Below are 68,311 nucleotides of genomic sequence, written 5' to 3' on the forward strand. Positions count from 1 at the left end.
AGGCAGCCTGGCGAGGTGAAACATTGCCTTTTAATGCCAGAGCAGGGGAGAGAGGCAGGGAGATGGGGCATGAAGGAGAGACAGACACTGTACGCTCCTTAAGCAGCATGTTAGCACCTTCCCAGGAGAGCTCTCGTTCAGAGAAATCATTAAACCCGCTAGAACTGATGTACATCATGATGCACAGACATTCACTTTCTGCTTCTTTGTACATGTCACAGTGTGATCTCAGATATGCTCATTTCTATTCTTTTACATTTAAATGGCATTTAAAGTACTTCTATCATCCAAACGCTCACCTGAAGTTCAAAAACGATTTTTCAACACATACTAAATGCCTTGTTTTGCAAGTCTTAAAGAATTAATATCCATTTTCATGCTGCACATTATAATGTTGTGATACCTAAATTTATTGGTAGTATTTGAAATTATTGTTTTTAGTTTGTTATACTATTATACAAAAATAAAATGAATAAATAAAAATCTAACTATCTGTCTGTCTCTGTCTGTCTGTCTGTCAGTTGTTTCACTTGAGTTTTCTTAACTTTTTTATTTTTATTATTATACAGTGTAGACACTTTTAACACAAGTACAAACTATCTGATAATTATTCAATTAAAGCATATTAAATATATTTAAAAATGTATAAAAATGTATAATGTGCTTAATTCATTATTAACCAATAAATACAATAGTGCTGTTAAATCCATCACAATAAAATCCAAAATAAAAGTTTGTGTTTACTTAATATATGTATGTGTACTGTGTTTGTTTATACACACACACACACACACACACACACACACACACACACACACACACACACACACACACACACACACACACAGACACACACACACACACACACACACACACACACACACACACACACACACACACACATACACACACACACACACACACACACACCTATCTATCTATCTATCTATCTATCTATCTATCTATCTATCTATCTATCTATCTATCTATCTATCTATCTATCTATGTTGTATATCTTGTTCTATTATCACTTTTTATTCTATGCCAAAAATCAGGATATTAAGTAAAGATCATGATCAATGAAGATACTTCGTAAATTTCCTACAGTAAATGTATCAAAACATATTTTTTGATTAATAATATGTATTTCTAAGATATTAATTTAGCTTTAAAGGTAATTTTCTAAAAATTGTGCACGCTCAGATTCTAGATTTGCAAATAATTGGATCAAAATTGATATCAGTTTTGAAAAATGTACCCTTATGACTGGTTTTGTGACCCAGGGTCTGTGTGTATGTGTGTGTGTTATATATAAATATGAATATATATTACAAATATTTCTTTATGTAATATATACAATTATGTGTTTGCATACACAAACGTTTATTTTGAATGCAATTAATTGTGATGAATCAATTTGACAGCACTGTGAATGTATACTAAAAATGCAACAAGAGGTTTGAATGATTGACTGTCAGAAAAAGGTTTTCATTGTTTCACACAAATTATATGTTATGGTTGATGTCTTAATTTTGTATAGCACAGAAAGACAAATGACATTTTATATATTTTATTTTTTTGTTATTTTTAATGCTTTTTATACTTGCACAGCATCTGTGGTTGGTCTGATGGATTGTTTTCTTTGTGATTCAAACCTTTCCCTAAATTCTGAATGACTCATCAGCGCTATAACAAAACGAGAGGCCAGTGTGGACCAGACAACAGCTCTAGGCCCTCTCAGTGTGAAGACCACCCACATACATTACACTCCAATCCCCTGGTGCAATTACACAAAGGTCACTACAGATTAGTCAATTACTAAAGACTGAGAGCTTCAATACACTGTTTTCGCATGAAGAGAAGTGTGTATAAGGGCAAATAACAGCCAGTCGATAAGATTAAATTAGAAAAAGTAGAAAAAGGGATCATACCTGATAAAATCATTGGAGCTGTCAATATGCTATGCTATTCAAACTAATATAATTTCAGAGTTACAATGAATAAAAAATATTAGAATACATATTAGAATAATTCCTATAGCTATAGCGTATGTTTAATTAACATTTAGACACAATTCATAGAAAGTATTGTGTTTACAGGTGTTTATAGAGCTCCTGAAACATCAATCACACATTGAATAAAATATATGAATTAATCGTATAATGCTGACCAGTTATGTTTTATCATTCTACAGTTTAAACGTCTATAAGCCCGAGGAACTTGGCTTACTAAAGTAGAAACACATCAGCAACGTCAAATGTGTGTTATTTTTTAAACGCCTAAACAGCAGACATGCTTGTCGTGTTTATGAGGGTCTCTCCTCCTCCCCACGCCGCCCGCTGCGCTTCGGCTGTTCTCGGCTGTGTCCGCCAGAGGGCGCTCGGGCTCCGATGACAACACGCGCCATTCGATTGTGGAAAATGCCACCAGATGGCGGTTTAGGATTGCTGCTCTTCTGAAAGGCGCGGTTCCTTCTCCCGGTCCAATTTTCAATTAATAAATCCATATTTAGTAAAACTTTTATCGAATTCCGAATAGCGGGAACGCCAACCTTTGCGACCATGAGCATCGCAGGTGAGTTGTATGCATGTTTGTGCTGTTAGTGGTGTGTGAAGGTGAGCGGGTCTGGAGATTAAAGATGGAGGACAGCGGGGCTGGTGGGGGATGGGCGGCTTCTCCTCGGCTCTCGCACTGACTGCGTCTCCTCAGGCCAGATCCACACACCCGCAGCCGGGCTGTAGCGCCTCTTCTGCGGCTCCGCGACCCCTTACGGCTCGGTCATAAAGAAAGGGCTCATTTTCTTAAGGCAGAAGTGTAATTGAGCTTATTATGTGTCTGCAGACATTTATCAGTTTGTCGCAGATGTTGAGCTGCACTCATTATATAATAATCAGTTCATGGCAAACACTGATTGCTGCGGGCTCGAATAGATGCTGGTTTGGTTCTCAAGGTTTTTTTTTTTCTTTGTTCTTTTCTCTCTCTCTCTCTCTCTCTCTCTTATGACATGATGCTGGTCCCGTTATTTAATCTGTCAAATCCAAGAGATTATTTCAGACATGTCAACAACAGGTTTAAAATGTAATCTGGTGTGCTTTAGTCATGGTAACATGATTAATCCCAGTGTAAGAGATGGAGAGGAGAGAAGAAGCAGGCAGACAGGTGTAATACTATTGCTATAATAGAGGAATATGTGAGAGACTTCACTGGGTAAATGTGTGTGTGTGTGTGTGTGTGTGTGTCGGGGGGAGGGGTTGAGTTTTCACCTTTGTTTTCATCTGTACTTTCTCAGACTGTAGGAAGATCATTTAAACTAGTATTGAAACTTCACAGTCAGCCCACACTTGACTCGTTTCTTAACTGTTATTTCTCTATTTGACTAAGACAGGTTCTTCAGTAAGTCAACTTGGGTTAAACTACTGAGATAACTTAATTATTAATGACTTTAAAAGCTCTTCAGTAAAGGAGTTTTGTCTGAAATGCAATGTCTGGAGTTATTATCTGTCAAGTCAAGTTTAGCTTAATCTCAGAAACACAAGACCAATCCTCTTTCTTTCTTTCTTTCTTTCTTTCTTTCTTTCTTTCTTTCTTTCTTTCTTTCTTTCTATATGTCTGTCTGTCTGTCTGAAACCTCATTGTCTAGTAATTGCGTGTTGTGATCATCAAAAACAGCATATTGTATTTGTATTCTTAGATATGTACACCAGACAGCCAGACAGTGTTTGTCACTTACTTGTTGTGAATTAATTCCAGTTTTTTTCATTGTATTTTCATACTGTGTTTCTTTTTTTTTCTTTTCGTTAAATCAAGTGAATTTCATGCTGTATTCGCTGGACTTGTTAAAATCTTATAGCTGTGTTAAAGCAGTGGCTTCTCTTCAGTGTTAAATGTCTATGTTGTAATATTGCTGTAATGTTACTGAAAAGAGTGTTGTACTTTGTACTACGAGATGAGCAGCAGACAGGAAAACCACTAGATGACATTTTTTTTTTTTTATGAAGTGCAAATGATGTAACCATTTTTTGTGCAGGGTTGCCCAACGTAGCACATCCTGTGGTTAAAAGTGTGGGCATTAAAAAAACCATCTGAAGGAAACAGACTCCAGTTCAGTGTGTGAAATATATACCTGAGCGAACAGAGACAAGTCAACCTACTTGCATCTTCTTTTCCTAATGGATTGTAAGAATATAACCCTGCAAAACTCTAGAGGTGTTTAACTGTGGCTCACCAAGTCCTTTAGCAGCCAAAACCCATCTGTTCACCATTACTCCTCACAACACAATCATAATGACATCTTCCTTCCTAAAAAACATTGAGGAAGGCATGTGTGTGCTTGTACTTGTGATTTTGTTTTTATGATTGCAAGGAAGCCTGTTTATAAAGATCGGTTTGACGTCAGCAGACTGAGTTTACTTCAGTACCAGACATGCAGAGAAAATCTATTCATCTTTAAAAATAAAGGCCAGCTATGTCTTTAGTATATGTTATCTACAGAGAGATCTAGATAAATCAAATACATCTGGCATTATTCTGTGTATAGAAATTATTTATAAGGGAATTTTCAATGTGTTGGCTGCTATGATCACCTTGAGATTGAATATATATAACATAGCTGACTATATTAATAACGACAGATACCCTGTACTTTCAGAAGAGATATTATTAGGTTTACAGCTAGTAAATCATGCAAAAAAAATTCCAAATAACTTTCAGCTGCTTTGAATCAGTACTTGAGATCTCACAAGATTGCATTGTGCCTGTGTTTGCTGAAGGATTACTGTATTGGCTTTTTATCATGAAAAATGATAAACACAACATTTGTTTGACCTAAAATAGAGTTGATTTTGAATGGCTTTTGTGTTCGTTCTCTTGGCATGGTGCAACAGATTGTTTGCTGGCAGTTAATCAAAGTCTTTCTCAGACCTGAGGCCAAAGTCTGAATAATGAAAAGAGTGAACAACTTGAAAGTTCTAGTCTGTTGATATGGATGTCATATTAATGAACGAAAGAGGCTGTTTTGCTATGAAGTACTATCTACTTAAAAAAAAAAATATATCTATTTCTTCAGCATGGGGCAGATTCAGTAATACATGGTTGAATGAGCTACTAAACAAGTTTTTTTAAACAGACAGTAAAACTTATATCAAGTCAAATATCTGCACCCAACTTAACCCTTCCATTATTGAAATGTATCAACATACATTTTTGCTTCATATTTTTGGACTGCCAAAAGATGCCATTCTTATTTTAAATTGGTGCAACGGTCGTTTTCCAAATTTAACTGAAAATGCAACGTAGTGAGCTCATTTGACAATAATATAGCATGCAATTTTTAAAGTGTTTATTGATTTTCAGTTTATAAATGTGAAATAAATTAACATCAATTGCATATTTCATTTGTAAATGGGTGTTTCTTTAACTATTGGCACTTTTAGAAAATAAACTCTCTTAAAACACAGTTTTCACAATCTTAAGTTCCCAACGGTGAACACACATGATGCATTAGTCGCTTCTAAAGTCTCATTTCCACCATGCTGGTAAATGATTACACTAACCTTAAAAACCTTTGCTGGGGAAAAGTTGTTGATCATGTTGGGCACAAACTATTGGAAATCATAGTTTGTGTGCAAATTGATATCAGTTTAGCTAAATATAGAAAAGCTTTGTTGTTATTTTTTGCTCTTTATTTAGATTGTTATATAATTGTAGTAAAATAATTGTTTTTATAATGGCTTTTTAATGTATATCTTTATTTGATAGGGTAGAACCACAGTAAAATATTGTTGTTAATACATAAAAAGTCATTTGTAAGTTAAAAAGTTACAAAAATAAGAGGAAAATATACGTTTTAATAATGTTCAACCACCGGGTCGTAAAACTGGCCATAACTGAAGAAGCAGCGGTGTATTGCCAGCAAATGCTCCTCCTGTCAGCCGTGGCTCTGTACCAGATTTGTGAGAATACCAATTATTTCAGCTGACATCTTCAGTTTGTCAGCACACTGCTCCGATACGTCTGACAGTACGGATATGTGATTATTTTACCCTCTAAACAGCCGTGAATGGGGCTTTTGTGTTCAGTGAAAGAGCGTGATTGAAGCTTGTTAAAGTGCAGCAGCTCTGAGAGTGAGACGGCTCCATGCTGTGTCTCTCCTCCCTCTCCTGCAGTCTCCATTTTGTGAGCGCCTGCAGCGGGGCGGCCATGACTGCTGCCGCAGTGACACCAACACAAAAGCACTCTGCCTGTCCCATTCAGCTGCATGTGGCCGGCGCAGACTCACTGCTGTGTGGATGAAAGTGCTTTTGTTGTTGTTTAGGTTGATGTCTGTAAAGGATTTAATGGTCAAGAGTATTGCCAGCCTCTAGTGAAGCTCCCAGTGGATCTGTCTCATCGGTTATTAGTTTCTCACACATTCAGCAGCAGCTGCTGGTGTGTGTGTGTGTTAGAGAATGGGAAATTTCTTTCTCATTCTAAAGGACTTCTCTTTTTCACAGTTAATGTGTGTTTGGCGACTCTGCTGAACAAACCCTCCAGAATCAAAGCAGGAAGTCAGCACACTGACATGCCTCAGAGCTGCAGCTGCGCTCACACACCACACCTAGTAAAGTTATTTTACACTGAGTCAACACTCAGGTTCAATGTACATTAAGTGTTCTTTACATTTGTTAGTCATGGTGTGGTAGGCATGGATATTAGCAGGGACCTGGCAATATGACGTTGTTTTGAATTCTGGACCACACTACATCAATAGTTTTTTTTTGTTGTTGTTGTTGTTAAACTGATAATGCTCTCTGCCATACGCATTTGACTTTAGTATTTTGCACAAATTATATTGGGTTGTTATATTAGGTCATGTGACCCAATGCTACAGTGTTTTGTTTTCTCACTTGCACTGAATGGTGGTAAATTGTCCACCCATTATAAATTAGACTTATTTGCTCTCATTTGTTTTTGGAAAAACATGGAAGTGTTTGGTAGCTTCTAAATTCATCCCTGTTTGGATTCTAAGGAATGAATGGTGCTAAGCTAAATGCTAGCATAGTGGCGCCATGCGCTTCAGTGATTGAGTGTATGCGCACTGAGACAGAAGAGGTAAATTTGAGGAAAGAACATATTGGTAAATGGAAAAACGGTGGCATTTCCCATTAATATCCTATATACTGACTATGTTTAATATAAACCAACTGTGCTTACATAAATACAAGACAGGAATTTTGACATCATTTTTGCAAGACTTAAAAGCATGTGCAAATGATACATTACGTCATCTGTCCCAAGAGTCTTGGATATAAGCACGAAACCTACGGAATGAGTAGCAAAATACCCACCATCCTGTGCCAAATTTCAAGTACTGCTCTGTTTCCTCTGTTAATTACCCGACTGTGAATGATGTGAGGGGCATCACTATGATGCCACTGACAAGCCAGTTGTGGCAAGAATGATTTTTGGGGTGGCGGCCCACCACAGCGTGTTTCCATGTAGTGGAAACACTGCTATATATGGAAACACTACTATATATATCTGCCAAATAAGAAAAAAGATGGTGCATCTACAAATGGTTTAAGTTAGGGTAATTATTAGGGATGCAACAATACAGTTAACCCAAGGTTTAATACATACTTCGTTTTTTCAACCACGTTTCGGTTCGGTTTTCATGACTTGGCAGTGTTTTTTTGCAACAAATTTGAACAACAACAACAAAAAACTCCACTAAAGTTTGGATTATTATATGTCTACTTAAAATTTATTTGGATATTTATTTGGATAATTCTCAATTTATTTTTCAGATTTTTAACCAAAATAGGATGGATTGGCCACTATTGAGCACTATAAACACATGTAATGTTTGTGTTTCATTCATACTGGTAGCCAGAGGGTTTTGAAGAATGTAACATAAGGACAATAAACATTCGCCTTCAACAATATATGGTTTATGGTTTATGTTCTCTGATAAAAATAGCTCTGGTATTTTCATAATGATTAAGTATATTTGTAAGCCACTGCTAATCGACATAGCCTTTATTACAGTAAAAAATATATATATTCAGACTTATTCTGTGATAAGAAGCCACATCAGATCATAAAAGGAAGTTTTCTAACACTCAACTAATGTTGTGAAGTAAATACAAGTTATAATGTTCTTTTGTTGGACAGCAGGTTTATATGCAAGTCATTACAAGGGAAGATGCTCGGCTTGTGTTGCCGTTTCAAATGCACTTTATAAGCGTAGAGATGTTTCTTCATCTCAGCACGTGAAATCAGGGCACACAGCCAATTCTGAGAGTAATAAAATACAGAAATTTAAAAGCAAAACCAAAAAAACACAATTCACAAGTGCGTATTGAACCATGGATGTCATACCGAACGGTTCAGTAATGTATTGAGAATTGTGACATCCATAGTAATTATATTTGAGTAATTGATGTGACTGGTTTTCGGATGATATATTAAATGTGCAGATTTCTGAGAAACGCTTTTGACAATTAAAATCACAGATCTTAATCGCTCCACCTCCAAATTCACAAACTATTAATTAACCTCAGGCCCCTCCCCCATCATGAGTGAACGCGTCCCTTATTGGTGATTGGCTAGAAGTGTGTTTGGGAGCATGGTCTGATCCACTTTTAACAGTGTTTCTCAGGAATTGCTTACTCCATGTGTAAACCAGTCATAGTAGCAGTAGGGTTCCTGATATTTCAGCCAAACATATTTTGTATATTGCTACTATAGTAAAATTTGGGTTATAGTGAAGTGTGTCTGCTCTGCTGGGAGGTTTGTCTGTTGTAGTTAATCTCTGTTTTGTGCATGAAAAAGATGCTGACAGTCAAAATGCACTGAGAAGAACAAATTGAAGTCTGTTTCAGCTAATGGTTTTGCATGGGTAAACAAAAAGCTTTGTAAAATATTGTTATGTTGCCGAATTTTTGGTGCATCAGTTGAAAAAGGTCTTTGTACACTACTACTTGTTCCTAATCTGGGTCTGTCAGCAATTTAAATTTAGGAGAATTTCTAGGACACACTAGAGGTTTTACTGTATTTGAGCTTTTCCTTGTGCTGTTCTATTGTTTAGCAGATAGTGATGAAGGACGATTATAGCGAGCCCAGCGTTCAGGGTTAATCCTGGAGACTTCCCATCAGTGGAGAAAGATCCCTAGAGATTAAAGGCTTCTCACGTCCCCTGGGTCAGTCATCTGCTGTTTGGAGCACCTCATCTCATTAGTGTGCAGTTAAAGCCTTATGCTTTAAATGGTGTGATGTCTCTGAGAGATTTAGCTGTTACACCGAGGGGCAGCTACAGAAAGTGCACTTTTCTAGTTACACAGTGCAGTTAAACACTTAAAAATGTATGAATGTCATTGCATTAGACATGAAACCAAATGACTTCTGCAAACAAACAATGCCAGATCTTTTAATGATCTAAGTTCACTTTCCCGAGCCAGGTGCATTTAAATGTTTCTAAAATGCACACTTTCTAGTCAAGGAAAAGGCTGCGGGACAATAAAGCGGCTGATGTCTTGACGTTCACATTTAGATTTACATTTAGATTGACACTTTTGGTCTGAAAAGATTATTAAATATGAAAAATGACATGAATATATTATCAATTGCAGCCATTTTTGGGGCCAGCATAAAGACATTGATTACCTGCCATACAGGTAATATGTCTGGATTAGGCATGTCTTGTAATAACTAAATACTATAATACTTTTGCTAACCTTGGAACAACATATAAAGCTACCTGATATTGCTCAATCACAATCGCAAAGTTTAATCACAATATATAAACCTTGCAGGTAATTGGCTTCACCGTCTGTTTGATTGCATGTCATTTGTAACTTACTGCATGATTCTTACTGTACATTTCTGCCATAGACACCACTAATAACCTACTTCTAAATATAATGTAGAAACTTTAAAGCTGCTTTGCAAAGATTTGTATTGTGAAATGCACTACACAAATAAACTTGAATTGAATTGAATTGAATTGTAATAGACGGACATTGAACAGGTTGTTATAGTAAAAAACAATAAAAAACAAAACAAAAAACATGACTAATTTTCATTTATTTTAACTTCATGTGTTATAATATCTAAAACTGAAATAACAATAAATTAAAATTACATGGACATATGTAAAAAAAAAGACAAAATAATAATAATAAAAAACAATTATATAAAAAAAAAAAGTATAAAATGACAAAAATGCAAAAAGAAAAAAACTATTTAAAAATATTATTTAAAGACTAGTAGTATCTGATTGGCATTTTACTCTTTTGTAGTATTGGCCATAAAGAAACTCTTCTGTTCAACCACCAGTAACATTATTTCATCTCTTGCTAGTTCCTATTTTCAGCTATTTCCCACATCCTGTCGGGTCTGGTGTTTCTTTCTGTGGACTTCACATTGTGATTCTTAAAATGTCTCTGCGCTCAGCCGTCATCCCCTCACATCCCCTCACCTGACATTCCTCTCCCGCAGGTGAATGGCCTCTTTTATAGCATATTTCTCAGAGACGTGACAATGACTTCATCGTCTCAACATAGCCCTTTTGTTAACACTGCACTCGGCTGGTTATGTGCAGACTAAGGCTTTTCCTTCATCACATTCCGTATGTTCTGTACACTTTCCCACGGACACGACTGAGGGTCCTGAAACATGTGAGATTCAAGGAGAGCAGATGGAATTACAGACTGTGGTGAACACATCAACAGAAAACTCAAGCTGCTGACTTAAACAGATCTGGTTTCAGTAATGTAATGCAATTCTCCTTCTCTGTAAGGCAAAAAGTGTCCACTTATCCATTCAACTGGATCATGAGTTTGGATGAAAATAGTGCTTTATTCAACTGCACCTTTTTGCATGCACAACCTCAAAATCACACACACTGCCATTATCTTGTTTTTCTCGCTCCGCAGAACAGATGGCAATTTTTTTAAATGAGTGTAATTGATGTGCCACTAGCTGATTTCAAATCTGTTTTTTGAATACCCATAATTGTTTTCATTTCTTTATTCTGTCTGGACTAACAAACTACAAGAGATTCTTTGATCTGAGTTTACGTCACAGTCGAGGAAAACGGAAAAGCCTTAATGCGATCACAGGGTTTTCAAGAAATCCTCATTTCTCTTCAGGGACAGAGACATTCTGTTTCCGCATCTTAACATGTCATTTCACCCTGTGTCACTTAAAGAGGCGATCAGTTTATTCTGTTCACCGGTCTCCCATCACCTTCCATTGATTTACTCTTAATCGAGTTTGTGCCCTTGACCAAACAGAGGTAGAGTCGTTCAGCTAATGCCTTCGCATTTTGTTCAAGAACACATCAGTGTTCTTACTGATGCTTTTGTTCCTCTGTGAAAAATGTATGTTTGTTCAAGTAAACATGAGAAACCATTTTACTTCTGTAATGTAATATAACTCTGGGTAAACCATGTAATCATCTGTATTTTTATTAAAGATGACAGACAAGAATCTATTTTCTAAAACCAGGTCAGGACCCCGCAAGAAGAAAGTCATTGATTTTATGTCGACTTTAAAAGCAGAATATAGTTTAGTTGTTCAAAAACACATTTTTGTAAGGGAAATTAAGAAACATTGTAAACTCTAAAATCTCACAGTGGTTATACAAATCTAATAATCCATTTTTTTATGTTACAGCAGGTCATCCACCCTGCTCTTCAGCTCTCCTAATGTACTGCTGGGCTTCATCCTATTGTTTTATTTAGGAGCTAATGTTTTAATTCCAGTTCATTCTGGCTACATCTGACACCTTCTTGATAATTTACCAGCTGTCTGATAATGCACAGAAAGCTGCTCAGTAAATCAAGTGATACTTGAATTGGTAAATATGTTCTGCCTTCATTTTCTAATAATATAAATATACGCATACTACATAAGTCTTTATATAGAAATGTTATATATTTGTTATTTAATTCAGCTTCAAAATGTTTTCTGTTGTGTCCCCATGTTTCTTTGATGACAGCAGCATTGGAAATGCATAAACTCCACAAATATGTGTCAAACCTAAAGACCATGTTCTCCAGCAGATGATCCAAAGAGCGTCTTGTGTCTCAATAGAAGCAAGAACATCTGTACAGCTGTCTGTGCAAAAGGGTCACATCATCAACATCGCAAATTTGAATTAGTAGAAAAAAACCCAGAATTGTAAAAATATTTTACTTTTTTGTATTTTTATATTTTTTAAATATATTTTTAAATCCTTTCTATGCCCAGATTTAAATAAAAATATTTATCCCAGATCTTGAATGTGGTTTCAGACTTATAGACCCCAGTTTGTCATATATATATATATATATATATATATTAGGGCTGTCAGTCATTTCAATTCTTTTATCTAATTAATTACAGGGTGTTGCAACTTTATTTTTAGTTTTTTTTTCTCTTTATGTTTATATTATTAATAACATCCAGTTTAAAAGTTTACAGTCAGTAATTGTTGTCATAAAAAAAAGAAGCTTTTATTCAGCGAAGATACATAAAATTATTTCAGAATCATAAAAATCTCATATTCACTTTTTTTTTTTATATGCTTAACATTTTCAAAATGCTTTTACGTCCTGTATTAAATGTTTACAATGTTTTTTTAGACCCAAGTTGATTTATTATTTGTAGTGTATATATTGCTAATGGTTGTGGACATGTTAGTCCAGTCAACTCTATCTTCTCCTGCAGCGCAGCCTTGATGTACGGCTGTATAATGTTTGAATTTCATGGATTCACTGTGAAAATCATTAGAGGAGCCGGCGTCCTTGAATGATCCACGTCCTCAGAGACTGTAGTTAGAGTGAATGGTTTGTCCTGAGCCATTGAACGAACTTCTCCCTCTGGGTGCATTGAATTACATTCAAGTTGACTGTAAGTGGTTGTGGAATTAAAAAACCTCCTCATGTAATCTTAAAGTAATTCTTTCTGTATCGGTCAATATTTGTGAAAGCACGCCTGCTGTCTCTCACGTGGGTGTCGTTTGTTGATTAATAGCTCTGTTGTGTGTGTGCGTGTGCGTGCGTGCACGTGTAGTAGTTGGCAGGGATGTGAGCGTGCTTCACGCATGCGTGTGTTGCTTTTACTGTAAAGCACTTAACATGCATGACATGTATTCCAGAAGACAGGCGTTACCATGGCAACCCGTGTAGGTCATAAGCTGCAGGTTTGATTTGATTGGCTGAATGAAGCGAGCGCACACGGGAGAGATCAGTCAGCGTGCAGGACTGTTTATCTACAGGATGTCCTTTTGGATCTGCTCTACCAATCTGATTTCTCTCTTCAGCTATTTTATCTTTAGAGGCACTAAGAATTGCTCTGGCTTTCCATATTTAAACATGCTCCCTGTTTCACATTCAGTTTGAAGACTGTTATTGGATTTGATGTGTCTGAACTTTAGTACTGGTGGTGTTTTGTTTTGTTTTGTGTGTTTGTCATATAAGTCATATAAAATAATATTCAGATTTTTTTGTGTCTGTGAGTTACTTGAATTTTTCACCTCATCTTGGGCGGCTTGACTAAAATGTTATATCATGATGTAAATCATTTATTTCACAGTAACAGTATGGGCCAATATCACTTTGTAAAATTGTATTTATATATTTATTTTTGATAACAGTTAATTAAGTATAGTTGAAGCTACTTTATTTTGAGTATTTTCTCTTTATGTTTGAACATATGCTAAGGTTTAAAAGTCAGTGAGATTTTTTATTAAAACTTTTTTGATCACGATTGAGTGTAGTTAACATTGTTGCATAAGATTTCTATTTCAACATTAATAACACTGAGTACGCTTACATGGACAACAATATTCAGGTATTAACACGATTAAGAAAATTAGGACTGCACGATAAATCGCATGCAATATTTAATGTCCATTTTGTCAGTAATGCACAAAGATGCGCAAAATATGATGGTGGTTTTGCGCAGCTTGTCAGTGAACAATTGTGTTTTAAATGCTGAGCCATGTGAAAGCGCGCTGGTGAGGGAGAATTACATCTGATTACAGAACCGGCTTTACTGAGAAAAAAAGGGAATTAAATATTGCATGCGATTTATTGTGCAGCCCTAACTCGATTAAGAATCTACCATGTAAACAGAGATTTTTTACTACCTTAATCTGGCTAAAGTCATACTCGAAGTTAGCACATATCAAATTAAGACGTGTAGGGATGTAACAGTATGAAAATTTCTTATCACGATTATAGTGACCAAAATGATCCCGGTTACCAGTATTATCACGGTATTGTTAAAATGTGCTGGAGATGTTCAAAAAGTACCAACACATAAATCCAGGGCCTAAAGCTAACTTTTTGCCACACTTGCCAATGGCCGGCGACATAATAAAATTTACTGGATAAATGTTTTTTGCAAAAATAGTTATTACTACTACAGTGACTTAACATATTTACAATGTTTTTAATTTGTCCTGCTAGTGCATTTTCCCTAAATTTTGGCCGCCGACAGACCAGGATCTTGTCTTCACGACAACAATATCTGTACTTCATGTTGAGCATAAATATAAAGCCTACTGATAAAGGACACCGTCAACAGTATTGACGGCAAAGTAGACTATGTTTGACAGATGCAATATGCTAGTGTGTCACCGGCCTAGTTTTCAAAAGAAATCACGCGAGTGTGAACATCACTAAAACTAGGAAAAAAACGATTGTAATTCAAACGCAGCTCCCATCGGCATTTAAACAAACATTTGCTCTTAATTCCGATCGGTCCAACGCAATAACGAAATCTGAGCAGGTCTGAAAACTGAAACCGTTGATGCTGCAACTTTACACTTTGGAAAAGTTATATATTTTAAATATGAGCAGGCCTACAAGCTGGGATTGGTAATACTGCACTGTAATCATAGTTATTTACATTTTTCATTATATTTTATTATGATTATGGTTTGAGACTGAGAGTATTTTATTTAGTGGAAAACTTTGCAGCAGTATTTTATTTCTTATTCTTTTTTATTTTATATATATATTTTATTAAAAAGTATTTTAAAAAAGTGTAAACAAATTGTTAAAAAAAGTTTATAGTAATAAACAACCTGTAGTTTAATGTTTGCATTTCTTTCCCTTACTGTACCGAAAATGAACCGAACCGTGACTTTAAAACCGAGGTACGTACCGAACTGTGATTTTTGCATACCGTTACACCCCTAGTAAATATTATATATTAGCAACAGACTATGTTCCAGATGTTGCAGATTTGTAACACCATTGTACTTGTTTTAAGCATGCAACTTTGACTTTGCATTCAATATTTTGCAACTTAAATATGCTTAAATATGACTTATTTTCCTGTAGTTATAGATTCAGCAACGGCAGCATAGAAATCTGGTGCAAAAATACTGTGCAATGATTGAGTTGATAATGAAAGTATTAGTATTGTAAAATGAATATTGAAATTGAAATGAAATTCATTCAGAAACCATATATCGGTTGAATCAGTTGAACAATTAATGCAGCAAGTTGTGACGTTGCTTGGCAGCTGCAATAAGCTAATATCTTTATAACAGACACCCCTCGTTCATTACAGTAGACCGTTGACACATTTCTACTGTTGCATGGCACACATTTCCACCCACTTAATGTTTTTTTATATCAGTATAAAAATGGAAAATTGATGTCATGCAGGATCTTGTTGTAAATTACTATTGAATATATATATATATTTTTTTAATTAATGAACATCCCTTCCCTCTGTGAAATGTGTCTTTTGTAATTCTGCAGATAAATCGAACATGATCTCAGCCCGTGAATCACTCTAAATTATTAGAGTCACATTTTTCATTTTCTATCTTGGTGTTCTGAATGACTACTCTCTCTCTCTCTCAGCCTCAAAACATCACTGCAAATAAATCATCCCTGCATCTGAGTGAAATTGTGTGTTGTGCAATGATGATCTGATGTGTTTGAGCTCACACCTGTGTGTTTTCTCCTCTCATCACATCATTACAGTCACATGTGACATGCTGTTTCTCATAACATCTAATCATTTACTCTACTGTAGCATTATACTTTAGGGCTTTAAACTGAAATGAGCAGTGAAGACTGGAGTGAAGTCAGCATATGGGTTGTTGGGGTTATATGAATGTATGTGTTGGGTACTGTAAAAGTGCTAAATGAGCTGTTTATTGAGCTCCCAAATGAGCTGGGGAAGAATGTGTGGTTTAATGTCTCTGTTGTGTTGCTTCACTCCACACCCATTCTAAAGTATGCTCAACTTTCATACAAAAAGTTCTAGCTTCACTTTATTGTAATGTTCACATAATAGCACATATTTTGGTTGTTACAAGGATGGACAGCATGTAAATGTAAATAATTTAGGAATTTGGGACACACACACACACACACACACACACACACATATGTAATGTCACAATATCCTGTGCAATGTTTGTTTAGACTGTGAATGAGTGTGAATTAAAGTAGATACATGTAGATACAACGGTGATGCTCACAGAGGACAAATTTCAGCTTTGAGTTTTCTGAATTTGTACATATCTTTTTAATGGCTTGAGCTGAACTCTGGCAATGATAAATGTGCCATTTATGTAATTTTTAGTGCTGCTTGACATTTCATGGCTGGAAGGTTTCTGTTAATGAAACAAGTGTGGCTCGGAAAGAACAGATATTGGGATATTGGCTTGTGGAAATTCAGCATCTTGGAACAGCGAACATGTTCCCACCCCCTAAAATTAGACGGTTAGGAATGCATTGGGGTTAGTGGTAATACATGATGTCATAATATTTATTAACCACCTCAGCACTTCATACATTTTTCACATATTTTTTGTTGCATAGGTTTGTATTTGTAATGCTTATCTTTTTAAAAGCTCATCTTCATCACGTCATCTAAACATGCTGCCTAATGTGTCCATTATTATTTTGCTAGTGGTTTTCAAATATTTTTCATTCAAACCCATTCAAAGGAGAAAGTTATCAGCAGAGGAAGGCAATTTTAGTTTAGTCTTGGTGTTTTCAAGCTTTGTTTTATGCAATCTGACGGTTTGTCAGACATTTTCAACAGATCCATTTCCTAGAGCCTTGTTTCTCTAGAGCCGTTCTCAGGTTGTTCTGCTTTATTGAGGCCCTGTTTCTGAGCAGAGCGGCCTAAAACAGAGGTTGTTACACTCAGAACTCGCTGTGTGGTACATTGCTCAGTGTGTCTTTGGAGGCTTGTTTTGGGAAAGTGCTTTGTTGCTGGCCATTATAGATTAAAATGCAGCTGATGTACTATAATATTGTCTCGGCTCTAGACCTGTTACAATAGCAACGTTTTTTTGTTGTGTTTTTTTGCCCCAGAAATAATTGCGATAAGCCAAATCATTGTAATTTTAACACCATTTTATAAATATATAATCATAATATAACAAAATAATAATGCAAGAAGGCCTACTCACTTTTAATTTTTTGCGGCCCTTCTTTTCTTGTAAATTAAGGGTAAACACTTGCTGAAAAACACAATCATTACTCATCAGTCTGATGTCCGTATGAACAAAGGCACAGATCCCTAAACAATCTGCAGAATAAACTTTTTTGTAGAAGCATTTTTTATGTTTAAACTAGCACCTATATAATGGCCGATATATTGCATAACCAAAAATTATTGAGGTCATGTATATCATGTCGATATATTGATTATTGTGACAGGACTACTTGGCCTCACTTGGCAGAATAGCAGACAGTATGACGTAATTCTGATATAATTTATTGGCATCCCTTTGAGAATGTTGCACAACTTCTGCTCTGCTTTTAAACCACTAGTGTAATTTAATAATTATATGAGTGCATAATAAGCTATTATGATGTGCCCTGGCTTGACTTCCTTAGTAATTAATGTGCTTACAGAACACAAATAGCTAAGATGAGTACATAGAACTCTTCACTGCAAACAAGATTTGTTATATATATATAAATATATATTTATTTATTTTTTAAATGTATTTTTGGATGTTTTTGCCTTTTTTCTGAAAGGACATTAATGACAGGATGCAAAGTAGGAAATAGGATTGGGGGGGATTGGGAAAGTTCAACAACCTGGGGTTTGAACTCGGATGCCTGTAGCACAATGGCGATATACAGTATGTTGGCACAGTGCCCACAAGGCTTTTTCTTGCTCCATGGACCCTTTTCACATTTCCAGGTTCTTAGAAGCAGAAATAATCATAGCTGGGTAAACTTCAGTAGAACAACTTCAGTAACTACAACAAATATTATTTTTGTGTTCCCATTTGCTGTAAAATAATGTATGTAGTGGTCGACCGATATAACGCAAAGGCCGATTTATCAGCAGATATTTGGTATCTTTCATACGGAGCCCCGCACATGACATGCAAGAAAAAATAAATAAATTGTGCACACAATTTATTAATTCGTTCCCTCAATTTACTAAAATGTGCACTATTTAGTAAATCGAGGGAACGAATTAGTAAATCGTGTGCACAATTTATAAAAAGAGTTAACGAAATGGTAAATCGAGGGAACGCAATAGTAACCGTGTGCATGTTTTAGTACATTGAGGGAATGAATTAGTAAATCATGCACATGATTTAGCCTACAATTTTTTTCTGCATGTCATGTGCGGGGCTCCGTACTTTCAAATATCGGCATCGGCCGATACGTTTTTCTGTTTGGCCGATGCGTTCAAGTTCAGTCTGTGTGGAAACACTTGACTGGTCTACAGAAAGCCAAGTCCTAATCCCTGATGAACACCTCTGGTGTGATTTTTAAAAGCAGACCTTGAGCCAAAAACTCATCACCAAACACAGATGATTGTACATACAGTACACTATAAGGACAAAAGTATTGGGACACCCCTTCTTTAAAACTGTGGCAACAAAGATGGAAACATAATTCATGTTTTTAACAATTGTATTTCCATCTCTGCTGCAACAGCTTTGAAAGTGTCTAAAATAACTGTACCCATATGTACAAGTCATTAGTGTGTGGTGATGAGTTTTTGGCTCAAGGTCTGCTTTTAAAGTCACACCAGAGGTGTTCGTCTGGGATTAGGCTTTCTGCAGACCAGTCAAGCTCTTCCACACTGACTGAATCAATCATTTCTTTTCAAATCATGAACCTTGCCTTATACACAGAGGCATTGTCATGTTACAATAGAAAACTATCCTGTCCAAACTGCTGCTATAAAATTAGAAGCACACAATTCCCTAGAATATAATTATACTTAAACATTAAGATCTGTACTGATGGAAATAACTAAAGTAGTCAGACTTGTTAATTAGATGGGAGTGTCCCAATACCTTTGGCAATATAGTGTGGAATATGTCTTAAATTAAACAGTCAAAACCAAAATCACAGTCTTTTTGTGATAATACAGGTAATACAGGTTTACCAAGACTGTGATGGTGGCTAATGTTGTACATCACGTGCATGTTTGTGCTTCCTACCATGCAAAGAAACTTCTGTTGGTCTGTTTCATCACAGATTACAGCTTGAGTTTACCACTCGTCTAAACTAACGTGTGGAAGGTTTTTAAAAATGTACTTTATGGTTTATTAGGTTGAGGGAGGAAGAGAAGGTCCGTGAGAGCTGTGAAACAGAGGTGATTATATCAGAGAAGACAGATCTCTCATAAAAAAAAAGAAAAAAAGGAGCCACTATTTTTCCTCACAGTAGTGCTCATTAATCACATCTCCACATGACTTGAGAATGAGAGAGAGAGAGAAACTGTATAAAGGCAAACTATTGTACCTGATAAATCCATGTTATTTTTTTCTTCTGGAATCCACAGTTACTGGAGGCCATTGATGCCTTAACAGCATGCTCCTCATCTGTTAATTGCTATAATTTTTTTGTGTTTGACTGTGATATTCATTTTGTCTATTACTATTGTCCTCCTCGTTCATGTTCTCTGCTGTTCTTGCTCTGTTTTTCTATTTTCTGTTATTGCTTTGGCAATAGGAAGCAATTTTGTTATGCCAATAAAGCACTTGAGAGAGAGAGAGAGAGAGAGAGAGAGAGAGCGAATGTCCGTCTCGACTGCATTAGCCCATTTCAATGCGCCTCATTGATTCTGCTGAACATGAGGAGCAGATGAAGGTCGTCTATTTACGCCCACACTAGTTTTTATACTATAACTTTTTGCTGGTTGTTTTCTTGTTCCTTTAAGAAAAGCTCATGGTGTACTAGGCATAAAGATTTTATTTTAATGCAAACCCTCTTGCAGCCTCTAATTTTAGAAGTTATTATTATATATGTATTTGTAGGATTGTGTGATGTATATTGACTCATGTTTTGACTCATGAGTGAGTCAGGCTGTGAATTCAAACAGCAAATCAATAAAACACAGCCAGAGACTCACTGAATCACTTCCAGAAACAACATAAACAAGCTCTCCAACACTTTTATTTAGACATTGATCAATCATTCCTCCCCACAGAGAACTCAAACCAAAGCCACTGTCTGGAAGTTAGCTGCTTTGACGTGATGGATCCATGTGGCGTCTGGCTGATAAGTTGCTTTTTATTGTCCATTGAGAAAAAACTAAGGTTATGATGAGTGTTTTAGTATGTGTCAGCTAATACACCGTGAACATTAAAAGCAAGTCATGCATGGCATCAAAATTAGAATGATAATTAGTTGGTGATATAAAGAACAATACTTAGTGCATTGCAGCATGTAGTTGATAAAGTTGTGCATACATTGGTTAAAACACACATCGTATCTCAATAATAAAAAGGCATGAAAGCCCTTAAAAAAAATTCCTGCCTACAGTATGTTTTACATTGGCTGGGAGCAAGCAACTTGACCCCACCCACATGTAATTTTACATTTAGCTGACACTTTTATCCAAAGCAACTTACAATTGCTATATATGTCAGAGATCACACGCCTCTGGAGCAACTAGGGATTAAGTGGTTTAGTTTGCTCAGGGACACATTGGTGTCTCAAAGTGGATTCGAACCCAGGTTTCTCACACCAAAGACATGTGTCTTATCCACTGCGCTAACACCACCCATTTTTTTTTTTACTGATGACTGCTTCTCTAATCTTGGGGAGTTACATTTTTTTTTTAAATCTGTCGTTTCCGACATTCTGTACATGTAGACTAATCACAACAGACTAGGCCATCTGAACAATCAGATCAGAGTAGGGTCATGTAAAGGAGGGGTGTAGAGATCTTCGAACTGCTTCGAGCGGATGGAAAATGAGGTGATATTTAATGTATATTTTGAGAATAAAAGTGCATAAAAGTGTTTTTTGGCCTTGCATGCATGTAATCCTATTGTAGGAAACTCCCAAAACAATATTGAGAACTGTAAAAATAGCATAACAGTGGCACTTTAATGCAGTAACATTAACAATGAGCAATAGCTACATTTGCTTCAGAAGTTATTAATCATTGTTAAAAAATTACAACACTTAGTTCACATTAGCTCAGTTGATTTTAAAGTGTTTTTGATTTTGAAGTGTTATTAAATATTTGAATTACCTAAGATTAATGAATGTGTAGAATAATTTTTCATTGGCAGTTTGTTGAATTACTGTAACTATTGCTAACTAATGAAGCCCTAATGTAGTTACTGAAAAAGGTGTTACTGAACAATAAAGTATCAAAACATTTTCAGACAACATCAAGGGCATGTTGTAGTCAAGATTAAAATGTAAAAAAAGTTTGAAAACAAATATCCTATTAAGCCTAAATATTTAAGTATTAGAAGCGTGAAACGTGAATTTGAAGAAAAATGTGGATTTCGATGTAAGTCAAGAGAAGACTGTTTTTTCTTTGCTGTAAACAAAACTGTTTCTCACATGACATGCGTATTCCCACCAGAATTTATGCTATGGCTGTGTCCTATACGTCATCCGCTGGACGCCACTTTCATGTGAGCGTTTGTACAGTTGTTCCGCTGTAACAGTTGAAGCACTGTTCTGTGAACAGTAGTAAATCTCCATCCAAAGGCCAGAGGGCGCTCTCGCGCAGAAACTTCAAACTTCAAAAATTTGACTTATAATTTTTATTATAATAAAGTATATAATAATGCAATGCTAATCAACATAGCCATTACCACTCCTTAGAATACTATGGAATATGTTGCGTGCCTTATTCTGTGTAAGAAGCCACGTCATCTCCCAGAAGGATTTATTTCAAACACTCGACTGACGTTTGTGAGTGAGTTTGGAGTAAAAGCATGCTATTAAATGTTGCATTTTCACGTGCTTTCAGATGGAGCGGCATTTACTACACAGAGACGTAGTTCACTGGCAAGTTACGCAAACAGCTTTCATAATCACAGAACGATTTCTTCGATTTCATAATCGTGTGATGTAATCTTCTGCGATTATGAATGCAGCTTTGCGTATCTTGTCAGTGAACTACGACTTTGTGTAGTAAACGTTGCTCCATCTGAAAGCATGTGATGGAGATTTACTACTAATCACAGAACCGGGTTTACTGACGCATGACAATCACATTGGATTAATCGCGCAGCCCTAATACACTACCAGCAGAAAGTTTTTGAATGGTTGGATTTTTTTCAAATGTTTTTTTTTTTAAAGAATTATGTTCTGCTCACCGAGCCTGTATTTATTTGATCCAAAATACAATGCAAACGCACTAATATTGTGCAGTATAAAATATATATGATTTCATTTATAATAACTATACTATATATTTTTTATGTTATAATGTAATGATGCAAAAAATGCAGCTTTGTTTTCAAATTTGAAATCAAAGGAATAAATAAAAATTTTAAATATATTCAAATGGAAAACTTTTCAAAATTTTACTTTTTTTTGCTGTGCCTCGGATCAAAAAAATGCAGGCTTGGTGAGCAGAAGAGATGTATTACTAACTTTTGACAGGTAGTGTAGATATTTCTTATAAATATTTTGTTCACCGTCTGTGGCGTTTCTTCTGCCATTCCTGTTTGATTTCAGCCCAGCTTGTTCTTGTTTGCCCTGACGTGTTTTGCAGTGCAGTGCTGGTTGTCAGCGAGGTGTAATGTGACTGTGTGCTGGTTATGAGCCTTTAGCAGTGGGGGGGAGGGGAGGTCATATTTAGAGCGCTCCCATGTGTGTACCAGGACACTGAGGGTGAGGTTACAGGGTCATATTTGAACCACTCAGCTTTCCTACACTTGCTTTCTTGCATACATCCTGCTTATTTCTTGTTAAAGTGACTTTACCTCTCTGCACAAGAGTTTTATTCCATGTGTCCCAGCAGTGGCTCAGTTTAACTTCACTGAAGACGCACACCTGTGAAAATGAAGTCTTCCAGGACACCTGCAGCGTACAGCCATCTAGTGGCAATCTAAAGAGGATAATCTTCACCTCATATTTAAACCACTGAAATCTGTCTCCTGTAGTGTGTTTCAATTAGTCCTCATTTCCTTTAATTCACCATGTAGTGATGGTCTTAAATGACTTTTCCTTTATACAAACACACTTTTCCATTTTGACATTTAATCTTTCTGAGAGTACATGTTTCTCTGGAAATCCTTGGCATGGCCTGGTTTTTCTTGTGTGTCACAGTAAGGGCTCTCTGCATTAAAGGAAGAGTGATGGGAACAGCAAAAGAAAGAGACTGTATAGTGTGATTCAACTCATGTGCACTTCCATATCTAAGTATTAGTAGAGAGGGAACATTTTAATGAAAACTTTCTTAGTCTGCCCCCTACTGTTGCCCAAGAAGTGCTTTACATACTCTGGAGTTGAGCATTCTGTTAGTGGGAGAAAACTCGATCAAAAAGTCTGTTTATCATCAGTAATGTCTCTTAGAGCCAAAAGTACATTAATTTAGATTTTTATAGGTCTGGAAATTATGCAGAAACACATTTCGTTATGCTATCAAAGAATCATTAGAGGTCAAGGACTTTATGGTTCATACTGCCCCTAGTGGTGAGAGGTAACAAGTCAGAACAATATAAACAATCACATAGTCTTTTAAAATGCACTTTTAATGATTGTTTTTCAAATTAAATGCTTAATATTTGAGCGTATGTGTTGTTAAAAACAATCAAACAGACCCTTTTTGTCTTCTGTTTTGTTGAGAGAAAATAATATTGAAAGCTTAATGCTAAATAACTGTTTTGGGAGGTCACTGACAAGTTAATTTGATATTTCACCTAATGTTAAGGTAAATGTACAATTTATGAATAGAAAAAAATCTAAATTTAAAGAAAAGAAAAATATATTTTTCTCAGTGATATTGATAGGGATTTTATTCTATTAAAAAACCAAATAGAATCGCTAATGCCTGTGTGTGTCGATCTGTTGCACTTTTGCCTGTGATTATGTAGATAGATTGACATCTCTGTTAATGATGCACTGATGCAGTTCATCAAACGACCAGTTGGTGTCTCCGTTTAGCCTATTAAACTTGACTTCTAATCCATATTCCAGTGTTTCAGAAGGTGTGTGAGGTTACAGACCCTGAACAATATGTAAGCTTCATGGCTTTGGCATCAGAAATGCGTTTATGGAGCTTTATTTACAGTAATTCAAACTTATATCGACTAAAAATCTAAATCTGCATATTCTCATTTTTTTTTGAAAATGAGAAATATTTGCTTTGTTTAAAGTCATTAATTATGGAATCTAAAGCTTGTCCGTGAAATAATATTGCATATACAGGTAGTGAGTGTAGACCTTCTTCTGCACAAACTTTCATTTTTTCCCTCTGTCTCCTGCAGGCTCAGAGTGTCAGTGTTAATTCTGTCATCAGCACTTGAAGCACACTGAAAGAGCACCACACACAGCAGACGTGTAACACACCATCATCATGATCACCTCAGAGCTGCCAGTGCTACAGTGAGTCCTGCTTCACTTCCACACACACACTACAACTCAGAGTTCAACTAAAATCATATTAGATGAACACCTTCCACATAAAACACTTGAAATTAGCTGAAGTACTAGAATTACTAAAGCATGTTATAAATATTCACTGGTGTTCAGAAGTTTGGGATCAGTACGATTTTTTAAATCTTTTTTAAAGAAGTATCTCATGGTCATCAAGGCTTCATTTATTTGATCAAAAATTGCATTCGGAAAAACAGTTGGTGTTGTTTACATGTGTGTGTACTGTGTTTATATGTACATAATAAATATACTCTACACATATACATGTATATTTAAGAAATGTATATGTGATATATAATATATACCTATAAATACATGTAAATATGTCTTACATACATGTATGTATGTGGAATTGTGTATTTATGTAAACTAGAATTATAACTGAAAATATAAAAATGAAAAGTTAATTTACACAATTTTAATAAAAAATATAATAGCAAAATAAATAAATAATAATAAATACCACTGGTCTAAGTTAAACAACAATGTCATCTTTTATGTTAGATGACTGATCACAGTAAATTTCTGAAAAATTATAAACATTCTGTGTGACAAACAATTTCTTCAATAGTTAATAAATAGCTCTTTAAATAATAGAGTAAATGAAATAATCACAATGAAAGTTTGAGAAGATATTGTAGGTATGATATGGATATGGTGACTTTTTAAGTATAAAACAAAAAACTAAACAACAAAATATGATTAGATATGGTTATGAGACATAAAACATAATACATACACTTAAAATGTATTTGATACTATTTTAATGATTAGAATGAAGCTTGCAAGTATTTAGTGTGCTTCATCAGATGTGGACACACTTTCATCGGATGACTCAGAATGTTTTTCTTCGCAGGGACTCGGGTGAGTCGGGTCAGGACACAGTGAGTCTCAGTATGAGTATGAGTGAGCTAGACGACCCTGGAGATGGAAAGAGCAAGAAGAAGAGAGGCCGGCCTGGCAGACCACCTGTATGCCTCACATGAAAACTATTTCCTTGTTATAACACAAAAACAGATTATTCATGATTCAACTTAGCATTTTTACTCCCCCTGACTCCAGGCACCCAACAAGAAGCCACGGAAGTCCCCTTTAGAAAAGTGTCCGATGGGAGTCCAGAGGGGGCGGAAGGCCAATGGAATGGCCCAGCAGAATGGCGAGGGCGATCCTGTCACACTGTTTGAAGTGGTCAAACAGGGAAAGAGCGCTATGCAGGTATCAAACACAGACCAAATCAGAGGAGAAAACTGATCACCTTATGCATCACAATGCAAATTTGCTAAAACTTTTTATAGGTACCTCATGTCAATATTATTTCGCATGGGTGTTAATGCATTTGGTGAGCATTGATTATAATGAAAATGAAATTTGACCCCACAAAGAATGCAAATGCTATGGATGTAGTTAGACTAAAACTCAAATTGGTCAAAAGTGACAGTGACGGCATTTATAATGTTACAAAACATTTCTATTTCAAATTAATGCTGTTCTTTTGAACTTTCTATTCATCAAATAATCTTGAAAAAAAAAAATAGAATGGTTTTCACAATATTAAGCAACGCATCTGTTTTAAACTTTAATAATAATAATAATACTTTTTTTCTTGAGGAATAAATTGTACTTTATTATAACAGAGAACAGTTATTTAAATTGTAATGCTATTCCATAATAATATTCCACAGCTTTGATGAGCCTAAGAGAGTACTTTAAAAAAAACATAATACTGACCCCAAACCTTTGAACAGTAGTGTATAATTAACTCCCTGCATACCTTAACACATTAATTTTAAAGGGGTTATATGATGCTTTTTAAAAGATCATTATTTGGTGTAACAGAATATGTTGACATGCTTTAATGTTCAAAAAACAGATTATTTTTCAAGTACTGTACATTATTGTAGGTCCTCCATGCTCCGCCTCTCTCAAACTAGTCATTTTCGACAAAGTCCCTCCTTCTGATAAGAGCTGTCTGTTCTGATTGGCCAGCTGACCCAGTGCACTGTGATTGGCCGAACACCGCAAGAACTCGTCGGAAATGTAACGCCCCTTACCATAATCTTGAGAATTATCTTTCAAAATAAATGTAAAGACACTTAAAAATGTCCTTAGATTTGCCAGTTCAAGCCTGAAAGAAGAACAGAGTGGCGTGACAGACACAGTGATGAAGCTTGTATGTGTTTGCAGTACACAAGCTACAGAAGACAGCTGACTCCCTCTCTCTCACAGTGCACGCACACATACACGACACAAAACTCTTGACTTTTTTCAGTGTGAAATGTATATCTGGTGTCCAAATGTTTCAGATCAGGAGCAGATGTTGAATATGTAAGCGCTGGAGGTGTGCTGTTATGACATCCACCATGTCAGACTCACTTAATAACTCTCAAAGCCAGATTGTTTTGCTTAAGGAAAGAGTGTTGAGCAACCCGTCCACTGTGTTTATGTAAGTAGTGACACAGTTGTCCATGACTCTTTCAGTCGGTTGTTGATGATTGGATTGAGTCATACAAGCAAGACAGAGATTTAGCACTTCTGGACCTCATTAACTTCTTCATCCAGTGCTCTGGCTGTAAAGGTACAAATACCTCATGCTCATTAATATAATTAATCAATCACTAATAGTAATAATGTTTTATTCATAATAGTAGTGATCACTGGCTGTCCTTCATTTCAGGCACCGTAAGGATCGAAATGTTTCGCAACATGCAGAATGCAGAAATTATTCGCAAAATGACAGAAGAGTTTGACGAGGTATCATTTCTGATGAGTTTACAAAGTCTTATGTAGGAAATTAACCTTTGATCTCTGGTCTGAGTGGGTCATTTCTTTTGTGTTTTAATGCAGGACAGTGGCGATTACCCCTTGACCATTTCTGGCCCGTTGTGGAAGAAGTTTCGCTACAACTTCTGTGAGTTCATCTGCGTCCTGATCCGCCAGTGCCAGTACAGCATCATCTATGATGAGTACATGATGGACACGGTCATCTCTCTGTTGACGGGCCTGTCGGACTCACAGGTTCGAGCTTTCAGACACACCAGCACTCTAGCAGGTAAACCTACATTTGTAATGAGAACTACATTATTAATCTGTTGTCTACAAAAAAGGTCTCCCTGTGGTTTTCTGCCACAATAGAATTTCTGTGGTTTCATGTTTAAAAGCAAAGAGTAGAAGATTGCCATCAATATTAGTATTGTATCATTTTAAATTATTGTTATTATTAAGTACTTTTTTTATGTTACAGATCAGTAATATTAATACTACTGCTATATATATTTTTCATTGGTTTAATTTTTATAGTTTTAGTGCTGTCAAACGATTAATCACGATCAATTGCATTCAAAGGTTTCTGTTTACATAATATGTGTGTGTGAACTGTGTATATTTATTATGTACATATAAATACACACACATTCCTGTATATATTTAGGAAAAATATGTTAAGTTTATTTATTAAATATATTTGTTAATCTTAAAGTCGCGATTAATTGCATCCAAAATAAGTATTTGTTTGCATAATATATATGTGTGTGTGTGTGTGTGTGCACTAATAAATATATTTAATATATAAATGTAACAAAATTTTCTTATGTACATGCATAAACAAAACCTTTTATTTTGGATGCGATTAATCACGATTAATCATTTGACATCACTACATTTAATTAAATACACATTTTAATAATAATAAAAGTAACAATAAAATTATTATGATTACTGAATACTTTTTTTTTACAATTCAATAAATATTAACACTATAGTTTATCAATTTCTTTAAAATAGGTTTGTTTAATTTGTGTAATTTATACAAATAAAATATTTACTAACAATAATAAAAATGTACCAAATATAAATAATTTTTATAATCTTAGAGGATTTCATAAAAACAACGTGCATCTGACCTGAGAGTGAAGCAGAGAGAGACAGATGTTTTCAGATTCTGTTTAAAAATTACAAATAAGTTTGCACATCCCTGTCCTTTGTTGCTTTGCCCTCAGCCATGAAGCTCATGACAGCTCTGGTGAACGTAGCTCTGAATCTGAGCATTAACCAGGACAACACACAGAGACAGTATGAAGCCGAACGCAACAAAATGGTGGGAAAGAGAGCCAATGAGAAGCTTGAACTACTACTTCAAAGAAGGAAAGAGGTATCAGTTCCTAATCACTCTTATCTTACTCCATCTTAAATTCATTTGTAGAGGCCTACCGGTACATTTAATTCTATGCACAGAACTTCACAAATCTGCAGATTTCCTCAGAAATTAAACGTGTTTCCTTCAGAAAGTCCTACACATATTTCACAGAATTCAGTGGCTTTGCAGAAAATTTGAAATACATTTGCAGGTTTTATCAGTCATTCAATTGCTGATCATTCACTTATATGAACCATCTTTCTCACCAGCTTCAAGAAAACCAAGATGAAATCGAAAACATGATGAACTCGATCTTCAAGGGAATCTTTGTTCATCGTTATAGGTGATCAGAGTTGTTTACCTTCACAATAATAGTGCAATAGTAGCTGTGGACATCTGGCCTCATCTTCTTTGTGACTGGCAGGGATGCAATAGCTGAAATCAGAGCGATTTGTATAGAGGAGATCGGTGTGTGGATGAAAATGTACAGCGATGCCTTCCTGAATGACAGCTACCTGAAGTACGTCGGCTGGACCTTGCATGATCGGGTATGCCGTCCGCACATAAACCCTGTAATATTTCATTTTCAGTTTATTAATATCAGCATCCTCCATTTCTAGCAAGGCGAAGTGCGCTTGAAGTGTTTGAAAGCCTTACAAAACCTCTACACAAACCGCGAACTGTTTCCAAAACTCGAGCTCTTCACAAACCGTTTCAAGGTAAGAACGCAGTCTAGGAGAGGTTATCGCAGTTCTCTGAATGTGTTCCCCACGTAGATGATGATCAAATCTCCTCACAGGATCGTATCGTGTCTATGACGCTGGATAAAGAGTATGATGTGGCTGTGGAGGCCATCAGACTGGTCACGCTGATCCTTCAGTGAGTGAAGCTCAGATGCTATCAGATGCTGAGTGTAACTACAGTCTGGATGCTCTCCTCCATCAAATGTTCTTCATTTGTTCAGGGGTAGTGAGGACGCTTTGTCTAATGAGGACTGTGAGAATGTCTATCATCTGGTGTACTCCGCTCACAGGCCTGTGGCAGTGGCTGCTGGGGAGTTTCTACATCGAAAGTGAGCCAGCTGATAGCATTTCTCTGTAAAATATAGGTTTTGAATATTTATCTCTGTGGATTTTTTTTTTTTTTATTTTGATTTAACTTTATTTAATTTTCATTAAATATATATATATATATATAATTTAATAACTTTTATTTTCTACTCTGTCATATGTAGGTTGTTTAGCAGACATGATCCTCAGGCGGAGGAAGCTCTGGCCAAACGCCGAGGCAGGAGCAGCCCAAACGGAAACCTTATCCGCATGCTGGTGCTCTTCTTTTTGGAGAGCGAGGTAATGCCTCAAGTGATGATCAGGCACTAGAGAATTATGAATGAGAATGGAGAATTATGATAAGTTGGCACAATATTTGTCTCCTGAGGTGGCATCAGAATCTAGCAGGTTTCATTAATGTAGGTCTGAATCTCTTGTGAGTGTATGTGTAAGTGTATGTGTGTTTGTGTTTCCAGCTGCATGAACATGCTGCCTATCTAGTGGACAGTTTGTGGGAGAGCTCTCAGGAGCTGCTGAAGGACTGGGAGTGCATGACCGAACTGCTTCTGGAGGAGCCGGTGCAGGGCGAGGAGGGTACGGACTCGCCCAGAGGGGTTTTACTGCTGACCATAGCGGATCATAATAGATAGAAACCATAGGAGAGACAGGGGCTAGTTTTTTTTTTTTTTTTTTAAAGGCTGTTTTGAGTCAAAAATTTAGTTTTGTAAGCTGGTTTTAAACACATTGCTTACTTACGCTTCGCTGTTTCATGAATTGTGTTATGTTCCAAATTTGGTTTGTTTAAATGGAGCTGTAAAACAGGGCTAGAGGGACAGTGCCTTGCTGAGATTAACTCTAACCAAACACACCCAAAGAAGTTAATCAAGGTGTTCGGAATTGCTTGCCAATTACGGGGAGATGGGTTAAATTAGGTACTAAAGGCCCCCCAGGACTAGAGTTGAAGAGATGTGCTATAAAGCCTAGAGGAGGATGAAGCCTATATAGTATGAAAACAAGCTATGCTGTATTTATGAACTGTATCTTTTTAATGAAGTTTAAAGTCTGTTCAATGGTTTGGGGTCACTAAGATTATTCTTATTTTTTTTTTTTTTTCATTTTAAATGAATTTATACTGTTACTCATCAGTGATTCTTTATATTAATCAAAAGTGACAGTAAAGACATTGCAAATCAAATTATTATTATTTTTTTTTTTACAAAATATTAAACTGCACAACTGTTTTCAACATTGATGTTCACCAAATCGCATTAGAATGATTTCTGAAGGATCATGTGACACTGAAGACTGGAGTAATGACAGAGTAATGGAATTGAAATAGGTAACACTTTATTTCAAGGTGTCCTTGTTACACGTTACATGTACTTACTATTATAATAACAATAAATGATGCATAATTACATGCAAGTAGCCCTAATCCTAATCCTAAATATATTGTAAGTACATGTAGTTAATTAATATTACTTCATACTTAAATGTATAATTACACTGTAACAGGGACACTTTAAAATAAAGTGTAACCTTAAAATTATATTTTACAGTGGTTCTATTTTTATTGTGTTTATGATCGAATTAATGCAGCGTTGGTGACCATGAGAGACTTTCCTGAAAAAAAAAAAAAGTATCCTCCCCAGACTTATGAATGTTGAATATGGAGTAAAAGGTGGCCCGTCTCCCCTATTATCTCCTCTATCTGTGAGCTATTTTTTAGTCAGAAAAGTGTCACACATCTACTCTTACCCTGTCCTGTACGGCTACATGTATGCTTCTGCAACACAAGCACATGTCTTTGTCTCTGGCTCTGTTTGTCTTGTCTCAGTGCTGTCAGACAGGCAGGAGAGTGCTCTGATTGAGCTGACCGTCTGTACCATTCGTCAGGCGGCAGAGGCCCATCCGCCTGTGGGGAGAGGGACTGGGAAGAGGGTAAGGCCTTTACTTGACAAGCTACAGTATGTGGCTAAAATATCTGCATCATTTTATTATAAAACAGTATTTTTGTTCATCAGTACTTAGTTTAGTATATCTTGTTGAGCAGGTCTTAACAGCGAAGGAAAGGAAGACGCAGATTGATGACAAAAACAAATTAACAGAGCACTTCATCATGGCTCTTCCCATGTTACTCTCAAAAGTAAGAAGAAATGTGTTCTGTTTTCAAGCTCGCATACATCATAACCGGGTCAGTCTTAAGTTGATAAACCCGTTTTCCACTCACAGTACCAGACAGATGCAGAGAAAGTAGCCAACCTCCTACAGATCCCGCAGTTCTTTGACCTGGACGTGTACAGTGCTGGGAGGATGGAGAAGGTAAGCAGTTTCTCCAGAGGGATCTCTATAAATGCTAAATGTCAGCTGATGGATGAATTTGAATATTCCAGCACTTGGACGCATTGCTGAAGCAGATCAAGTTTGTGGTGGAGAAGCACACGGACACGGAGGTGCTGGAGGCCTGCAGTAAGACCTACAGCATCCTGTGCAGCGAGGACTTCACCATCATGAACCGCGTGGACATCGGCCGCAGTCAGCTCATCGATGAACTAGCCGACCGCTTCAACCACTCGGTGGAGGAGCTGCTGCAGGCGGTGAGGGCAGATTTAGAGAGATGGTTTGTTATAGGATCACATTCATTGCAAAAGATACGCGGAAAGCACTTTAACAATGAGCAGACAGCTTTTTAAAAACGGATACTTTGTCATATAAGCCTTTATGCTGGTTTTCTTTTCTTTTTTTGTAACATTGCATTTCTTTTCCATACTTTATAGTGACCACAGCTGTTAATAAGGTTCCAATATTTTTTAAAAATTAATTATTTGTCCATATGAACCACTTGTATTTAAATATTGTCAATACAAATTTTTTTTTTTTTTTATTATTATTTTTAGTATTCTTTTATTTTTATTTTATTTTTATTTTTTATTTTTTGCAATTAGTGAGTTGAATTTAACAAGATCAGTGAGTGAAATGTTTTTTGAGTTGGTTCTTTTTAATCAGCTGATTGATCCAATTTACAGATTGGAATAAAAGAATCTTTCACAAATTAAATATCTGGAATAATCTGGATTTCTTGTATGGCTTCAGAATAATTATATATATAAACTAAGGACTCCGTAGAAAAGTTTAGAGTAAAAAAAAAACTTTTTTTAAAGAATGTTTAAAAAAATACAGTAAAAATAAAAATTATATTTAATAATAAATATTATATTTAATAACAAATAAATTCATCTAACATATTTTAAATGTGTATATAAATACATAAATACATTGCATACATGCATGTAAACATATAAATATTTTCCAATAAATATTGTACCTACATTCATAATAATTTTTCTTAAACATGAAAATACATATTTGGATATACACATATCATATTCGGGGGTCTGTGACATAAAAGATTGAAAAAATCCGATATACATCTTTATTTTCTTTGGTTTTTAGTTGAACTATCCCTTTTCTGAGCTTTATTCGTTGTTCCCTCTGCTCTGAGGCTGTTATTAGCTGAGGTAGAGATTGTCAATAGTTATGTATGATTCATAGAATTGTGTAGCCGTCGCTGATAAAACATTTCTGAATGTCTGCCTCATTAACAGGGGGAAGAGGCGGATGATGACGACATCTACAACGTTCTCTCCACTCTCAAGAAACTCACAGCCTTTCACAAGTACGCTGCTGTCTTGTTAAATCACTGCAAATGCGAGTCATGGAGTGCTAATGAACAAGCAATGTGTCTGTCTCTCTTCTCATCTTCTCCATCAGTGCTCATGACTTGACCAGATGGGATTTGTTTGGGAACTGCTACAGGTTGCTAAGGACAGGAATAGAGCAGGGCTCTATGCCAGAGCAGGTGCGTCTGTTTCAGAAATGAGACGAGGGAATCTCATGAAGCCTGTCAAGAACATGTCCTGGTCACATTTCAAACCAAAAATTAAAGGAACGTTATATTAGAGAGAAATTATATTAAGAAAAAGATATGAAAGGAAATTGTTATTTATATTCCATCGTTTTCATGACAGTTCACATTTCTGTAAAACTAGAAAAAAGCTGTATTATTCAAATGAAGTACACAATTTGGTGCTATTAAAATACTGTTAAAACAGTAATATTGAGAAATTCTATTACAATTTAAAAGATATTTTTTTTATTTGAATATCTTTCAATTTGTAATCTTATATTGAATGTGTGAGTATAATTTAGTCTTCAGTGTCACATGATCCTTTAGAAATCATTCTAATATGCTGCTTTGGTGCTCAAGTAACATTTTTTTTTATACGTCATGGAAGAATGTGCTGCAGAATGTTTTTATTGCTTTTTTACAGGATTGAGAATTGAAAACAAAATATTCATTTATTAAAGAGAAAGAAAAAGAAGGTGGCGTTTGGTATCATTATACAGTTTTGTAGCATTTAAAAAGTTAGGATCATTTTGTTACATTTGCAAAATGCTGTGATTGACCAATCAGAATCAAATATTCCAGATAAACAAAAGTAACACTTTTCAGCATTTTCTTACATTTGATTTTGTTCCTGTTTTGTGAGATTAACCTTATCATTGAAGATGTTTTCAGGTGACACGGCAGCGTTGATTTCATGTCGATACTAAGATAAGTGTTTGATTGTGTTTTGTAGATCGCAGTACAGGCTCTTCAGTGTTCTCATTACTCCATACTGTGGCAACTTGTGAAGATCACAGAAGGAGCTCCATCCAAGGTATGTTAAGTTAGGCAATGCAACTTGAAATACACTGCACAGTTTCATTATGGGCTGTTCATCGACCCACTCACAATACATTTGTGATCTCATCCTAGATTGAATGTGACTAGGCTGAACAACAAGCATGTTCATTAACCGATTAATGCAACTTTCAACCATAAAGCATAAATATTGTCTTTAATTTCAGGATGATCTCCTAGCACTTCGCAGGGTTGTCAAGTCTTTTCTAGCTGTGTGCCAGCAGTGTTTATCAAACATCAACACGCCGGTTAAAGAGCAGGTGAGCTCCTTCATTAGGCCTTTCTTTCAGGAAAGATGTGCCTATGCTACTGTTGTTTCACTTCCCCATCCCTTCCTCCAGGCGTTCATGCTGCTCTGCGATCTGCTGATGATCTTCAGTCACCAGCTCACCACAGGCTCCAGGGAGGGTCTGCAACCTCTGGTCTTCAACCCAGACAGCAGCCTACAGAATGAGCTGCTCAACTTCATCCTAGACCATGTGTTCATAGACCAGGATGATGAGAATCAGAGTATAGGTGAGCCTAGAGATATATTAATCACATAAAATGTACAGTATTGTTCAAAATAATAGCAGTACAATGTGACTAACCAGAATAATCAAGGTTTTTCATATATTTTTTTATTGCTACGTGGCAAACAAGTTACCAGTAGGTTCAGTAGATTCTCAGAAAACAAATGAGACCCAGCATTCATGATATGCACGCTCTTAAGGCTGTGCAATTGGGCAATTAGTTGAATTAGTTGAAAGGGGTGTGTTCAAAAAAATAGCAGTGTGGCATTCAATCACTGAGGTCATCAATTTTGTGAAGAAACAGGTGTGAATCAGGTGGCCCCTATTTAAGGATGAAGCCAACACTTGTTGAACATGCATTTGAAAGCTGAGGAAAATGGGTCGTTCAAGACATTGTTCAGAAGAACAGCGTACTTTGATTCAAAAGTTGATTAGAGAGGGGAAAACCTATAAAGAGGTGCAAAAAATGATAGGCTGTTCAGCTAAAATGATCTCCAATATCTTAAAATGGAGAGCAAAACCAGAGAGACGTGGAAGAAAACGGAAGACAACCATCAAAATGGATAGAAGAATAACCAGAATGGCAAAGGCTCAGCCAATGATCACCTCCAGGATGATCAAAGACAGTCTGGAGTTACCTGTAAGTACTGTGACAGTTAGAAGACGTCTGTGTGAAGCTAATCTATTTTCAAGAATCCCCCGCAAAGTCCCTCTGTTAAAAAAAAGGCATGTGCAGAAGAGGTTACAATTTGCCAAAGAACACATCTACTGGCCTAAAGAGAAATGGAGGAACATTTTGTGGACTGATGAGAGTAAAATTGTTCTTTTTGGGTCCAAGGGCCACAGGCAGTTTGTGAGACGACCCCCAAACTCTGAATTCAAGCCACAGTACACAGTGAAGACAGTGAAGCATGGAGGTGCAAGCATCATGATATGGGCATGTTTCTCCTACTATGGTGTTGGGCCTATTTATCGCATACCAGGGATCATGGATCAGTTTGCATATGTTAAAATACTTGAAGAGGTCATGTTGCCCTATGCTGAAGAGGACATGCCCTTGAAATGGTTGTTTCAACAAGACAGTGACCCAAAACACACTAGTAAACGGGCAAAGTCTTGGTTCCAAACCAACAAAATTAATGTTATGGAGTGGCCAGCCCAATCTCCAGACCTTAATCCAATTGAGAACTTGTGGGGTGATATCAAAAATGCTGTTTCTGAAGCAAAACCAAGAAATGTGAATGAATTGTGGAATGTTGTTAAAGAATCATGGAGTGGAATAACAGCTGAGAGGTGCCACAAGTTGGTTGACTCCATGCCACACAGATGTCAAGCAGTTTTAAAAAACTGTGGTCATACAACTAAATATTAGTTTAGTGATTCACAGGATTGCTAAATCCCAGAAAAAAAAAATGTTTGTATAAAATAGTTTTGAGTTTGTACAGTCAAAGGTAGACACTGCTATTTTTTTGAACACACCCCTTTCAACTAATTGCCCAATTGCACAGCCTTAAGAGCGTGCATATCATGAATGCTGGGTCTTGTTTGTTTTCTGACAATCTACTGAACCTACTGGTAACTTGTTTGCCACGTAGCAATAAAAAATATACTAAAAACCTTGATTATTCTGGTTAGTCACATTGTACTGCTATTATTTTGAACAATACTGTATGTTTAAGTTATGCTTATATTGTATTTACTGGCATTAACAGTAATGATAATAATGATTTCTATTTGAAGACATTTGCAAATTTGTGCATACACACAGTGAATGTTAAATCACTGTTTTGACGTGTTGAAGTCAGTGTTTTCATGTTTGTTACCCAGAGGGTGATGAGGAGGATGAAGCTAACAAGATTGAGGCCTTGCACAAGAGGAGAAACCTTCTAGCTGCCTTCAGCAAGCTCATCATTTATGACATAATAGACATGCCAGCCGCGGCAGACATCTTCAAACACTACATGAGGGTAAAATAACCAGTTATCCCCTAAACTAATCTACAGAGAATGGCTGCCTCCAAAACTGCATTAGAAATCAGGCAATGTGATTTAAGCACCTATATTACCAGAAACTGGCATTTTTAAATGCTTCTAGCAAACGTTACTGCTGTAACCTCATAGTGAGTATTATGAGGCACCCAAACATGCCTCATCTTGCTCACTCAATGCCGGTGGATATATATAGTATACTGTGCTGCCATCTCCAAAACTCATTCTAGGTTGGTTCTTACATTAGTTTTTGTCACACTGCTGAACTTATTGTAAACTGTGTGTAGTACTACAACGATTATGGAGACATTATCAAGGAGACTCTAAGTAAGACCAGACAGACGGACAAGATACTGTGTGCCAAGACGCTCATCTTGAGCTTACAGCAGGTGAGAGGACACATGATATCTGCATTATCATTTCAGATCTTGATAATTCTACTAATCCTGGTATTCTTCTGTTCTTCAGCTCTTTAATGAGCTGATCCAGGATCAGGGGCCTAACTTGGACAGGACCTCATCTCACGTGAGTGGCATTAAGGAATTGGCCCGACGCTTTGCCCTCACCTTTGGCTTGGACCAGATCAAGACCAGAGAGGCTGTGGCCACACTGCACAAGTAACTTCTCTCTCATATTTGAATTGATACCCATCGAGCACCATTGGACAGCATCTTCATTCTACCAATATTCTCACTAATATTTTTTGCTGTATTCAGAGATGGTATTGAGTTTGCCTTCAAGTATCAGAATCCTAAAGGACCAGAGTATCCCCCTCCAAATCTGGCCTTCCTGGAGGTTCTCTGTGAATTCTCCTCGAAGCTTCTTCGCCAAGACAAGAAAACAGTGTAAGTTAGTCTGAGGTGGACTGTTTTATTTAGCAAAGGTTGGTCTAATGTGTTTTTTTGGGGGGGGGGGGGGGGGGGGGCCTCATGGGCTTGAACTTCTGACTTGATTTAGTGAAAAGAGATTCTGACTATACACTAAAACATCATGTAATCCTTCACTGTGCAACATTTTATTTTCTTTGGATGGATCCTTTGTATATAATATAAAAATGTATATAAATAACGAGTGCAAATATATATACACAGCCATTTATGTTAATGTTTGTTTTTTGTTTTTTAATGGAGACTATTATGCTCATTAAGTCTATATTTCTTTAATGCAAATACAGGAAAAAAATATTAATAGTGTGAAATGTTATTACAATTTCTAAAATTGGTTTCCTGCTTTAATATACTTTAAAGTATAATTTATTGCTGTGTGAATTCTCCAAGACTGAATACTCCAGTCTTCACTCTTCAGTGTCACATGATCCTTCAGAAATCATTCTAAAATGCTGATTTATTGTCAGTGTTGAAACTGTTGTGCTGCTTAATATTTTTTTTTTTAACCTGTGATACCTTTTTCTTTGATTCTTCGATAAGAAGTTTAAAAAGAACAACATTTATACAAAATAGTAATCTTTTCTAACAATATAAGTCTATCACTTTTTATCCATTTAACACGTCCTTGCTGAATAAAATAACTAATTTCTTTTTTTAAAAAAAGAAACAAAGAAAGGAAACAATTTACAGACCCCAAACTTTTGAATAGTAGTGTATATTGTAACTTATTTTGTAACTCATTTGTAATTTATATTTTTAATAAACACTGTTCTTTTTCATTTTGTATTTATCTAAGAATCCTAAAAAAAATCATGTGACACTGAAGACTGGAGTAATGATGCTGAAAATCCAGCTTTGCTTCACAGGAATACAATATATTTTAAAGTATAATAAAATAGAAAACTGTATTATAAATTGTAATAATAATTCACAAAAAAAAAATATTTTTTTTAATTTTTATTATTCATCAAATAAATAGTCTTAATGAGCATTTGAAGCATATCTTAAAAAAAAAAACATCTTACTGATGCCTAAAATTTGAAAGGCAGCGTATATATCTCAATTATTAGCAATTAAACAAAACTAATCCGTTTGTATTTGTGTGCTCTCTCAGGCACTCATATCTGGAAAAGTTCATGACTGAGCAGATGATGGAGAGGCGGGAAGACATCTGGCTGCCGCTCATCTCCTACAGGAACTCTCTTCTGACGGGTGGAGATGAAGATCGCATGTCCATCACCAGCGGCGGCAGCAGCAGCAAAGCTGGATCCGTACGGAGCAAGAAGGGCCGTCCACCCATGCACAAGAAACGCATCGAGGGTGAGGATGCCAGTAGATGTAATCATACTGATATGAGACGGGAGGCCCGTGGGTTGCTTCAGTTGACCGAGATGCCTAAAAGTAAGCAGTCATGGGCTGTTTTGTGTGTGGTGTCGTGGTTCTGCAGAAGAGAGTGTGGAGAGCTCATGGATGATGAGGAATGACACCCTACAGACTCCCAGAGCCCTGCAGACACCCCAGCTCACCTCCACCGTGCTCCGAGAAAACCCTCGGCAAGCTGCGGAGCACCTCCCTGAGCAGAACTCTGAGCCCGGCTCTGAATCCGACTATGTTCATAAGTAAGTGAACCCTTATGCAACACCTCCATTTAAAACCATTTTGCTAATCTTGTACTTAATTTCAGATTTATTTCAATGAACAATCTTTAATAGTTTTGCTTTTAGTTAACAGTAAGAACACTGTAGTATGAGGATTGAACAATGTTTTTTTTTCTCTCGGTCAGTCCTCAGATGCAGATGTCCTGGCTCGGCCAGCAGAAGATGGAGGAGGTGAACAGGAAAGAACGCACAGCCGTCAACTACATGAAGGCCCGTAGCGGAGGCGTACGACAGACTGTGTATGTGGAGAAAGACATGTGGGATGTTTGACACGAGGAACGAGCTGTAGTTAATGTTACTTTGGTGTCTTTAATCTAGACGTGGTCTTATGGAGGACGACGCAGAACCCATCTTTGAGGATGTCATGATGTCGTCACGAGGTCAGCTGGAGGACATGAGTGAGGAATTCGAGGACACCATGGTCATCGATCTGGTAAACAGATGATCCGAGTGCTTACGTAATTAAATATACTGAAGATAGAGATTCCAAATCACATGATGTTAAATCCTCTGCAGCCTCCATCCAGGAACAGACGGGAGAGAGCAGAGCTAAGACCGGACTTCTTTGACTCTGCAGCCATGATTGAGGATGAGTCGGTAAGAATGAATCGCCAAGGCTTTAACTTATGATATAAATATAAAATTGGGTGGTGTTAGCGCAGTGGATAAGACACACGTCTGTGGTGTGGGAGACCCGGGTTCGAATCCACTGTGAGACACCAGTGTGTCCCTGAGCAAGACACTTAACCCCTAGTTGCTCCAGAGGCGTGCGACCTCTGACATATATAGCAATTGTAAGTCGCTTTGGATAAAAGCGTCATATAAATGTAAATAAAATTACACTGCCCTGTATTGCCCAAAAATAGTGGCTGTTTTGCTCAAGAACATCACACTTTCTCATAAAAAAATTACATTTAATTTTAATCAGAAAAATCACAATTAGATATATCCCCCAAAGCATACAGCCCTAATTATAAACGGATGTTATCTTTCCCCCAGGGTTTCACAATGCCCATGTTCTGAGGTGCCACAACAGATGGAACAAGAGTTTGAAGTGATTAAAGGGCTGAAGAGACATTCACATAAGAGTGGAAGCACTGGTGTCCAGGTTCAGTCATTCTGAAGCCACCTCTCCACAAACCCTCAAACATCCTCTTTTAGCAAACGCTTTTATTCATCCAGAGATTATGTGAACAGATGCAGTCCAGTCAGGTCACATATGGTGAGTTTTTCTGTCGAACAAATTCTTTGTCAGCTCATTAGAGTCGCACTGGATGGGATTTACCTTGTGGTACAGATTTAACATGTAAGAATGTACGGTCCTCCCATATGTTCAAGATGTACAGATTTGTGTTTATCCATCCTTCTGTGTGTATGCCCTGTACAGTTAGATTATGAAGTCGCTTTTACTATCAGGTCAACGAACAGATTCTTCCTGCCAAAACGAGCAGTCATCCATGTTGGTCAATCTTCAATCGATCTAAACCTCAGTAGTCATAATCATTGTAAACGATGCAGGAGGGTGGGAAACGTTTGGTCAGTGTTACAAATGCAGTTAATATTGTCAGAAAGCCAAAAATCTCTGTGACAGTTGTCCTGATGGTGCATTACACTACATATTGTGTATCTTGGCTTGCAGAAGCATTTGAATGGTCAGTATTTTATTTCCAGTAGATTTAGTTTAAATGCGGTGAGGTTTATTTGTGTGAAACGTCTATACGGGAGGGTTTTCGTCAGTTCCTCTTGTCCGGGTCAAGTGTGTCGAGTCAGGCCCGTTCAAGTATCGCCTCCGTGTAAGTGCTTTATGGTCCTGTGCTATCAAAAAGTGAAATGTTATATGATCATCATTATTATTATTCCCCACCCCGAGCCCCGGTTAGTTTTGCTAGTGTACCTGTAAATTGTACATTTTCAATATAAAATGGTTTTCTTTTGTACAACCTAGAAATTATGTACCACTTTCCCTTTTAATGGAAAACTGTTCTAAAACTTTTCTTCAGTGACCTTATGGAAAACTCACTTTTACAGAAAAAAAAAACAAAATTAAATATGTAATCATGAACCGTGGGAGTGTTTTATTGATTTGTGGCATAATGCGAATGAGTGGGAATAAGTAACAACGAACCAAGTGGAAAAACATGGCATTCTCTCAAATCGAACCAGAGATATTGTCATAAAATGAGTGTTGAGATGAGATTTATAAGGGAATGTTAGCATGTTTTTTCCAGGGGTTGGTCTGTTTCTTGCTTGCGAGCACCTCAAGGTCTCTACAGATCCTCTTGCGTGTGGTCGAGGGCTGAATGATGTCATCCACGAAGCCTGTGAAATACACGAGTTATTATTTAGCGATAATACACAAACAGCAGCAGAAGCGAGCTGACTTGTACTGCACATGTTGAGCAAGCAAGCGCTGTGAAGATCATGTGATGCACCTCTGACCGCTGCGGGGAAGGGATTGGCAAACTTCTCCACATATTCAGCTTCAGCCTCGGCTTGATTCTCCTTTCCTCTGAAGATGATTTGAACAGCTCCCTTAAAAAAAAATTCATATGTATTACTATATAGCACATTTCGGAAAGGTTATAGGGTTTCACAAATCCTGACCAATCAATTTTCATGATCTGTCCAGCTATTGTGAAGACAGGATGGATTTTTTTTTGTTTACGCAGCTTCCTTGACAAAATGTAATTCTTGATAATTATTTATTCTAAATGTTAAGAATATTCTGTTCAATAGTTTATCCTCTCATCAAGGCTACAGAATATAAGATTTTTAAAAAGTAATGTTTTGAAATAGTTACAATTTAAAATAACTGTTTTCTATAATATACATTTAATAATGTAATTTGTTCCTTTGGTGAATTATCCTTCAGAAATCACTGCAATATGGTTCTATATTTGGTATTCAACAAACATTTCTTATTATTAACTATGAATGTTGAAAACAGCTTTTGCTGCTTGATCATGTAATTTGTGGAAACTGTGATGCACTGCATTACTTGTTGATCAAGTGACAGTAAAGACATATGTTACAAAAGATTGATTTCAAATACACTTTCAAACAAACCTGATAAAAATTATCCAGGTTTGAAAAAAGCAGTGCAACCGTTTTCAACATGGATTATAATAAATGATTCTTGAGCGCCAAATGATTTCTGAATCATCATGTGAACGTAATGATGCTGAAAATTTAGCTTTGCCATCACAAAAATTTTAATATATTCATACAGATATATATATATATATATAATTTTTTTTTTTTTTTTTTAAGCCTTGGAGATAATCTTAATGACTCCAAATTTGTGTGTGTGTATGTTTATACATTATATAAGGTTAATTCAATGGAAAATCAATGTGCATCTTTGTCCTTTGGTGCCACTATTGGACACACAGCAGAAATATTTATAGTTTGTACTTTAAACAGTCAACATGTGATATGATCATACTATCCAGACTCTACGTCAGCAGCTCCTGTTACTCAACTCAAAGCGAGAGCCAATCATAGTGATCACTGCTGCTGCACTGGACTAAAGCTCTCTGAACACGAACACGTCTGTCTTGTGGTTACACAGACGCTTTTATTAGGGACTGCTGGAACTCATTTATTTCTATGGGATGGGACCAGTTTTGATAGCTGTATTTATTTAGCCATGTCACTAGATTCAGCCCATTTTTCTTTAGGTTTACCTTCGCACCCATGACTGCGACCTCAGCACTTGGCCAGGCATAGTTGACGTCTCCTCTCAGATGTTTAGAACTCATCACATCATAAGCACCTCCGTAAGCCTGGAGACAGAACATACGTTATTCAGAATACAAGACAGTTAGAACCACACACACACACACACACACACACACACACACACACACACACACACACACCATTCTGCCCCTTACCTTTCTGGTGATGACAGTGATTTTGGGAACAGTGGCCTCTGCGAAAGCATAGAGCAGTTTGGCTCCGTGTCTGATGATGCCTCCGTACTCCTGAGCTGTGCCTGTGGAAACAGAGCGTTCTCTCAGTGTCTTATTTAAAAAAGAAACACATGAAAAAAAAAACAGTACAGTTAAGGTTAGGATAGCGAAAGTTTCTAGACACCTGGCAGGAATCCAGGCACATCCACAAATGTGATGATGGGAATGTTGAAGGCGTCACAGAAACGAACAAAGCGAGCCCCTTTAACAGATGAATTTATGTCCAAACAGCCTGAAGACACAAGGAAAATGACATCAAACATCACTGTGAAACTACTGTGAAATGTATCCATGAAATATGAAATTGTATATATAATGTGCCAATTAACATTAAGGTTGGGGTATAAAAAAAAAACCATGGAAGAATTATTGAAAGAAGTCTCTTATGCTTAGTGCATTGTTAAATACAATAAAAAAATACGGTAAAAACAATAATATTGTGAACACATTCCAAGTCATTTTATGTTGTTGTTTTTTTTTTGGATTTTAACATTTTAATATGTATTTATTTTATTTATGCAGTGGTAAATCTGAATTTTCAGCAGCCATTACTCCAGTCTTCATTGTTACATGATCCTTTGGAAATCATTTTTATATGCTTATTTGGTGCTCAAGAAATATTTATTATCATTAATGAAAATGTGATACTTTTTGTTTTTTCAGGATGCTTTGATACACAGAAAGTTCAGCATTCACTTAGTCTTTACTGTCACTGTTGACATATTTAATGTGTCTTTGCTGAATTAAAACTATTAAAACAACAATGCTTAATAACCTCAAACTTATGATAGTAATAGAATCTAGTCACCCACCAGATGCCACTTTAGGCTGGTTTCCCACTATGCCTACTGTCCGACCATTCATCCTGGCAAAGCCCACCACAATATTTTTGGCGTAGTTGGGCATAATCTCAAAGAATTCTCTCTCATCTGCTATCTGTAAGAGTGAGATGACAATCACAAGAACTGTGTGATGAGTTTTTACCTGACCTATCGGAATCATTTAAGTCTAGTTAACTAAAGAGTACATACACTATGAACAATGTCCAGCATGTCATAGGCTTTTGTGCTTTCAAAAGGAACAATAGTGTCCAAACCAGGAACCAGACGGTCACTAAGGAAAATACATTGACATGAAAACACTAGCCGAGATAATTTGACTGATAAAGAAAAAAGAAATGTTGTTTTTTGTGTTTCTCACTGAGGATCATGGCACTCAGTGACCGGAGCTGGATCTTTGTTGCTCAGTGGGAGAAAGTTAAAAAAGTCTCGCAAGTTCAGAAGGGCATCTATGTCATTCTCAAAGGCCCGGTGAGCAACACCTAAAGGAAAACAAAAGGAAATATTCAGTCAGATTTAAAATTCCACACATCGTCTCAAAACACATTCAGATGTAAGCGCAGGCTTTAGAAATAGACCCACCTGACACAGTGGTGTGGGTTTTTGCTCCTCCCAGCTCTTCCTGGGTAACATCCTCATTTGTTACAGACTTTACCACATCTGGACCTGTGATAAACAGATAGGAGGTGTCCTGCGAGCACAGGTCATTTCATGAAAAACCAGCGTGCCATCAGGGAACAAATAACCTACATTTAATTCAATGTGCATTTATACTCTTAACTTGTATTTTCTTACCTTCACCATAAAAGTGAAGTCTGTCAGAGCAGGCGAGTACACGGCACCACCTGCACACGGGCCCATGATGAGAGAGATCTGAGGAACTACGCCGGAGGCCGTCACATTCCGCTGAAGAACAAATACACCAGTGTCCAGAGTTAGTCCCGGATCATATACACTAGCAGTCAAACGCTTTTAAACAGTGAGATTTTTAGATTTTTAAAAGAATTCACTTCTGCTCACCAAGCCTGCATTTGTTTGATCCAAAATATAGCAAAAGCAGTAATATTGTGAAATATTTTTACTACTTAAAATAACTGCTTTCTATCTGAAAATGTGTTACTCCTGTTATCAAAGCTACATTTTCAGCATCATTAGTCCAGTATTCAGAGTCACATGATCCTTCAGGCATCATTCTAATATACTGATTTGCGGTTCTAGAAATATTTTTTATTTTTATTACCAATTTTTAGAAGAGCGGAGTACATTTTTTCACGATTCTTTGGAAAAATCCAATTTTCAATGACAAAAATAAATGTTTTTTGAGCAGCAAATCAGTATGTTAGAATTATTTCTGAAGGATCATGTGAGACTGAACACTTGAGTAATTATGCAAAAAATTCAGCTTTGAAAATCACAGGCACAAACTACATTTAAAAATATATTAAATAGAAAACATTATTTTAACATTATTTTAAAATATTTCTAAATTGTACTGTTTTGCTGTACTATTTGGATCAAATAAATGCAGGCCTGGGGAGCAGGAGAGACTTAAAAAAAACATGAAAAACCTTACTGTTCAAAAACTTTTGACTGCTAGTCTACACTATTATTGAAATGTTTGGGGTCAGTAAGATTTTTTTTTTTTTTTTTTTAAGAAATTAATACTTTAAGACATTTTTGGTTACAAAATAATTTGATTTCAAATCAATGTTTTTCTTTTGAATTTTCTATTCATCAAATATAAAAAAAAAAATGTGATTTCCACACACAAAAAAGTGTATGCAGCACATACAGGATCACAGTAATAAATAGTAATTTAAAATAATCTGAAATATTTGAATTGTAATATTACTGAAACTATATTACTGTATTTTTTATCAAATAAATTCAGTCTTGGTGAGGGACTTTCATAAACTTAATTCCAAAAACTACCCCAAACTTTTGATTGGTAGTGTATATGTCAAATGTATAGCTGTGTTAAACCACTCAGTTTACCAAGAAAATGTCAGCATATCCTGCGAGGGACTCTACCCCTTCCTGAATGCGTGCTCCACCAGAGTCATTCAGACCAATTACTGGAGCTCCCACCATCATCGCCTGGTCCATGACCTGCGAATCCAATTGCAGAATTTTGAAAGAAATCTTACTGTTTGACAGCATTATGCCTGTGATTTAAACAAAACGACTTTAGTCCGGTCCAAAAAACACTCAGCAACCAACCTCACCTTGCAGATCTTCTGAGCGTGAGCTCCTGATAAACTGCCTCCAAACACTGTGAAGTCCTGAGAAAAAGCAGAGCATTTCACTCAACAAAGCCTAACTAAGATATTAAAATAAAATATTTAATAACCGCAAACAGACATTCGAAAGCTAAAAAAAAAAAATCATACCTGGCTGAAAACATACACCAGTCTGCCATTGATCCGTCCCTGTCCGGTCACTACACTGTCTCCTGGGTACTGAACACACAGGTGCGTGTAAAACACTTGTAAGTTTACAAAATTATGATTGGGCCCCACTCTGTAAGTTCGCCCCCTAGTGGACCCCAGTCTCCTGGTTAAGTATTAATTTGAAAATATTTGCTTAACAAGATGGTTTTTTTATGTTTGAAACTCTCTTTGTCCTTTTCATAGATGGATCTATAAGATGCAATAGACGAGGTTGTATCTGCACCCATTCGAGAGCATTTAACGGTTTTATTATGTAGATTCTTTTAGATGAGAGGTGGAGGTCTCATACCTTATTATGATCTGCTTCCATACCAAAGTCAGAACAGCGATGCTCCACAAACATGTCATACTCCACAAACGAGTCCTGGTCCAACAGGAGCTCCAGTCTCTCTCGTGCTGTCAGTTTACCCTGCGCACAGGATTTCACAGCTCTTCTTTTAGTCTGCTGTGCTTTCACTCGTGTAATGTCAGCTGCATTCATTCTCCAGTAAGTTGTCAGAACTTACCCTTTTGTGCTGGGCAGATACCCTCAGCTGTCCTCCTCCTGCAAGCGCTGCCTTTCGTTTCTTTTCGATTCTCTCCTGCACTGACAGATGGCTGACCGAGTAGCATCTTGCATTTTGCAGGACTTTCGACTGGGTAAGTGCCCCAGCGTACTGAATCTGACCTACACTTTTAAAAGAACATTTCAGCCCGTGTAACAGTCCCAGGCTACTTCGCATTAACGTGTAGGTCGCCATCTCTGCTACACTGAGGGCACGGGATTTTGTGGGAAAAAAACCTGTCGTTGTCTTCAGCCAATCACAAACGAGCACCTACTTTTTACAGCCAATCATCACTCGGCTAGCGAAGCGGGCGTGAGCGAGTGATCCAATCACCAAAGAGGATGTGTGTAGTAAAGCGAACTTTATAGATGTAGTCCCTACTAATGTCAACCATGATAAACTACAGTTCCCAACAGTTAGTAATTTTGCATACACTTTCTTAGTCAAAAGTCACAATAATTTAAAAACAAAAATAGAGACGTAAAAGCAGAACAGACATCGACAGCATTTAACGAGAGAAAGTACTCCTTTAACTCAGAGTTTAACCCTAGATGCAGCCATGCAGCACAGAGCCTGTCCTCGCAGTTTCGTGTGGTTCATACAGTCAGACACTAGGGGGCAGTAATCACTGGAGGCCGCGTGTAGTTCCAGGCGCTCTTTTACGCTTGTTTGGTATTGTTCCTCTCAGAATGCAAAAGTTATCAGAGAAATAATAGGCAACCAAACTGGCTCTTAGCATAGGCTAATGTATGTAAATATTTTGTAGCGTAGTGGACTCAATTGAACGCTGCATAAACACATCACTCAAACGGGAGTTTGTCGCACAAGCCGAGGAGAGAAAGGCGCTCTTATTCAACAAAACGAAAAAAAGTGCAGACAATATTAGCTAGCTAGCGAACTAGCAACCAGGCGAATTGTGATTTGTTCAGTTAAAATTTAAAAACAACCGCTGTGCTGGACTATTTCAAGATTTTTACTTTTTGTGCGACTCAGTTTTTTTCTCTTTTTTCCAATTTGTGTTCGTGGATCGTTTATACACCGAGCTCGCGCCGCGGGCGGTAACGTTAATGTTACAGCTCGAGGCCTGTTGTGCCTCTTACTGAAATGCTGTTTATCGTTCAGCCCTTCGTGTCTGTGCGCTTTATCACAAAAGCTTTTTCTACTGAGGCATTTGGGATCTGACCTGCATGGAAAGCTGACTCTAGTCTGTATCATCACCGGACTGACCGTCTGGAGGATCTTCTCAATATCAGCAAAGCTTTGACATGTTAACAAGCAGACGACTCAAAGCCGCTCATGTGCTTGCGAGTCATGTCAAATTACACTCTTTGTTTGAGGCGTTGGGTGAAGCCTGGTTGATTGAGTTATCGTGTGTTGGGGGTGTGAGCTGTCAGTAGCCGATCATCCCGCTCCTCTCGTCCCGCCGTGGACGGATCTCGTCGAGATGAATCCGGTGAACGCCACCGCGCTGTACGTGTCGGCGTGCCGCTCTCTCCTGCAGTGCGACCCGAAGGACCCGGACACGTACGGAGGGCTGTTTAACGTCCTGCCTTTCTTTAGAGACTCCTTATCCTGCTTGGCGTGTGGTAAGTGCCTTTATGTATGTGTATGTATATATATATATATATATATATATATATATATATACACACACACACACACTCACACGTTGTTTATATATTATATTTATATGTAATATGAATATAAATATAAACTTGTATTTATTTTTAATATACAGTGTGTGTGTTTATACATATTACATATGTAAACTGAAACACTTATTTTAGATGTGATTAATCGCGACTAATCTTTTGACAGCACTAGTTGCTACACAACATCAACAAAACGATCTGCTATTATTTTATCATGTAATGCTTTTAAACAAATCTTCTTTGAGTTATGAATCAAACCAACCAGCTGCAACATTTTGTTTAAAGAAAAGATTATTTGAAAATCAGGCTACGATCCCATGAAGCATTGATATGATTAAAAAACAAAACAATGGAAAATGATTATACCTTTAGAAACTATTTATTAAATATTTATGTATTGTGCATAAAAAATATATTAAGACGTTTGAGAGCATAGTGATAGTAGCACTCAGTATGGCTGTTTTTAATGGTTTCTAAGTTGAGAAAATTAATAGGATTTTTTTTATTACTTCCATAACTTGACTGTTGCACTCTATATAATTAAATATAGTTAGATGTTATTTATCTATGCATAATTGCTGTAAATTAATTTATTGTTTACTTTTTATGTAGGGAATTTGCTTCAGGATCCAATTGCTCCCAAAAATTCCTCCTGTCAGCACTATGTTTGCAAGGGCTGTAAAGGCAAGAAAATGTTATTGAAGCCATCGTGCAGCTGGTGTAAAGACTATGAGCAATTTGAGGAGAATAAACAGCTCCAGATTCTGATCGACTGCTACAGGAATCTCTGCGAGTGTGTCTCGGTGTGCGTCACAACAGAGCAGAGAGCCTCGGGGGTCAAGGGTTACCCTGAGGTCATGAAGATGCTGGAGGAGGTGTTGGGGGTGAGTCAGGAACAAGAAGACCTCAGTCCTGTCAAAGACAATTTAGATGTTCCTAATCTCAAAACCGAGATGGATTCTTCACAAAACTCTGCTGATATCAGCTTGACTGATTTGGACAAACCCTCTGAGCAGTTCCCAGCTGAACTAGAGACCCCTGAGTCTGTCACTGCTGACGGACCTCAGAAATCGGACTCCGATCTACACATGGGTACTGTCACTCTTAACGTAAAGTGCAAAGTTAGTCAAGAGACAAGCGCCGAATCGTTGCCACACAGTGCGGAGAGCACAAGCATTCAGGAGGACCTTGAACCTGACATTACGAGCAAGGATGTGTTGTGGGGACAGACTGAGCCGTGTCAGAATTCATTACAGTCCCAAACCAGTGAACCCCCACCGCAACCTCAGACAGGCCTAACTTGCCTCGCCACATCCCACAGAAAAGTGCGCCTAAGCCGAAAGCGCTCTCGCTCTGAAAGCGACAGCGAGATGCTCCAACCTCTACCCATCACCAGCCTCATCCAGGGGCCATCGGAAGAAGCCACAGCTCCGCCGAAAACAGCATTTGAACCGAAAGCGCACTCCCCACCTGCTGTCGTGCTCACTAACGGAGGCGTTTTAAAAGTTAATAAGGCTGTGCTAGATTCAACTAAAAATATCCAGATAAACACAGACCTAAGTAACAAGAAAGTTCAGGCGAAGTCTAAAGTGGCCGTCCCGAAGGCAAAGGCCAAGGCGAAGGACAGGCTGCTGTCAGCAAGCGTTTTAGCAGGACAACCAGGACAGCCCCCTAAAGTCGTCTACAAAAAGACACAAGAGAAAAAAGGTTGCAAGTGTGGACGAGCCACTCAGAATCCAAGTGTTCTCACCTGCAGAGGTCAAAGATGCCCCTGCTACTCCAACCGTAAGGCCTGCTTGGACTGCATCTGCAGGGGCTGCCAGAACTCATACATGGCCAACGGGGAGAAGAAGCTGGAGGCTTTCGCCGTGCCCGAGAAAGCCCTGGAGCAAACCAGACTCACTCTCGGCATCAACCTCACCAGTATTTCTGTCAGAAACGCTGGCACGAACGCTGCGGGAGTTCTCAGTCTGTCCGCAGGCTCCCCGATGGCCTCCTTCCTCGCGTCCAGCGCCGACGAGGAGCAGAGTTTTGAAGATGCTCTCGAGATGCATTTCGACTGTTGATCACTGTCCTGCTACTGATCTCTCTCGGTCTCTCTCAGCCGTGCTCAATTCCCAGTTTATGTCGAACAGAAATTGTTTGTCTGTAGTTTTCATGTCCGACCTCTACCATCACACACAAACACACACTGCTGTAACGGAAAGGTACTGTGAAGCCGAGTCTTATGGCATATTTAGTTTTTATTTTGAAGGAACTGTTTGCTTCTGTGTGGCTGTTTTATTCACAAAGAGCTTAGGATCTGATAAATGAGTTTTGCAGGTATTTGTGCGAGAAGTTTGTTGGGTAACACGCATAGCTCGTCATAAGCTGTCCCAAAGCAGTGATTAATGTGTTTACATTCTGTGGTGAAATTTATTTTTGAATGCATTGCCTCTAAACATTAATCGAAGGTAAAATTATATAAAGCTCGATATCTGTAATGACTGTCTAACGTCAGATAAAATCGCAATTTACTAATGGTGGAAAATGTAGCACTTAGTCCCAATATTGCTGATGGGTTTAGACACCTGTCCTGGTTGCTATAGTGGTCACCTCCTCACTTCTTGGGTGTCCGGCCAGGATATTGAGTTACTCTATTTTTTTTAAAATATATATATATAGTTGGTTCCTTATTTTTCTGAATGTAAAGTAGTGCCATGACACTTGTTATTCGTCATGTTCCAGCTTTGAAAGAAAGACATTTCAACTCCATGTTTATGGGTGGTTTTGTAAGCATGATGAAGCACAAAGATGTCCCAGTATGAAGCTATGTTTCTCCAACTCTGAAAGTTGCCGATTCATTATATCCTCACTGTTGTTTGTTCATTGTTAGTTCCGACTGAGCTGACTGTTTCATCAGTACAGTATCTATCTACACAGATTTCTCAAACAAGTGAATGTAAGAGTGTTCATGTGTGTTGCCTGAGAATGTATTCATGGCAGTGGTATTTTTTAAAGCAATATGAGAATCAAAATCTAAACCCTTTCCCCACACAGTCATCATATTTGTTTTGATGCAAACTGTAAAGGAGTATCTCAACATGTTGTTCTTTGATCGTTCGCCTGAGCACCTTTTAGCACCCGTTCATGCCTCTTTACCCTGATCCTGATTAGTTGTGTTTGTCTTGCAGTTGTGTTGTGATTCCTGTTCTAGGGACCAAAACTAGAAATAAGTGTTGAGAAAGGTCAGTGGACTGTGTTTACTGTTACACTGCGCCGTTTCATGTCTTCTGTAATGAAGCAGGGTAGACACTGCTTCATCCGTATCCTTAAATATGCTTGAAAACTCTATCAGTAGGGCTTTGACCAAATATGGCAAAATCTTCTAGTTAAGTCTTGGATCTTAGTGGGATATTGTGTTGTTTTTTTTCAAATCGTATAGTTTGGTAGCGTTGTTTTATTCCTCCCTTTGCTTTTCAATGGTTATTACTTGAACTCAGATTTTAGTTTCTTGATTCTTGAATTACTGGAGAACCTCTTATTATTGCTGGTTTATTCACTGCCACAATGAAATAATGAAAATTGCAGAAAGCAACAAAAATAAATTATAGTTTTTTATTTCTTGTTTTTCAAAACTGGGTGTTGCGTCATGTGTTGTGTGTGTGTGTGTGTGTGTTGTGGATAATACAACGCAAATACGATTAAGACCTTTCATATTCATGTTTAACCGCTAGAGGGCAACAGTGTTATAATTTATTAATAGCTGTACTTCACATTCACAAATCAAAATGCAAATATTTGGCTTTAAGGACAATTTCCTCATGTAAATTGGAATGATTAGCCTACAGCTATTAATCTTACAATTACTGAAAAGTTGATCGTTCTTGCACCAAACTATTGCATTTTGATATTTGATCATATATCAGGACCTTAGTTATCCAAAAGAAACAACTACAACATATTTGCTTCCAACTTTTATCATAAAACAGTCAATCTAAAGGCTGCTGTTTTAAGTGGAAAAAGTGTGAGAGGATTTTAAATGCCAAAAAAGGTTTTTTTTTTTTTTTTTTTCTAGAATAACTAAAAAAAAGTTTTTTAATTATTATTTTATTGCAGCTTCAATTCATGTTCCAACTTTATTCACAGTTGGAATGTGCTAAAATTAATTTCAGGTCTTTGGAGTGAAAGTCTAACACAATTGAAATGCATGGTGATATGAGTTTTTTTTTTTTTTTTTTTGTTAATGTGTTAGTATTGCCAAGCACAAAAACAACTTTAGCATAATTTGAATCGACAAGAATCTTAAAATCTCTTTAACTGCTGAATATAATGTGTGCATATTTTTTGCGTATGTTAATGGAGTCAGAACTGAGAATCAGTTCAAGAGAAATTCCTCTGTGGTTCTTCTAACCCCTCATTTGGTTCTTAGTAAATTAGTTTTAAAAATAAACAAATGAGTTAGTCATTATTTGAAATCCATAATACAGTTCTTTTAAAATAGCAGAACATCCAAAACTTCATTCCTTTCCTCGATGTACAGTATAAATCCTCTGTTGTGTTGCAAAAGATTGCATCACAATGTATGAAATCTCTTATAGACACATAACTACAAATGTTTGTCAAGCCAAGCGATGTAATTTTGCACTGCCCTTATTCCCACAGAGAAGTAGCAGGGCCAGAAAGCAACACTCACACAGCCATGAAAACCATCTTCGTAATGTTCGTTAGTGACCGAGACCCCTGCCAGCTCCAGCCTGCGTGCATACATTATCCCATCATCCCTCAAAACATCATGCTCACCGGTCATAATGTAAGCACGTGGCACCATACGCAAAACCTTGTCCTCTGCCAGTAAGGGAGCAGCTCTGGCATCCAGTAACGCTGGTATATCCTTTAAGATACCTGGAGAGCCTGTCACCGGAAACACAGGCTTGTAATTTTTGATCGCTCGTTTGGGGAGGAGAGTGGGCCAGTCCAGCTTTGAGTGGATCAAGGACATCAGGTTTTGTTCCTGGACTGTGTGGTTGTTTATCATAAGGGAGGGCACAAGGTCAAGGTCGGCACCTAGGTACTCCAACCAGAAACGGACCATTAGCCTGCGATACAGGATGGGAACATTGTGGTTCTGCTGATAGGAAGCGGTGTTGAAGTCTAGTGCCTGAAGCACTGGGTAAACCAAGACCTGCAGTTTGAATTTCACAGTAGAAGACTCGTCTGTTCCAATCTAGTAAAGGAGAAATGTTGAAATGTTGATTAACATAACTACATTTTAAGACCAATTTAAGGTTCTAACAGATCAAGGTTCATGCAAAAACTCAATAATATTAAAAAAAAAAAGTCTAAGAGATACATAAATAATTATGGCATAAAAGGTAACTTATGAGATACTATGTTGAAATGATGAGATAAAAGGTTGAAATTTACCCAAAAAACAATCATAACAAAAAGTCAAAATGAGTAGCTATAAAGTCATAATTATGACATTTACAAGGTCAATTATGAGATAAGGTTGACTTTTGAGATATTGACATAGTTATGAGACAAAAAAAAAATAAATGCAATTTGACTTTTTATTTAATAATTATGTTCAGATTTCCAATGCATAGTGATTAAGTTCTGTATAAATCTTTACTTTGAGTTGGATCTTTCTATTAAATCTAAATAAAGTAGCTTTTTTTCACTGATCTATTTTTTAATGATCATGTCGCAGTGAACGCAAAGCTGTCTAATGGCTTTGGATGTCATAGAATAAAGCACACAAACATTATGGAGTACTGTTATGATATTTAAGGTGTTTTTGAAGCTTAAAGCTCCGGTCCCTATTCACTGTATTTGCATGAAGTTCTGTATTCTGTAAATGTCCTTTTGTGCTCTGCAAAAGAAATACAATTGTACAGGTTTGAAACAATATGAGGGTGAGTAAATCTCGACAGAATTGTAATTTTTAGGAGATCCGTCTCTTTAACAAAATGACCTTAAAAGACACTTGTGATGATATTATATTACAATATAACACCATAAAGTATCAATTAATAGAGTAATAAAGCAGAAATGTACATGCTGAGCCACTGCGGCAGCCAGGTTTCCTCCAGCACTGTCTCCACACACTGCTACTCGCTCTGGATCGACCCAATACTTCTCCAGCACTTCTGGTCTCAGGAAATGCTTAGCGGCCCTCACACACTCATCATACTGCACTGGGAAGTGCACATCAGGAGCCATGCGATAACTGCACAAAATCAACCCTCAGTCAAGACCAAAGATGACTTTTCTCTTCCCATTCGAATAAAAGTATATACTCACTCCACGGTCACAACCACTGCGCCCAGATCAGCTGCCATCTGTCTGCAGAGACTGTCATATGACCCCAACTCTAAGGGGGGGATAAAACACAAATCACGCATAAATCACTGAATATTCATCCAGAAATATATATATATATATAATGATTCATAAGGAAACCCTTGGACATACTTGGAGCACACAAGGCCCATCCACCTCCATGGATGAACATAACTGCTCTCCTCAGCTCTCCGTCCTTTCCAGGAGGCTGGTATACACGCACATGGACGTCATCAAACAGGAGATCTTCAATCTGGATCTCTGGGTTTGTGATCGGCATCAGACTCTCAAAATTGACAATGGCAGAGTTGATAACGTGGACTCTATGGCTCAAACCCAGTGCGTGAGCAACGTCTCCCTACAAAACATCAGGGTCAGTAATCAGTCAACTGAACTAACCGTTCCCCTCATTATGGTTTTGAAACGCAGTTTGCATTATATTTTTTGGAACATTCACAAGGAGAACAAATGTCAAGGCGTTGAAAAATAGGGAACATTTCATCCTGCCCTTGGGTATTATCTATTGTGTTGCCAAGTTGCACAAAGTTCATCCGAACAGGCAAATCAAAGTCATCCTTTAACACGTCTCTTCAAAAACAGATGGTCCTCTATTAATAGCTAATAATGGATGTTGTCAGGTTTTATGCTGTCTAATTTAATTAGCTCAGGCTAGAGTTGATGTACTAAATGTAACAATAAGTTAAGTTTCACTTAAGTTTAATGACAAAACAAATATAAACCTTTATTATTGTTGTTTTGATTTTGTTAAATATGGCCTCCACCTTAGGCAACATAGCCTGCTATTTCAGTTTACAATAGAATATAAAAAGCTTTCCAATCCCTTTTTACAATTCACCTGTTGTACTATTTAAAATGGGCTACTTACCATCATCACAACTCCTCGGAATGTGGCATCCAACAACATCAGTTTCCATGGTTCTGAGATGGTCCTAGGCAATGGGATGTAGATGTAAAATGCAACAGCTATTGCTAATATTAAGGTAATACCGCCAAGCAACTTCATCATGAAGTGATGTCTCTCTTCTTTTCTCTCAGCAGCTATCAAGGGGTCAGACAATATGACATTGAGCAATTCTACAAAGTTTTTTTTTTTTTTTTTTTTGGAGTTACTGTTACTTCCTGTGAAATGTCTTATAGCATTCTGGGAAATGTAGTCTTTATCCTTTGTACAGAATCACTGCATACTGTGCTTAAACAGACAATAGTGTAAGTTTAATACCGTATTTAATGCACAATCATTCTCACTAATGAGGTCATTTAAGTGCATTTCATTCAACCGATGAGCAAAGAATTTAGTCAGAATCTACAACTTATATCCTTCCATCCTACAATACAAATTTTGTATTTTTTAAAAGATCAGAAATCTTGTTTAGACCACATTTTAAATGTAAATGTGTTACATGTTCGTTTTCGGTGATAGTAGGTGTTGGTTAGTTTTACTCCTTGTCCTCAACAGTCATGTCAGATGTCCACCACTAGGGGTCATTCTTGTTATGAGAAAAAGCCTCATATGACCGCTAACACGAGGATTAATAGAACATTTGTTCGGTTACACATTTAATATGAACAAATATTAATAAACAATCAAGACAATTTATTTAAATTGTATTAAAGCGTAATTGATGTCAAATAAATAATTAAAATTCCATATTGACCAATAGAGCAGCATTGTGTTTATTTTTTACCATAATAAATACCTATATGGACAGCACAGTGCTGATACAGTAAATAGTAGTAGCAGCAGTGTCCTAGTTAGAACAGTGCTCTCAGAAGTGCATCTAATGTTGCATTTCATTACAGCTGACGAAATGGATTGTGTCACAAAAATTACATATTTAGCATATGCCAAGTGAGTAAAGTCTGTGTTGAGCTGAAAACCAGACAGGTTCTAATGGTGGGTTTGAAGTTTACAGTAATCTCTCCTCACCACAGTCCATGCATGCAGAGCATATGCGCTGAGCTCTTCTGTCCAGACCAACCCTAGCAATTCAGGATTTTTGTTACTTCTGTGCAGTGATTACTGTAATTGGAAAAAGACTGCGGCTAGCTCGGCGAGGACTGCCAAGTCAGTGGAAAGGAGAAAGGGTTTCTGCCATACTCTTTGGTCTTCATAACTGTTGTTTCTGCATTATCTGTCATCCCTCCCCTCTTATTATGAGACAATTGAGGCTAGCAACTGTTTACTTTTGCTAAACGACTTTGGTCAGGTTAGAATTGGAAATATCTGCTTAAGAGACGTCAAGGATGGAGTGACGTTGAACCAAAGAACCCATTTCAAACTTGAAAAAGTTCTCAGTAATCTACAGATAGCACTGCTATAACTTTATGAGACTGATTTTCTTCAGGATAGCTAGCATATGGCTAGCACTGGCATTGCTGTTAGCCTGTGGCCCAAAAATCCACAATAATTCAAACATTTTCTAAATGAAACCATCTGTGGTGTGAAAATCATTCTAAGGAGACCAAAGGTATTATGACTACAGGATTATAGGAGGGTTTAAAGGGCTAAAAAGCAGAATGATGCTAAACACATGCTCACTGGGTCCTAAAATCCATTCCTAAACCATTCCTAAATCAGATGTCTAAAGAAGCTTACCTCTAACCTCTCAAACACAAAAAGTCATGAGAAAATTCAGCTGTTGCACCTGGATTGTTGCACTATTTCTTGTTTGAGGACGTCTCACAGCTAAGGCATTGGCTTTTGAAATGACATTTTGAAACCGTTTAGTCAATCTCCGGGTCTGGCGGTAGCACTTTTAGCTTAGCTTAGCATAGATCATTGAATCTGATTAGACAGGGTTGCCAACTCTCACGCATCTGGCGTGAGATGCGTGAGAGCTGGCAACCCTGGATTAGACTGTTAGCATTTACTTCAGAATTAGTTTTTATATTTTTCCTATTTAAAACTAGCCTCTTCTGTAGTTACATCGTGTACTAAGACCGATGGAAAATGAAAAGTTGCCTTGATTATTACACCAGAATGAGAGTATAGTTCCTTGCCATATCAACCTAGAAAATTGCAACTTTTCATTTCCCGTCGGTCTTAGTCCACGATGTAACTACAGAAGAGTCAAGTTTTAAATAGGAAAAATATAGGAACACTTTGATCATTTTTGAGCAAGATGCTAACAGTCCAATTATCTATGCTAAGCTAAGCTAAAAGTGCTACCACCAGACCCAAAGATTGACTGAATTTGTTTAAAAAATGGCAAAACTCGAGTTGAAAAATGAGCCTATTTATTTAAAAAGTGGAGTGTTCCTTTAATAAATAACTTTCCACATATTAAAATCACATTCAGAGATTTGGAAATTATCTAGAATAAGTTAAAGCTTGGCAACATGCAATTTTATTTTATTTATTTACATTAATTTTATCACCAAAAATCCCCAAATTAAATACAAATGTGTTGTTTATTTTTAAAATACTTGCTGGATCTCAATACACTGATGTGTCATAAAATTTGAAAGGGTGTTACACCCTTTTAGGGAGAAACACACCCCATTTCACATCAATAGAAAGAAACAACTGTAAAAAGACTCACACTTGCTTTATAAGCTTTGATAATGGATATTGGCAAAGCCATTGAAGGCAAATCCAGGGAAACACCCAAAAGAAGTGATTGGAGACAACTAGAGAGAGAAATCTCCCATAATTCCCTTCACATGGTGTTACTTGGATCAGTAACACTTGGCCCTCTGAACAGTTGAAAATAAAAAAAACAGGAGGCTTATTTCTCCATATGGGGCATCTTTTATACACCCTGAACGAGAGACTCAGATTGTTCTACTCACAATGACATCATCTCTCATCATGTTCCTCTGGGCTTGAGTTGCACTGCTGGCCCCAATCAGCAGAGAAGCATCGGCCAACCTTCATTCACCGCAGCTCCAACTGAGAGAAGAGAGAGGACAGATGAAGTCACAGAAAGTCCTTAAAAGTCAAAAGACTCTTTTGTCCAGGCCCTTACTGTGCTAATCCAAAACAGAGCGACTTTAATGAGTTTTTGAGATTAAAGTTCTTTGATACCCCTATCGGCAGCTTTGACTGAGAGTCACCGAGCTTTCGTGCCCCAAGAGAAATGAAATTTAGAATCTGAGCTCGGATGATTACTCCTCTAGGCCCCACCGCTGTTTAAAGCAACAAATGACCTCCAAAATTAAAATTCTGTCATCGTTTACTTACTCCATGTCTTTGCAAACCTGTATGACTTACTCTCTTCTGTGAAAATCCAAACAAGGTGTTTAGCAGGATGTCTGAGCTGCTCTCTTATTAAAGTGATGATTGGGGACCAGCTGTCAAACTCCTAAAAGCTCAACATAAGCACGTGCGGAGAAGGTTACTTTGGAAATGTGATAGGTTACGGTTTACAAGTTACCCTATAAATGTAATAATCAATTACTTTATTAAAGTTTTTTGTTTGTAAAGTTTTGTTTACTTTTCTAAAGGTAAAGCAGGCAGGCTTAACATTACAGTAGTACTCAACACTGATTACTGTCAAACATTCAAAATCCTTCATCACTTGAATTCATTTTATAATAATTTAATTTTATAGCACAACCACCACAAAAATCCCCAAAATCTTAACACCTGTTTTTACTTTGAGATCGTTTTGAGGGTAAATACACATTTCAAATCATAAAAAAGATATTGTTTAATATCTATGGTACTGTTATTGAAATCAAATCTTGCTTGCTTGTCCTTGCATGGAATCAAGCAACTTAGACATTCTGCTAAATATCTTCTTTTTGGAGTTCCACTGAAGAAAGAAAGTCACACCAGTTTTAAAAGACATTATGAGGATGAGTAAATTATGACAATATTTTTGGCTAAACATTTAATGTGGAATTTGTTTTAGAAGCATGAGAGCATTTAATTAAAGACAGTACAGTGTTGATATACAGCTGGACAGTTGTTTGGTCACTACATGCTGGAGTTAGTTTCCATAGCAGTAGTGTACACTGGATTCTGGTAACAATGTGCGGAAATAAAGGAATCACGGAACATTTAAATGAAAATGGACTGGAGCAGTAAATTAATCCTGCAAATCTTAAAATACCATGTTTTGTCATGTTTATGGATACTTAGCTCATTAAGGATGTGCAAAATCAATCTAGCCTACCTTCAACCTCGATTTAGCAGCTTCATTTACAAATTTCTAAAAATATATAACAACAAGGAAGGAAGGAAGGAACAGAGCGCAGAGGATCAGTAATCCAAGCATGACAGTGTCTTGCAAAATGTAGAAATAACCCTCAGGCATCCCAACCGAGCCACGCTAACCTACACCTGTCTCCTCATTCATATGTCACGATGAACTTGTACAAACAGGCAGAGTTGATGTATCCCATTCTCAGCCCAAACAAAATATCACATTTTTCTTAAATGTTTCACACATAGTATGTACGTCTAAGTTAGATTTTAACTCACTATTGTGATTTAGGATGCCATATTTTTACTTTTATGTCATATCATATTTTAGGTGTAATATAAAGCCTACTTAATAAAATGTAGTAAGTATCGTTGATACATTTTTAAATTTAACATCCCCCTGACTTTCACTGTATGAACAAAAAACACATATTTTGTGCTTGAAAATATAAAGAAAGTCATACAGGTTTGGGGTGTTTTTATTTTTTGTCTTGAAAACGTTCATCCATCTCTTTGCGCTACAGTCAGCGAATTCAAGCAGCTTTCCTAAATGTCATCGTGGGCTTCGTTTTTGTATTCTACCATAGCCTTCACAATTCGATCAGAAAGACTTCTTGCAGAAAAGGAAAATCCGTTATGCCAAGGAAACATCTAATTGTCCACACAATAGAAGCTTTTCTGTGCACATCTGCTTCCATTTTACCAGAGAAGGTGCTCCACTGTCCCTACTACATCCGTTTTAGGCAGAGAACACACACACACATGCACGTTTTGCTTTTGTTTTTCATCTCCGGCAAATAAAGAGGTGTGCAGTCTGAAATTCCTGTCTCCGAAATCAGCACTAGAAGAGTTACAACTTGCAGCTGTCGTCGAAAATGTCTTACATACACATGCATACTAGATTAATGTTTACAGTGAATTACAGTGTCTGTTTATTTCTTTGAACTTGTACTAGACTTTATGTGTAGGTTAGCATGGTAGGTTGTTCAAAACAAGTCGTTTCTGTCAGGACAGTCTGTTTTTGTCAAATCAGAGAGGGATAAGTGACAGGACAGGAGGAATGAGTAATGCTCTTCCTCACTCTTGGTCCTGTGCCAAGCGGTGCCACACTGAAGGAGTTGAACACAAAGGCTTGTTTCATGGGAGTGAAGGTACGCTTGTACAGTCATCCAGATCAGATTCCTGCAAATTCCACACTGACACTCCCCTCGGCAAGCTGCCCTTATTCCGCTCCAGATCTCCATGTAATCAAAGGGCTGATGGAAGAAGATACAGTCTACAACAGAGAAGATCTTTCACTTCAAAGCTGTTTTTGATCTCTTCTTGTTAAACATGACATATTGATGAAATGCTCCATCCAAATACGAACTATATAGGGTTAGACATTTCTCGATCGGCACACAGTGACTGATTAGCATTTGAATGATCTGCCTGTTATTGCTATTAGAAACGTCTTGACAGTCGTGTTGTCTAGAAATTTCAGGATTCTAGCAGTTCTTTCTCTGCTATTGTTGCTATCTCTAAATCGGGATCAGAGCGATAGAGGCGAGAGAAAAGAGTGATATTAAAGGGAGAGGACAGTGATAGTAGAAGTTGATGGTAATGATAGTGTGGGCTGATCAAAATCAGACAGGAATTGTAAGAGAAATGGGCCACCAGCCGGGAGCGTTACGGTTTGATCCCTACTGTTGGTGCTTCAAAAGTCAGCTACTGTGATCCCTTAAGACATTATTAGTTCCAGTTTGCCTCTGGGATCATAGTAGTAGGTAGCCTTCACTTTGAACCTCCTGTGAGACATACATGACAATAATTAAATTGTGCCAGGGCCTCACTCTTCTGGAGGGGAGAAGAGTGATGCAAGAAGAGGGAAGAGTGTTGCATTTTCTAGGCAGAATGGTGGCGGCTGAGGGCTGAACAGGCAGCCTGCTCTGTATTTATGGGTGCTGGAGCAAGAAGCAGCCTGGCTCAGAGCCTCGCACACATCACTGCAGACATTCATCAACAGCCGCGAGAACGTCAGCTGACAACCTTCAGCCATGCTAGATCTCAGCCTCTCGCTTTGGCTATTATTCTGCTATTCCCTTTTATTGCTTCTGCTTTTTCAGCCCATGATCAATCTCCATTCAACTCTCTGTTTGCTTTCAACCTAAATTTCTTTAGGATTTTCCTGCATGTTTTTTTAAGGGTATGTTCTGATATAGATCTAGTACAAATGGTGCTTCAAGTGAAATAGCTATATAATCACTTCACCGGAAGTTGAACAGTTACTGCACACAATGTGATCAAAGGCAGTATGCAAATTATGAAAAGGGCCTTCAAGTGTGTATTATTTGTTTTCTTTTCTTACACAAATGTATATGTTTCATTAGAGATTTTGAAAACCTTATATTTAACTTTAAACTTGGTAGTTGCTTATTGGCATGACTATTATTAACATATTGGTTGTTTATTAGCACTTATTAAGCACAAGTTCTGCATGAATTTATTCTGCATCCCTAAATCTACCTAATACCTAAACTTAAAAACTACCTTACTAATAATTAATAAGCAGCAAATTAGTAGTTTATTGAGGCAAAAGTCATAGTTTATGTTTATTTTTAATAGCAAGAATTGGACCTTGAAATAAAATGTGACCCTAAACTTTAGTTAAACAAAAGTCAGGGCTTTGTCACGGTTCACAGGTTTGCTTGCTCATTTTGTGTGTACTGCACTGATCTGATTGCCTATCAGCGCCAGCTGCGCTGACGAGCAATCAGATCAGTCGCAGGTGTGTCTCGTTTACTAGTCCTATATGTAGGGCTGTGTCAGTCAGGTTCAGTGTCAGATCGTTTGGGTTGCTGTCTGTGTTCTGATCTCTGTTCTGTGCAGTTCTGGTCACGCTCTTGGATTGCTCGGAGATCCAGCTTATATGTCTGCTTGATCTGTGGTCTGCTTATGTTTGAGGATCGTCTCAGCACATCACATTTCTGGTCTGCCCTGCTTGGAGTCTACTCTACAGCTGTTGTGTTCCCTAGGACCTGCTTGGTGCCCGTTGTCTGCAAGCAATTCTGTTTGGTCTACTGACTGTTTAAATAAACCTTATTTCTACTCGCTACTGGATTCTGTCGAGTGATTCCTGACATAACGATCTGACCACGTTATGGATCCAGCGAGTGTAAACGAACTGAGAGAAGCCCTCCACAATAATAATGCACGATTTGATCGACAAGACGAACAGATCATGGCTTCTGGTCGAGCAATACAGGCCTTGGTGGGACAAGTATCGGAGTTAACCAAGCAGTTACAGCATCTTAGAGTCGAGCCTGCCCACGTGCCCACTGCGCCCATTCCACCACCCGCTGTTCCCCCCACGGATCATCGCACCTACAATACGGAGCCCCGTCTGCCTCCTCCTGCTGCCTATGCTGGTGAGCCACATCTATGTCGATCATTTTTGACAAAATGCTCTTTGTTTTTTTCTCTTCAGAGCTCATCATTTCCCACTGAGGAATCTAAAGTGGCTTTTGTCATTACCCTTCTATCTGGAAGAGAGGCGCAGTGGGACATGTTTTTGCATGGGTTGGCCGACCGCATCCAAAATGAGATATACACCCTGGAGCTACCTGCAACTTTGGATGGGTTGATTGATCTAGCTATCCGAGTAGACACAAGGTTACAACGTCGAAGTCTTCTGGTGCAGCGAGGTCGAGTTCCAGATATGGAGGTCCATCCGGTCTTTCCTTCAGGTGATGTGCTTGGTGACTCGTTCAATCCGGAACCCATGCAGGTGGGCAGAGCTCGTCTCTCCAGGGAGGAGAAGGAGCGCAGAAGAGCGCAAGGACTGTGCCTATACTGTGGAGCCGGGGGTCACTTTGCGTCTAAGTGCCCGGTAAAAGCCAACACCCGTCAGTAGAACGGAGGTTACTGACGGGTGGCATATCCTGGGATGAATCCTCTCGTGAAGCGACACTCCTTCCAGTAAGACTGCAGTGGGGCTCCTCTTATCATCGATGTGAGGCTCTGGTGGACTCCGGGGCTGAGGGGAGTTTTATGGACCGTGACCTGGCACTTCGTCTGGGAGTACCTATAATTCCCGTCACTCACCCCATCTCAGTTAATGCCCTGGGTGGACAACTCCTGTCATCGGTCACCCACTCCACCGGACCGGTGAGTCTGATCACGTCGGGTAACCACGTTGAGGAGATTCACTTTCTCCTTATTGACTCCGCATTGGCTCCTGTGGTGTTAGGACACCCTTGGCTCACACTGCACAACCCTCACATAAATTGGCGTCAGAACTCTGTCATGTCTTGGAGTGATAACTGTCATGCATCTTGTTTGGTGTCTGCGTGTTCTTCTGTGTCTTGTTCTGTGTTGCAGGATGAGCAGGTGGATCTGTCTAACGTGCCCGGGGAGTACCTCGACCTGAAGGAGGTGTTCAGTAAGTCCCGAGCTGCTTCTCTTCCTCCGCACCGTCCTTATGACTGTGCTATAGACTTATTGCCAGGTACGTCTCCGCCTAAGGGCAGATTATACTCTCTTTCCACTCCGGAGAGGGAGGCCATGGAGAAATATATTTCTGATTCTCTGGCAGCCAAACTCATCCGTCCTTCCTCTTCTCCTGCAGGGGCGGGATTCTTCTTTGTGGGCAAGAAGGACGGTTCCCTGCGTCCTTGTATTGATTACCGAGGGTTGAACAGCATCACGGTAAAGAATACTTATCCTTTGCCGCTGATGTCTTCAGCTTTCGAGAGGCTGCAGGGTGCTTCTTGGTTCACCAAGTTAGATCTACGTAACGCCTATCATTTGGTCCGCATCAGGAAGGGGGATGAGTGGAAAACCGCATTTAATACCCCCAGGGGGCACTTTGAATACTTGGTTATGCCTTTCGGTCTTTCCAACTCCCCCGCGGTTTTCCAGGCACTCGTTAACGATGTGCTGAGAGACATGGTTGATCAGTTCATATATGTTTACCTGGATGACATATTGATATTTTCTTCGTCTCTCCAGGAACACGTTCAGCACGTCAGACGAGTGCTTCAGAGGCTGTTGGAGAATGGACTTTTTGTCAAGGCGGAGAAATGCGCTTTTCATGCACAGTCTGTTCCTTTTTTAGGATATATCGTGTCGTCTGAGGGGGTGCGCATGGATCCCGACAAGATTCAGGCAGTGGTTAATTGGCCAACTCCAGATTCCCGCAAGGCCCTGCAGAGGTTTCTGGGCTTTGCCAATTTTTACCGGCGTTTTATTCGCAACTATAGCCAACTAGCCGCGCCTCTAACAGCCTTGACCTCCACCATGACGACTTTCAGGTGGTCTAGTGCAGCTGATGTTGCATTCTCTAAACTCAAGAACTGCTTTGTTTCAGCCCCCATTCTCGTTGCTCCTGATCCCTCTCGTCAGTTTGTGGTGGAGGTCGATGCGTCAGAGGTGGGGGTAGGTGCGGTTCTCTCCCAGCGCTCCTCTATGGACGGCAAGGTTCATCCGTGCGCTTATTATTCTCATCGTTTGTCTTCCGCTGAACGTAATTACGACATTGGTAATAGAGAGTTGTTGGCAGTCAAGTTAGCCTTGGAGGAATGGCGTCATTGGTTGGAGGGTTCGGGGGTACCTTTCATTGTTTGGACCGACCACAAGAACCTTGAATACATCAGATCCGCCAAACGACTTAACTCTAGGCAGGCTCGGTGGGCACTTTTTTTCGGTCGGTTCGATTTTTCCATTTCCTATCGTCCAGGTTCCAAGAACATCAAACCTGATGCTTTGTCCCGTATTTTTGACCAATCTGAACGCCCGGTTTCTCCCGAGTCCATCGTTCCACATAATTGTGTGGTTTCAATGTTGACCTGGGAGATCGAGTCGAAGGTCCGCATGGCCTTAGATGGGGTAGTGCCTCCGCCCGGATGTCCACCGGGTCGTTTATTTGTGCCAGAGAAATTGAGGTCCAACGTCATTCGGTGGGGTCATTGTTCCAAGCTGGCGTGTCATCCAGGAGTAAATCGCACCATTTTTCTCATTAAGCAACGGTTCTGGTGGCAAACTATGGCTCGTGACACTCGTCGTTTTGTATTGGCCTGCTCGGTCTGTGCTAGTTGTAAGTCTTCCACTCGCCCTCCTGCTGGGCTCCTTCAACCGTTGTCAGTTCCTTCGAGACCCTGGTCACATATTGCGCTAGATTTCGTTACAGGTCTCCCTGCCTCACAGGGTAACACAGTGGTTTTAACTGTGGTGGACAGGTTCTCGAAGGCTGCGCATTTTATCCCTCTGCCCAAATTACCATCAGCCAGAGAGACAGCAGTTGCTGTCATAGACCACGTGTTTCGTATCCATGGCCTCCCGACAGACGTGGTCTCTGACAGGGGTCCCCAGTTTATATCCAAATTTTGGAGAGAGTTTTGTCGGTTGCTGGGGGCGAATGTCAGTCTTTCTTCTGGGTTTCATCCCCAGAGCAATGGTCAGACGGAGCGGGCTAACCAAGATTTGGAACGAGGGTTACGATGTTTAGCGTCACAGAATCCGTCCTCTTGGAGTCAGCATATCTCATGGGTTGAGTATGCGCATAACTCATTACCAGTGTCGTCCACGGGCCTTTCTCCGTTTGAGTGTAGTTTAGGGTACCAGCCACCAATTTTTCCTAGTCTGGCATCTGAAGTCGCGGTCCCCTCTGCTCACGAATTCGTCCAGGGGTGCAGAGACATCTGGAGAACGGCCAGGGAGACCCTTCTCCAGGTGGGTTTGCGCACTAAGGTCCAGGCCGATCGCCACCGGTCGAAACCTCCCGTCTACGTCGCTGGTCAAAAAGTGTGGCTTTCATCTGCTGATATTCCTCTCCGCTCCGTTTGTAGAAAATTAGCTCCTAAATTCATCGGCCCGTTTACCATCACCAAAATTCTTAGTCCGGTGACGGTCCGCCTCAAACTCCCTCCGGCATACCGGAGGATTCACCCCGCCTTCCACGTATCTAAAATCAAGCCCGTTTTTCGTTCAACTATAAATCCGCCTGTCCCGGTTCCCCCACCGCCGCGAATCGTAGATGGGGAACCAGCCTATTCGGTTAATCGTATCCTGGATTCAAGGCGGAGGGGACGTGGATTCCAGTACTTGGTGGACTGGGAGGGTTACGGTCCGGAGGAGAGGAGTTGGGTACCTGCCCGGGACATATTGGATCATTCCCTTATTGATGCTTACAATCGCCAGGTAGGACCCTCTGAGAGCGTCAGGTGACGCTCCTAGGGGGTGGGGTAATGTCACGGTTCACAGGTTTGCTTGCTCATTTTGTGTGTACTGCACTGATCTGATTGCCTATCAGCGCCAGCTGCGCTGACGAGCAATCAGATCAGTCGCAGGTGTGTCTCGTTTACTAGTCCTATATGTAGGGCTGTGTCAGTCAGGTTCAGTGTCAGATCGTTTGGGTTGCTGTCTGTGTTCTGATCTCTGTTCTGTGCAGTTCTGGTCACGCTCTTGGATTGCTCGGAGATCCAGCTTATATGTCTGCTTGATCTGTGGTCTGCTTATGTTTGAGGATCGTCTCAGCACATCACATTTCTGGTCTGCCCTGCTTGGAGTCTACTC

The 68,311-nt window shown here is 38.1% G+C and overlaps 4 protein-coding genes across 5 annotated transcripts; 2 read left to right on the forward strand and 2 right to left on the reverse strand.

The window, feature by feature from the left end:
- The first annotated feature begins 2,390 nt into the window (after positions 1-2,390).
- On the forward strand, positions 2,391-41,868 carry stag1a (stromal antigen 1a). The gene is made up of 34 exons (XM_052547698.1): positions 2,391-2,574; positions 24,668-24,785; positions 25,693-25,807; positions 25,899-26,051; positions 27,315-27,411; positions 27,511-27,587; positions 27,681-27,885; positions 28,832-28,983; positions 29,238-29,311; positions 29,393-29,516; positions 29,589-29,687; positions 29,768-29,847; positions 29,933-30,040; positions 30,203-30,317; positions 30,494-30,611; positions 31,855-31,958; positions 32,071-32,163; positions 32,250-32,339; positions 32,411-32,614; positions 33,623-33,693; positions 33,789-33,876; positions 34,658-34,738; positions 34,929-35,021; positions 35,103-35,277; positions 37,101-37,240; positions 37,549-37,650; positions 37,730-37,878; positions 37,978-38,106; positions 39,263-39,468; positions 39,596-39,767; positions 39,932-40,045; positions 40,125-40,239; positions 40,323-40,403; positions 40,806-41,868. The coding sequence occupies exons 2-34, from the start codon at positions 24,757-24,759 to the stop codon at positions 40,827-40,829; spliced, it is 3,777 nt and encodes a 1,258-aa protein (XP_052403658.1). The 5' UTR covers positions 2,391-2,574; positions 24,668-24,756; the 3' UTR covers positions 40,830-41,868.
- Positions 41,859-48,318, reverse strand: pccb (propionyl-CoA carboxylase subunit beta). Its single transcript, XM_052547699.1, has 15 exons — positions 47,576-48,318; positions 47,359-47,478; positions 47,010-47,078; positions 46,845-46,901; positions 46,615-46,728; positions 45,415-45,525; positions 45,202-45,310; positions 44,981-45,101; positions 44,812-44,893; positions 44,593-44,716; positions 43,905-44,012; positions 43,703-43,803; positions 43,493-43,591; positions 42,239-42,338; positions 41,859-42,125 (listed from the first exon to the last, which is right to left on the reverse strand). Exons 1-15 carry the CDS (start codon positions 47,807-47,809, stop codon positions 42,004-42,006), a joined length of 1,671 nt encoding a protein of 556 aa, XP_052403659.1. The 5' UTR covers positions 47,810-48,318; the 3' UTR covers positions 41,859-42,003.
- Positions 48,319-49,058: 740 nt separating this feature from the next.
- Positions 49,059-52,883, forward strand: msl2a (MSL complex subunit 2a). Its single transcript, XM_052547700.1, has 2 exons — positions 49,059-49,200; positions 49,879-52,883. Exons 1-2 carry the CDS (start codon positions 49,059-49,061, stop codon positions 51,330-51,332), a joined length of 1,596 nt encoding a protein of 531 aa, XP_052403660.1. The 3' UTR covers positions 51,333-52,883.
- On the reverse strand, positions 52,849-58,305 carry nceh1a (neutral cholesterol ester hydrolase 1a). Of its 2 annotated transcripts, XM_052547702.1 has the most exons (6): positions 58,208-58,305; positions 56,477-56,649; positions 55,723-55,948; positions 55,552-55,621; positions 55,306-55,477; positions 52,849-54,472 (listed from the first exon to the last, which is right to left on the reverse strand). In XM_052547702.1, the coding sequence occupies exons 2-6, from the start codon at positions 56,615-56,617 to the stop codon at positions 53,855-53,857; spliced, it is 1,227 nt and encodes a 408-aa protein (XP_052403662.1). In that variant the 5' UTR covers positions 56,618-56,649; positions 58,208-58,305; the 3' UTR covers positions 52,849-53,854. The 2 variants fall into 2 exon arrangements, with proteins under 2 accessions (XP_052403662.1, XP_052403661.1); XM_052547701.1 differs by lacking the exon at positions 58,208-58,305 and having other exon boundaries at positions 56,477-56,687.
- Positions 58,306-68,311: the final 10,006 nt, after the last annotated feature.

This window comes from Carassius gibelio, chromosome B2, assembly GCF_023724105.1.
Source record: "Carassius gibelio isolate Cgi1373 ecotype wild population from Czech Republic chromosome B2, carGib1.2-hapl.c, whole genome shotgun sequence".
Classification (NCBI taxonomy): domain Eukaryota; kingdom Metazoa; phylum Chordata; class Actinopteri; order Cypriniformes; family Cyprinidae; genus Carassius; species Carassius gibelio.

What these genes read in the sequence shown, in the direction of transcription:
- pccb (XM_052547699.1), bottom strand. Translation starts at nt 47,809, where the DNA reads ATGGCGACCTACACGTTAATGCGAAGTAGCCTGGGACTGTTACACGGG. An exon ending in ACTTCACTTTTATGGTGAAG is followed by an intron (nt 45,311 to 45,414) that starts GTAAGAAAATAC and finishes CTGTGCTCGCAG; the next exon opens with GACACCTCCTATCTGTTTAT. An exon ending in TGCTGGACATTGTTCATAGT is followed by an intron (nt 44,717 to 44,811) that starts GTATGTACTCTT and finishes TCACTCTTACAG; the next exon opens with ATAGCAGATGAGAGAGAATT.
- stag1a (XM_052547698.1), top strand. Translation starts at nt 24,757, where the DNA reads ATGATCACCTCAGAGCTGCCAGTGCTACA. An exon ending in CTGGTCACGCTGATCCTTCA is followed by an intron (nt 29,848 to 29,932) that starts GTGAGTGAAGCT and finishes TCATTTGTTCAG; the next exon opens with GGGTAGTGAGGACGCTTTGT. An exon ending in GCTGTGGCCACACTGCACAA is followed by an intron (nt 37,879 to 37,977) that starts GTAACTTCTCTC and finishes TGCTGTATTCAG; the next exon opens with AGATGGTATTGAGTTTGCCT.
- msl2a (XM_052547700.1), top strand. Translation starts at nt 49,059, where the DNA reads ATGAATCCGGTGAACGCCACCGCGCTGTACGTGTCGGCGTGCCGCTCT. An exon ending in CTTATCCTGCTTGGCGTGTG is followed by an intron (nt 49,201 to 49,878) that starts GTAAGTGCCTTT and finishes CTTTTTATGTAG; the next exon opens with GGAATTTGCTTCAGGATCCA.
- nceh1a (XM_052547702.1), bottom strand. Translation starts at nt 56,617, where the DNA reads ATGATGAAGTTGCTTGGCGGTATTACCTTAATATTAGCAATAGCTGTT. An exon ending in GCAGTGGTTGTGACCGTGGA is followed by an intron (nt 55,478 to 55,551) that starts GTGAGTATATAC and finishes GATTTTGTGCAG; the next exon opens with TTATCGCATGGCTCCTGATG. An exon ending in CTGCCGCAGTGGCTCAGCAT is followed by an intron (nt 54,473 to 55,305) that starts GTACATTTCTGC and finishes CTCCTTTACTAG; the next exon opens with ATTGGAACAGACGAGTCTTC.